Genomic DNA, 72,089 nt, shown 5'->3' with positions numbered 1-72,089 from the left:
CACTTCTCTTAATTAAAAGGTCGGTAGATGGTAGTTCGCAGCTTGCATTAAGTTTATATAGTTGACGTTACTCGCCATTAATTATTTTGATAATTGACAAGAAAGTTTGCGTGTTTGCGTGGCAATGGACCATGCCGACTAATTAATCGTAGTGGCCATGTGCAATAAAAGTACAAAAAAGAGTGTGAAAATTAATTAATTCTTCATGCACATTTAATATTTATTTATTTTTTTAAGATGTGATACTTATAAACTCGTGACTATAAGTATCACTTTTTTATATTAAAAAGTAAAGGTACAAACATGCACTTTTCTTAAGATATGCAAGTCCTACATATGAATTTTAGATTTATTCATGTACGGGTAGTAGAACAGTGGGGGACAAAGTGGAGAGTGTAGGGTTTTTTTTGTTGTTTTGCTTTATTTCCGTTTTTGTTAAGTGAATAATTGAAATAGTAATTCCCTTTCCTCTTTTGGAGGAGAAGGTGGTGAGTCCCTATCCTCTTTTGGAGGATGAGGGTGAAAGATCTCCCCCCTCTTTTGGAGGGTGGGAGTGGAAGGTTTGTGTTTTTCTCATAGACAAGTCGAGATGAACACTTCTGTTTATACAGAGTCTTCCATCTCAGAAGGGCTGTGTCGTTAGAGAGCTTTTCAGAAGTTTTTTAGACAATGTCCGACATAATGAAAGTTGTGTGCGGGGGGCTTATAACCGATGAGTAGTTGACTAGTTAATCGGGGTCTGTACTCGGATTTTTTGGTCACAGCTGTAACTTCCTTCATTCATGAATTGAATTGGAGTCTATTTCAAAAAAAAAAAAAAAGAATTTTAGATTTATTCAATTTTTTTTTAAAAAAGTGTTCAAAATTTATACATCCTAAAATTATAAATATTATATCTCGTTAACAAATTATTGCATACAGATCGTCCATTTGATTATAAATTGTGCACAATATAAATATAATTACACTTATAAATACTATAATTATCCTTAAATTTGAGTGATTATCCAGCGATTTTATATTTGACAGGAATAAAATTGTTGTAAAAAAACTTTATTTCCAATGATTTTGATGTCGTTGCAAACGTTTTTACATCAAAGTTCGAAATTGGTCTTTTACAGTAATTTTTTACTTTTTTACAACAACTATAATTCACTGCAATATTCGAATTGTTTTTTCCCAGTGATTTTTTTACTTGTTGCAACAGAAAAATCGCTGCAATAATTAAAATAAATAAATAAACATTTTACAGCAATGTAAATTTCGTCATAAAAACTCAATTTTAATCACTCGACGCAAAACGCCTTATACTTCACTTTTTCTCTCCCCTCTCTCTTCCCCCAATGCCATTCTGCTTCTCTCCCTCGATCTCTACTCTTCACGCCTCCACACTGCAAGCCGCTATCGACCCACCATCATCATCCACCTCCATCATTGCCGACCAACCCAACCAATCTGCTCTCTCTCTGACTTCTCTCTCTCCACAAGATCTCCCTCTCTCTTCACCCTCGAAGTCCTTTCTCTCTCGGGTTTCCTTTGCCACCGAGTCCTCAGCCACTGCACCACCTCTGGCTACAGGCATAGCTAGCCCCCAAAGGTCCACAGCCCCTCCAGAAGCTCTCCCTCTCTCTCACCATCGATCTGCTCTCTCCCAAACGGATCTCACTCAAGCGCCTCGTACAAGCCCTGCACAGCCTTCCTCCATGGCGCAGCACCACCGCAAGTCAGCCCTCCATGGCCACAATGCCACCCCCATGCCTCACCGCCTCCCCTTCAACATCATAAGCCAACCCAGAACAGAGTAACCATCTGCTTTTGTTTACTAGCATATAGGAAAGTAGCTTTTATCTCCAATTAAGCGAAATTCTTAGCTCCTTGATGGTGGGTTTGGTAGATAGTTGAGAATATAACTCATTAATCTAGCTGCTATTTTGGTTTCTCGAATGTTTATACTCACTGTTAGATTCATTTTCCTATTTCTATATTTTTTGTTCTTCCCTGATTTTGAATTATTGGTATACCAAAATGCTTGCCAGCTGGTCTACTTCTATCAGAATCCATCGATCACCTTGTGAAATTCTTGCACTTGATTAGGAAAGGTAATGGTCCATAATTTTTATGGGGTTTTATTTCTTTAACTTTGATCGAGTTTCATGACATGTGGAATCTTTCCTAACAATCTAATTTAAAATTTAGTGTGTATTTTTACTGCCTTTAGCAACTATATCAACTTCATTATTTTGTTTATAGAATTTTTATCTCATTTAGAATGTAAATGACAAATACTCTGATTATGTATTACTTATTCAAAATAAAATCTTTTGTTCTTTTGTATTGATACTTGAAGCACTCTTATATTGATATGTCATATTGTAACATAAATACTCTATGAAATCATGATGCTTGCTTGCAATTTTTCCTTTTTTATTATTATTCCTTAGTGGTGTGGTAGATATCACATTAGTATATTGCATTCTTGAAACAAAAATTCTGAAGTTTCTTGTTGATACTTTTTAATAATTAGTCTTCCTTTGTAACAAGTTCATTGTCGATGTATTGTTTCAGTTCACACATTTAGTTTCTTGGATCAGGGAGGGATTGAATGCATGAAGTGTGTAAGGAAAAGTGTCCTTTGGGTACAGATATATTTTTTCTCCTTTATGATTCTTTTTTTTTTTTCATTAGCTGTTTGTAGTGCCACATTTTGTATACTGTCCAATTTGTTGTCTTGGTGTTTTTGTTGATATATCATTATTATGACTATCAACTCACTAAAAATTATAAGCTTTTTGTCTGCTGCTACATTTTTTTTCACATATTTTTACTAGCTTTAATTTCCATTTTGTGATCCACCAACATGCAATTTACTTTTTTTTTTTTTTTAATCCAGAAGTTTTCTCTAAGTAAAATGAAGGTAAGGCAGCATTTGGTTGTGCTTCCTTAAATGATTCTTTTTAAAGCACTCTATTTTGTTATGGCAAAAACAAGGCAGGTTTATGCACTAATTTATGAAACTTTTTTGAGCTAGAGCTTATGAATGATTGCTTATGAAGTATAACCAAATGTGGCCTTTATAATGAGTTAACTGATTTTACATATTTAAGTTTCTATGTTGCTTTTTAGCAGTTCGTCAGGGTAGAATCTCACACACACACACACACACACACACACACACACACACACACACACACACACATATAGCTTTGGAACTAAGTCCTATTATACAAAATTAAAGACAACACATGCAGTTAATGTTCAATGGATAAGAGTTCTTTAATGTGTCATTTATTTCAATGTCAATTGCAGTGTGTGCCTATTAAGAATCGTGCGGCTAATTGCTTTGAGGAACTGTTTTAGGTTTTAATGTGGTTTTTCATTATCCATAAGCATCCTAGAACAAATCGATGCGTTGTGCTAAGCGAAGTTTCTTATTGGCTGGAATTAGTTGTGCAATGACATTCTCTAGTATTGTCGATGGTTTTGGTGAGTGAAGTTTTGTGTAATTTGAGCCACTTAAGAAGACTGTAAGACTTAGAACACTCTTTTTTGTTAATTCAAATGACTAAAATAAAAGCCCATATTTGCCATTTTCATATGTCAAGCTTCTTGAATAATCTGGACTGTGAAAGCATTGATTTAAGTAGTACATTTGAGAAGTGGATTATGACGATCTTGCATTGATACTAAGTGCCATATGGTTGTGTCAAAGATGCATGAAAATCCTAAAGAAATCAAACAGTTGCATCCCAAGTAAATTTTCTCCAACGAAGTGTTTGGAGTGAGCTAAGATCATTCTGTTTTAGAAGAGTCTCATGTTTTTTTAATGTGGATTCACTGCTTATATATGTAGTTGAAGTCAGATTTTCACACTTGTTTTCTTTTATTCAACTTGTCAGAAATTTTAATACAATGCTATCTATCACCCACAACCTTTAAAACATAATTTATATTATGAGTTTCGCCTTCCTTTTCTCACATCTTTATTCTATATCATTGTGTATTTGAGTGGATAATCATAAGGAAGGAAAATAGGATTTGTAAATAGGATTAAACCCACCTACTAGAGCTCAAAATACATCAAGAAATTTGTGATGTTTTCTATTTGTGCTACAACAATTTCCCCTTCATATTTAGCTTATATCTTCACTCTACAAGGTTGGAACTTTGGCTTAAATTTCATTTGTAAGAAGACTAAGTTCATTTGTCAAATGATTGACAACCATTTTTTACTTGTTTGTTCTTTAACTTTTAAAACTTTTGTAAAATGGTTTTATATGCCTAATCTTTGCAGCAGAGAAGTTAAAGAAACCTATTCGAAATGCTCACACCAACCATGCACCAAAAGTAAGTATTCTATATATTTGTGTTCCTTGTATTTCATATGCCTGGAATTGAAATACATTGATGTATGGATAATACATCCAAAAAAGGTTTCACCTTCCTTGTTATTAGCCATATGTTTTTTTTTTCATGTTCTCTCGTATTTCTATCCAATACCTCTTCTGACACACCATTTCTGGTATTTATCTATAAATGAATTGCTTCAACTATTCCAACCATTTAGAGTCATTACTAAGCTTGTGATACTTCGTGAGAAGACATCAGGTCATGAATTAGCCACTACGATAGAGGTGTTTGTTTGCTTTTTCTTTTTTGTTTTTATGTTTGATAACTTGAGACAAATCTTGGGTTTGATACATTTTTATGTCTTCCATGCTTGCAGGCTCTTCTCCATGCAAGATATTCCTTCAGAAATCAATGCTCTACAATTCTATGGCAATGTTTAGTCAAGCATAAGGTATACATGAATTGTTTGTTTTTGTTTATGCAAATCTTGTGGGAAGACATTACATTTTTATAAAGAAACTATATTCTATGCATGCGAACCAGTTCATTTATAATATATTTCCAGTTTTTTTTTTTTATATATTTCAAGAGAACATAAATCGTACTATAAAATTCTCTCCAATTAAATTTAATTTGTGTATATCAGCAACATGTTTTTTACGACTTGAAGTTCACCAAACATTTTTCATTATCCTTTGTGTATATGTTTACCCCTGCATTAGTTAGGGACTGAGTTTTTTGTGATTTTTTGGTTCTTTCTTAACACCATATCTTTGGTTCTTTCTTAACACCATACACTAGCAATGCTGTCATGGCATTTTTGTGGGGCAAATAGGTACATGAACTCATTATTTGAAAAATACTAAAATGTTATACTAAAAATTAGGACCCCTTTCTTTCAAGTTGGGGATTCAAAGCAATAAATGAATGAAAATGATGGAATCTAACTCCATCATTTCTAATGCTACACAAAATATTATCACTTTTGTCTTACCTAGCATCACACATTGCATATCCATAAAATTAGATGGCACCAGATACTTGAACTAGGTGTCACAATTTCTTCCCCATTCTCATCAGCCATGAACTCATGGGTATAGTTGATAGCATTGAGTCAAAATTGTCACAATTCCTTACAGATAAAATAAGAAAAAAAACCACAGTAATCAATTTTGATTACTCATTGTGGCAAAAGAAAGACCAATAATGTGCTAAGTTAAGTGTCACTCTTAACTAAATAAGACCTATTGCATTTGCTTATGTCACCAAGGGTTCACTTTTCTGCACTGGATGATTATAAATGATCACATTCATTGGAAAGATGAATAATTTCAAGCTAATCCTGCAAAGGTATCAAGGAGGCTAGACCTTGTGTATGGAGGTGGGAGCATTGGGCTAATGGGGCTGGTTTCACAAGCTGTGCATCATGGTTATAGAAAAGTTCTTGGGTACAATCACTTTACCATATCTTCACAATTTTGGGTTGGATGTTTGAAATTAATTTTTATTGTTCTTTTTTACATAGCATAAACTTTTTATTTTATTTTATTTTATTTTGGTTTATAGGATCATCCCGAGGACTTTAATGTGTAAAGAGGTGCATATAATTCCATTTTGGTTTTCCTTTGAACCAATCAATGGGTTTTTCTTTTTCTTTTTCATGTTAATGGTTTAAAGTTTGGCACTTTCTTACCAGATTTTATACTTTGATCAACTGTTTTTATTATAGTTTCTAGGTCACTCCATATTTTTTATTTTTGACATTAATGGATTGTTTCGATGTTAACACCTTTTAATCAAGTGAATTATTTTGTTCCCTTGTTATTAATGCAGTACCTCAGGTTTAACTGTCTTGACTTTGATTATCAACCTATCTAGCTAAGCTTCAGATTCTAATGGTAAGACATTCCTCTTCATTTAATGGATTGTTCTAGGATTTAAGCACTTGGTTTTATTTGCTAATTCGTGCATGTTTATGCCTTGTATATTAGTCCAACTTATTAAATAAATTGTTTTCTAACTTTGAATTTTCTGGACCATACAATAAGGGTAAGTGTGTGTGGCTTACAACCTTTTGCTGTTAAATTTTCTTTGTTGTAAGTAGGGAGTTGAGAAGACAAGTCATTATTGGTTAAGATTCATTGATATTTTCTGTTATATTTACTTCTATTGCGTGGATTGGAAATTGTACAGGTTTGATGAGGCCTATGTGTTGGAAATACTGTGGCTGGATCCATATCTGGAGGTATAAATTGTTTTTTTTATTAAAATACAAAAGTCTTGCATAGAACAAATATGGTATGTTTTCTCCCATTTTCTTTGGCAAGATGGTATGTTCTCCCCCAAGCAAAAGAAAATGGGGGAGAACATACCATTTTTAGTTACTGATCCAAGCAACATGGGCCAATGGCCTTTGGGCCAAATGACTGGTGTATTAAATATGGAGGAGGAAAATAAGAAAGGAAAGAGAGAGAGAGAGAGAGAGAGAGAGAGAGAGAGAGAGAGAGAGAGGGCTATGACTTTCAAGAAGCATAAATTAAGCCTTTAATTATCATTGATTGACCCATTACATGAGACATGCACTGTGTACAGCCACCTATTCATGGATTGCAGTTAAGAAAAGTTACAAATTTGCACATATATATTCCTTAGGTTGTAGATTATTGTAATCACATAGGTCTAGTGACCACTCATTTAACTTAGCAAAAGAAATTACCTAAGCGTCCCTAAGTCTTTGCTATTTCTTTAGTCATTGAAGAGCATTGAAAGAGAGTCATGACACAAACTGTCTGTCAAAATAAATGGCCAAAAACATATCAAGTCCAATGTGAGCTAAAGTTGTACATACAGGCACTCCATATGAAGTAAACCAGGGTTAGACATAAACTGTTAGAATGGAGACCCTTGCCTTGTGTATTTATGGACTTATCAGTTGTCTTCAATTGTTACATTTTAATTGGTTAAAGTTGTTGCAGATCAATAACAAATGCTGAAGGGATTCTATATGCTTGGACTTTACTCAGGAGACTTGGTGTTCTATACGCTACAGCCTAGTTTTTTCTACATGGATTTTGATCTAATTTCCAAAAGCCTTGAAGGGGGAGGAGAACCAAGAAAGAAAGAACTACCTAAAGGTGTATTAAGGTAGAGTTTCCCTATTTTTTCTACACTATTCTTAGAATCATCATATAAGTTTCATAATCTAGTAATATGTTACATAATCTATTACACAATAATAAATAATTGAATATGCTAGAAATATAAGTTCTACATTTTTTTATGCATGGTTTGATTTCTTGTGACACCCATCTCCTTGATGGTGTTTTCCTAACTGTAGGATATTTTCTATGTTTTTTTCCGTAATACCTCATGGTTTATGTTTTGGATGATAAATGTCTATTTATTTTATAATTTAGGCCAAACAACTTATGCCAAACTTTAATACAGTTCATGATCTTCTAACACAAGTGAAAAAAATTTATTACTAAAATTGTATGTTTTAGTAGTTTTTTTTTTTAATTTTGTAATTGAGTATTTCTAGCGATTTTTAGTTGTCAGAAATAGCTCTAAAATTGTTGCAATTGCTTTTTTTAGCAATTTTTGTGCATTGGAAAAAACTTTAAATGCAACAAAGAAAGCAAGCGCTGCTTCTGATATTGAGTATTTGCAACGATTTTGGATATTTGTAGCATTATAATTAAGCTAGAAAAAAAATTTTGCAACGATTTTTCTACATTCATTGGAAATTGGAATAGATTTATACTCTTTTGTGACGATGTAAATTGACGCAATTGATCATTTTCAACGATTTATCTTTAAAATGATCAAGACATTTTCAGCGATGTTTTGAGCATTGGCAGTGAAAAAAATCGCTACTAATAAAATTTTAAGCGACGATTTTTTTTCTATCACTACTTTGAGCAAAAGTGACGTGTTAATTGCGTCGAACGTGTAGTAAATTTGAAATCGCTAGAAATAGTCAAATACAGTGATTTTGATGAGTTTTTGCGACGATTTTGAATACTAAAAAAACCTATTTTTTGTAGTGATGTTTCATCATGCAATATTTCCTTGATCATGTGCTAATTATTAATAAACAGAAGATACAAAATGCTTATAACTTATCTAGAACTTGATCCATACAGCTAGCTAGCCATGCAATATCCACTCAGTTTTAGATCATCATGATCAGTTGGTACGGTGTTCTATCACTTCTCCTAATTAAAAGGTCGGTCGATGGTAGTTTGCAGCTTGCATTAAGTTTATATAGTTGACGTTACACGCCTTTAATTATTTTGATAATTGACAAGAAAGTTTGCGTGTTTGCGTTGGTAATGGACCATGCCGACTAATTATTAATTGTAGTGTTGATCAGTCGGTCATGGTTGTTCTATATTGACATTTTAGCTCATCATGTGCAAAAAGTATAAAAAAAGTATCGATATTTGTACTTTTTATAACTATAATTAATATAAGTAGTATATTTAATTTATTTAACACCATCGACTTGCAATTAAGTGGTAGAATCAATATTGCGCAATCAATGACATTTCCCTGCATGCCGGCTTTGTAATTAGTATAAATACTAAAAAATCCACGGCAGAATTCAGCTTAATTACTAGCTAGCTATATATAGCACATACTTGGTCACATTAATACTTTGGGTAATGAGTAATTTAATTTTATTATATAATATATATTAAAGTAATGCTATACACCTCGACCACCATCTCATTTGCATCTTACTATATATAATGTAATGTATTTAATGGTGAAGAAGTATGTAATAAATAATTATTTAATAGTGATAAACATATCACATCTTATTTAGCGAGATGCAAGTGAGATGATAATATAGTATATAGAATTGTCTTATATATTATATGTATTTGGATATGGTTTAATTTGGATAGAAACTCTAAAAATTAGTACTCTAATGAGTTCTACAATTTTTATATCTTTTTAAGATTTTTCAAATAACATTAAATATTCAATAAATATTATAATTATGGGTGTTCATCCAAACCGGATTTTTTTTTTTTTCCAATCCGGATCCGAAACCTAGAAATCGGGTGGATAACTGCCTGGACCCAATTATGGATCTGGTTTTATAAGCGGATATCCGTAACCGGTTTTAATTTTAAAAACAAAACAAAACAAAGCTAACCTAACACTTCACATTCACACTCACACCCTTACGGAGAACTCGACAATCCTCTCACCCCCCCCGATTGCCAAAACCCTAACTCTTGCTCACAGTTAGATCCATCGCTGCCAATGACTAAAGTGGTTGCCGTCTGGTAATATTACTTTCCTCTCAAGTAGTTTTTCCCTTTATTTGGTATGCTCTCTCTCTCTCTCTCTCTCTCTCTCTCTCTCTCTCTCTCTCTCTCTCTCTCTCTCTCTCTCTCTCTCTCTCTCTCTCTCTCTCTCTCTCTCTCTCTCTCTCTCTCTCTCTCTCTGTTTGTATATCAATTTCCTCTGTCGTTGCCCACTTTGGCTAGATTTATGTTTTAGTGTTTGTATATCACTTTCCTCTCTCGTTGACCGTTGCCCACTTTAGCTAGATCTAAGTTCGTATTTATAGATTTGAGTTTGTGTGTAGATCTATAAAAGTAAAGGATTTTTGCAGTTGAGGCTACGAGCTTTTGCTTGGGATGTGAGTTTTTGCTCCATTAATCTCTCTAGATGCTGTGATTGTGTTTATTAAACTTTTTTTCTCTTCTTTTTGATTTAGATCTGGGTTTGAATTTTTTTTCCTAATCTCTAGTCTATTTTCGATTTTTTTCTTGCTATTAATTTATCTGGACATTGTATGTCGAAAATCTGAAGTTCTCTATTTCTCAATTGCGTTCATTAAATTTTTTTTTTCCTTCCTTTTACTTTGGATCTGGGTTTGGAGAAATCTAATCAGAAACCCAACACATACTTCAGTTTTTTTCCCGAGTTTATATTAATTCTACAGTGATCTAAGCAACTGTGTTTGAAAACACGTAAAATATAAGAGGAAGTAGAACAGTTGATGCTTTTGATGAGAAAGTTAAGAGTCCCATGTGGATAGTTTATTTCACACATTTTTTAACCAACATATTTTGTTTTTCTTACTATCTTCATAATTTTATTTGGCTTTAATCTCTTTTCCGTTCATATTTTTATTTCAGTTTCGGGGTTAGTTTTGGTTTTCAAGCATTAGGTAAGGTTTTGAGGGTAACCATTTGTGGTCAATGCAAGAATTGATGGCTTTATTAATTGTTGTGTCCTTTTAATTATATACCATCCAGATTGATAACATTGTGAACTTTGTTAAACTAACACTAAAACCAGATGGATGGATGTATTATCAAGCATATCTTTTGCAATTTGAGTTGTTTCCCATTTTTAAATATCACAGTTTTCAATAAAAAGAGTTTTTAATCATATGTTGAACTAGTACTCATAACTAAAATTTGACACCTATCTTAATTATCAAAACTTGAAAACAATGCGTGGCTCTAGTGTGAAAGCTTCTTCAGATGTATACTTGATGCATCTTTGGTTAGGTTATGGCCGCTACCGGATCATAACAGAGGTATGTTTGTGTCAATATAGAGAGGTAATGTAGTATTAGTATTACCAACTGTACCATATTGTCATTTTAACTTCTTTCACTTTAATCTTGTGTTGATGTATTTCAGATGACTCTTCTTGCTATGCCTGAAAACGGAATTGGCTTGTTCCCAGATGTTGGGTTTGCACATATAGCTGCGCAGAGTCCAGGAAAATGATCAGTTGGTATGCTTTTTGTTGTTAAAAGCATCTGTTACTTTTTATTTTACTGGAAATGATCCCTTTCTTCAATCTTTAATCTTATCATAGGATCATGTAAAAAGCATGAGAAGGGTTGGCCACTTTGGAAGTGGTCATGAGTAAACGCAAAGGCAAACAATCAAGAAATGCAAGGGCATAGTCGTCATTGTCTCCATACTTTTTCAGACTATTTAACAACTACGTAGACTTGCAGGTGCGTACCTTGGAATAACTGGAAAAAGGATTTCTACACCCTCTGATGCACTATGCAGACTTGAAGATCTCCATAATGATGCAATTTGGGTATTAATAATTCTTCAACAGGCATGGTTTAATTATTTGCAATTCCTAATTGTTCCATCTATTTGTAATATATGTTATAAGTAAAACTGTACCATATTAATTTTCTTATATCAACACATGATTTGGCAAGTGCTTATATTAAAACAGCTCCCTTGTGCAATTATCCCAATTCCAGATTGAAGATGTGAAAAGTAGTAATATTGTTTATTTATTTTTATTTTTATTTTTTTTATTGGTTAAGAGTAGTGATATTGTATTAATTTAATTAGTTTTGATGTATTATTATTTATTTTTTTTCTTTTTAAATTTATATTTTGCAATGTGTAACAACAATATTACCTATTTTGCATTTTTATTTATTTTGTTCTTTAAGTTTTTTTTTATTTTAAAAAGAAAATTTTAAAAAGTGTTTAAATTAATTTTTTTTAAATGGCAATTTAAACATGATATCAGATTTTTTTTTTTAAGTGCTATAATTTTTTTCAAAGTTATAAAATTTTTAAAAAAAATATTATAAAACCAGGATTCAATCCAGATATAACGAGGATATCCGGGTTTTAAAAAGAATAAAGCAAAAAAACGAATATTCAATTTCATTCCGAATATCTAGATTGAATCTGATTATCCGTCTAGATTCAATCCGAACAGATAACTACTTGATTTTTAAAATCTAAACGGATGAACACCCCTAATTATAATTAAGCTCACTTTATATATTTGTATTTCTCCCACTTTTAAGTCTTAATTAAAGTTCTTTCGGATCTGAATCCAATATTATATTATAATTGATAGATTCGAGTTAACTGGCACTACAACAAATACTGGCTTTTTCCGTGAAGCACTTTCGTGATTAAAACCATATGCTTTGTGGGAACCCTATTTTTTGTCACCATTTTTGCTGGTGCCACGTTGGTGGCATATAATTCATGGACAATACTACATTATCCACCAATACAATTAGTTGGTGGGAAAAACCCCTTTTAGTCACCGTATGAGGTGGTGTCAAAAACATTGGCCCTCCGTGGCAAATTCGACGAACAACTCAGCAGAAATGGTGAAAGATACCTCCTTTCTCACCACACTAACAGTCCGTAATATTTCTTAGCCATTAGCGATCTGGTGGCAGTGTTAGTCGTATAAAGTCATTAGCCACTCTAAGTGTTGTGACTTCATAATTTCTGAGATGACCGGGTCTGGTACTTAGTTAATGTTATTAACCTCAATACTTGTCGTAATAAGTTATACGACACCGGATGTCATGGTTGGAACTAAATATTAGAGATGATCAATGTGGTTGCAAAAATTTATTAGGCAGTTGTCGTAGACGTGCAAAAATTAGTTTTACCTTTATACCGTCTGGTGGCAATTTGTATAATGTCCATGGCTACTAATTCCCACAAATTGTTCTGGTTTTGTGACAATACATGTTTTGCCATCATGTATATGGTGACAATGTGATTGCCCCAGAAGGATTTTTTGGTGGGGAAATCGAAATTTGCCACCACAACTTTATGTGGCATTATCATGGTACCCCAACACATATAGACAAGTTTAGCTACCATAAGTCGACGTGAGAAATCGAAGATATAGCATGATTCTGTTTGGTGGCCATTACTTAAAATATCCTGATTTCCAATCCGATTTCTCACCATCATTGACGTGGTGGCATGATGCATTTTACCCACAGAACATGGGCCATTTTGTTGTCGGGAAATCTACGTTTGCCACCATGCATGTACTGCAGTAAACTAAATTGTAATGCAATCCCCTCTGGTTTCCTCACCAACGCTACTAGTTCTCATGAGGCATACTATACAACAATGGTCTCCCACCAATGACATCCGGTGAAATCGATTATATAATCCTTGGACTACTGGGATGATTCAGCATTATATATATAATGCATCTTCCAACTCACTATATTAAAAATAACAGTTAAAGGCCATGAATTGTATATATGTTTGCAAATCAAATACCCTTACATTAAGACAGGACTAAACACATATTCACAAATTCTTCAGCATCAATGATAACCAAGAGGTCCATATATGACAGTTTACTAAAAAAATTGTGTATGGCTTCTTGCTGAAGATCTCTGTTTGACAGGTGTTTGATTCCAGTCCCTGATTCCACACAGCATGTTGGTAAATGATGACCTGATAATTAGACAATAAGAACTATGTCAGCAAAGAACAGAATTCAGTACCTTTGATATGAAGGTCATTAAATGGTAGCTTGCCTCTATACTAATTGGTACCAACAATCTTGTACATAATTAATCTCATCAAAAGCATATTGTCTATTATACATTTTAAAATTTCACATCCCAACATTGGTAGGCTTGGAAGGGAAATGCCATCATGTTGTATTCTTGTATTCACATGGAATTATTACTATATACCTAACTTTCTGTAGTCCATGCTATTGCAAATCCCTAGGAGGTTGGCTGCTAATTTAAAGTGTTTGCTATAGTTGAATTACAATCTATAGCCTTTAGATTGTAACTAAGTTTCCCAAATCCCAAAAGGAGGAGCCCAATCAAAATCTGCCACATCCAATATGCAGAGAAATAAAAACCTTTAGGGATTGCTCTATACTAGAACTTACCATCTACCATACCAATTATATTTGGAGCTAGTATAAACACTCATACTATCGGGGAACCCAATATTTTTTTCCAATCATTTACCCACTGTCCAATTGGGCCTTTATATCTAATTATTTACATGTATCAATACTTATGCCTGCTGATTATCCAATCGTTATTAACTATCGTTACCACATCCGTATGCATTGATACTATTGAAGAAATACACACCTAGAAAGTACCTATTTCCCTGGTAAGCTGCTTTATCATGAAATCGTGGTCACTGCAACCAACATCCTCCATCCATGTAGCACTGATTTCAGTCTTCTCATTCTGCTAACCTGTATTTTTCAAATGAGTTTTATCAGCATTTATGATTAAGTATTTGCAGACTGAAACATATAATCCAAAATTAATGTTCATCCATCATAAAGCAAATCTATTTCAGTACTTACCCTTCATTCTCTAACTAACAAACCATCAAAAAACATGACCCAGTATCTTAGTTTTGTTGCAACAGTCGTTAACTCATATCCACCCTAACTAGATTCAACCATACATTACCGAAAAAAAAAAAAAAAACTGTATAACATAAGTCCATGGCCAACACATATCTATAGGCTAACAAATTGTGATACATTCTAGCCAAAAATGGCCATGTTAAACTGGCCCTCCACAAAAATCATAATTCCCAAATGTTAGCCATCCACAAAAAAGACTTCCCAATGTCACTTAGAAAACTAATCATCTCTGTGAGTCTCTCTATGAGCCTCACTACCACCCTCTAAGTCAGTGTTCCGATAGCTCATTAAGAGCTTCTCATGCTTTGAGAAATTCCTTCTCAACTCTGCAATACCACCCAGCATGGAGTCTAGTTTTGCCTTGTACATTTCTGCCTCAGTCTTGTTTCGTGCATTCTCCTCCGACAGACGAATATATGCCCTACTATTCTTCATTGAAGGAGATGGGTCCGGAATCACCATGTGACCCCTCCCTACTGCATATCCAGGTCTGTTTCCCAATACCTCTTTGAACACACTCTCAGCTGCCTCTTCAATATCCTCCTCGGATTCCTTTTCAGCTAACCTCTCCATCATAAGATTCTGGAATATTCAACATGAAAAATTACTCCCCAGGTTTAACACCCACACCAAACCATTTAAAGTTAAACTGAAATTAGGAACTCTCTTACGTAATTATGTTCAGTCGCTGCGTTGATCCATTTACCCTTCCGGGTTGACCAATGTGTTTGCCTATAGAAGGCAACCATGTTCAGTGCTGCCTCCCGCTGAAACACACAATTGAGCTCAAAAGTTAGATACGCTTTTTTCAATAATTAACTGATTAGCAATTTATACCCCTTGCTTAATTACAAACCTTCTCCTCTAAAATGCGTATAAAGGATTTGCGGCCACCAGTATGCTTGACCTTCAGTTTAGATCTATTTGAGCTGTTTCGCATGGACTTCTCCTGCATGAGAAACAATCGATGGTTAGTATATAATTTATAAATACTACCTTACTCGAATTCAAATATTAGGCAAACACCATTAGGGTTCAAACGATGAGGTCAACAGCATATATGTAAGATCACCAATCTGACTAAGAGTCATTTTAAGGACAGTAAATGCATCTCTATAAATTCACTGACTGGTCTACCTTGAATGCTGCACTTGCCCAGTATTCACATAGCTTTTCCCAAACGTTTTTCTCCACCTTGTCCGTCCCACCACGTAAGGCCTCTTGATGTGATGCATATTTTAAATAAATTTTATGTAGTACATAATGATAAGTATTGTACTTATCTGCCAAATGGTTGGAAACCATCTCACGATAGTTGTCTCTACTCCAGTCAAGAACAAAATCAGCCTGCGAGATATACAAAAACAGACCTTGTTATATATAGATGTCTACACAGTGTATTTACGCCAACCCTTCTAAATATACCAGCTGAATAAGTTTGTTATCACTAGGTAAAAAGACCTACCCTAACACGGTCTATCAGCTCTGTCTTCTCGTCTTCAGGTACACGACTCCAACTAGCATGCCTCATGTCGGCATGTACTTTAATTATCTCCGTTAGTTGTCCAGTGAATAAGCAAGCATTCTCACATGATGGCCCCCGATGACCATCTTGTATAACCAGAGGTATCTTACCCACTTTCCTCATTCTTTCAAATAGCGTGCCCTTCGCTGGCCCTCTACCTCTTTTCTTAGTAGGTGGTTCTACATGAAGACATCAATTTGAGTGTAAATTCAATAAAAAAAATAAATCCAAACTCAATTATTGCTGCCAAAGTGCACACTAAGCACTATATATCTACACATGCTGATTGTAGTATCCAATACTACAATCAGCTAAAGCACATAACGTACATATTTGTGTGCCTTACCTGTGTTAGGGACAACATCCTCTTCAACTTCTGGAGCAACCAATGCCCCTTCTGTCCCCACCCCTCCTACATCCTCAGTTGAATCATCTGGTAACGGCTCGTCCCGCAACATGGTTCTCGGATCCGGTGCCTCTGGTTCTCGCTCCTGGCTGTGGCATATCTCAGCCCTTCCATGTCTGACTCGGCCCTCCCGAAACTTTATTGATCTCCTCATCTTTGGCTGTGTTGGTAGCTGGGAAATCCTACTGCTTCTTCTGACTGCACACAGGAAATTATATCATTAGAATGTGAAACAAAATTGACCTTGGACTTTTACCTCTCTCAAGCATGTTCCTGGTAGAGCCAGGTTGACAAAAATCACTACTGGTGGCATTATAATTTACACCCATATGTATTCTGGCCAGATAAATCACATCAGAAACAGGACCTTATTGTCCTGTTTTTAACCCCATCACGTAGGGCTTTCACTAATTCAAACTGGCCAATATCAAATCCAGCAAATTAATATCCCATGGAATTAAAATAACACATCTTACAGAGTTTGCCGTTAGACTACTAATTTCTATTATATTGAAATACTGGCTTGCCCATTAACACATCAACTACCCCTAAAAAGATTCAAACAATGCAGACTAACTGCTATCTCCGTTAACGGATTTCACATACATTTCCTAAGTTATTTTATCTCTAACCAAACATATATACGTTCTTTACCAATGGCAGAGGGAGGAGTTCATACCACACATTTAACAGGCTGTTTTGAGTGAGTACCATGATATGTAACTTAAACTGCCACTTTTTAGTATACAATTCAAAAAATGATATGATATGTCAAGTATCTACCCTATATTTGTATAGAGACGTTACAAAATAGGACCCAGCATGCACAGTTCTACACCATCGTCTGAAAACCTACACTGAGATATACAAAAATTTGAAGAATGGTTAAGGCTGCCTAAACCAAACGGATTAACCAAGCGTTTGGTTCTTGTGTGCAGAACCCATCAGGTTTTGATAGACCTACCCATTATTGCAGCATATATTCACCCTCACTAGTTTGGTGCCTCAGACTGCTTAAGACGCTTGGTTATCAAGGGGAGAATCACATAACACACAATGGAAATGATACGTGGTGTACCTACTTGTCGCTCTGGGTTGGTCAGCAGAGGTGAAGAGTAGATGAAGCAGACCTTTGATCTCCAGTGAGTGGTTTCAAAAATAAGAGGAAACCAGTGTGTTCGAAAATAACCTTACCTCTTCTATATTCGATGCCAAAATATGAAGCAGACCTTTCAGCTCCTTCAAAGGAAATACGCAGGGACCTATCTGTGCATGGGAGTGAACTGAGACTGCTTATACGCGTAGTTTAACCCCAATAGTCACCTTTAATCTTCTCATATCTAGTTTTCATATCCAGCTGTCATGGAAAAAGTACAACCCCGCACATTAATGGTGTTGTGGCCCCCACCAGAGGCACCACTTCCCAGCCTAAATCAGCTTCTTATTTTTTCAAATGTACCGCCCTTTATTAAAAACTTCTCCCGCCTCCATTTTACCCATTTTGAACTTCAATGATTGATAGCCCGTGATCTTCTCATAGCGGCCTGGAAGTGATTTACTCTCTCAATCTTTATATTAATGGTTATCCGCTTGTTAATGGTTTATAACTTAATTCCAACAACTGAAATTCTACATATGTGTCATCTTAATTAAATTGCTGCAACTTTATAAGGCCTCATTACTTGCCAATTTCAATTTATTTACATTGAGGAATTTGAAGGTTATTACTTGTTTAGGAGTCTGCCTGGTAGTGTTACTGAATTTGTATAGAGACATGCTTTATACAAATTTGACATCTTTAACAGCCAGATTTATAAACTTGATTATTTATAACCAGCGTTTCCACACCTTAAACATAAACTCTTACTTAGGCAAAACAGAGGTGTCTGTTCCAATTCTGCTCATACTTTATATCTTCATAAATTAGACATCATTTGTCAGAGCACTGTATTTCCAGATCCAATTGACCTTAAATTATCGAACTTGATTATTCCTGCTATGTAAAATGCCCACACATCAATTGGGAATTTAACCTTCACAGTTCCCTTCCTAAATGTGAGTATGCAGCTCAACTTTAAAATCAACCCTATTAAGGACTTTTATCAATGTAATGTTACTCTGTTAGATAGTTTGCAGCCTATCTCCTTTCTTTTCCTGGACAACTTCCTCAATAGCGACCTAACCAAACCAAGAGTGGAACAAAGGTGACGATCTTGCTGGACCATTCATGACAACCTGCATGCACTGTCAGGGATTGCCAAAATAGCCCCAGTTGTCTCTAATCTGCTTGCTGGACCGAGTATAGCAGGAATCGTATGATGACTCACCATTTAACCCCTAATTTTTTTAATCTAACTTCATGATCTTAATGCTGATAGATAGTTAGAAAATAAATTGCACTGAAACAAACTGACCCCACAGTATATTGTGAACCCAGATCATGCACTGTGGTCTCTGCATCTCATCATATGCTTTCATGTTGTTATATGATCTTAGATACATATAAATCTCATCACTGCCTTCATGTTGTTAGTCTTTTAGAGTCCTCTATCGAAAAGACTTAATCAATTAACTAGGAGGTAATTGCAGTTTCACTTAGCCCGAGCTGTTGCCTTAATTATTATGAATTAAGGCACAGAGGATCAATTTCCATACATATTTGCTCCATCATGTTACAATATTCATGATTACAAAAAATCATGAATATTTCAACCATTTAACCTAACTGTCTATGATTTTAAATGGTCATCTGACATACTCTTGCCAATTAATGCACTTAGTCCCCATCATATAATTGGTGGATTAAGAACCCATCCCTTGTGCTAGTATCTACATGAATATATACCTGCACATATTTCATTTATCCAATTGTGAACACCCCAATGCTTCCTTCTCCCACTGGACAGTAATGCTACATATGTATGCATTTTATGGACTATGTTAATCAACACTGCATGCGACAAATCACCCCAACACATATGATCTCAATGCAGTTTCCCATAAACTTCTCCTATCTACAGATTAATGAGTGGTACCTGTACCAATTAACCTTAAACAGATCTAGCAATCTAATTGAAAGTACCACATATTAGAGACTGCAACCATTTAAATAAAGTTATTGTCCTTCTTTTTCACTGCACGCTGAATTTACCCACTTGCCATCTGTATAATCATTATGCATCCATTCTTAATCCTCTATCAGTGGAAGGAGTCAATAGCTGTGTTTAATACATTTCAATAAATCTACCAATTAAGATAAATTACTGCAAAATGGATTTCTAGATGGGTGTGTTGTAATTTCAGTTTTTAGTTTCTTATTTCTTTCAGTAGGAGATAATGAATAGGAAAACACACCCATCTTATGGGAGACTAACAAACTTCCTTGCTTGAACAGCCACCTTGTTGCATCCAGACTGGGAGAAAGTGGTTTGGTTATGACCAAGGATATTCCAACCGCCCAAGGTCCTGCACATGGCAGTCAGCCCACAAAGGTAATTCAGACCAGAATTCCTATAATTTGAAATTTGATGAACAGTTTAAATACCCTATATTTTATGCTGCATAAGTCCTTTATGCAAATAAAGGATATCCCTACCATAGTCGACCATAATAACCTTTGCAATATTTGTGGACAGAAATCCAAGTTGGTATTACTGCACTTTCCACTATATGTTAGGGGAAAAAACATGAAAAGTTTAATTGATTAGTCAAGTATATTAGAGTTATGGACAATTCTCTGCAACAAACATCTAGCAACAGAGCATGAAATCATATATGCAGCCTGCCAACGAAATTGCACTGAAATTTACTAATTCCAAACGAGCAACCAACATGCTAGTGAAGATAGCACAAGTATTCTTAGTTACAAAATGTATTATAATCTGGTAATATTACTTAGATGGTATATAATTAAGCAACTTTAAATATATATAGTGTTGTGACCCCGGAAACCCATCACTTGGTGGCAGGGAAAGGAGATCCATCAACGATAACATAGCGACAAATGCGTTACAATGGAGCTCGAGCTGTTGGTAGCGTAGACCTCATTAGCTTTAAAGTGCAAGCACTTAATCTGCACACAATAAGGAGTTCCACTATGAGTTACTCTCTACCATCTTAATTAGATTGCACAAGTATATTCACCCTCTAAAATCCTCTAAAATGCCTACATGTACCATTTCAATATCACCATGCTTACACACAACTCTAGTTTTCATATTTTCAACTTAAAGGTTACAAATTCACAGCACATATCTACATTACCATCAGAATCATCTGTCTCCCCAATTGGCTGATGGGTGGTGTCGTTATCAGAGTTATCATTGGAACTTATGTCGTCCAGTGTTGCTTCATCGTCAACTGGTTGGGCTGGGCCCCGAGGTGAGATGGAGGTTGGAGCAACGGCCAAATGCTCCTCATCGACTCGGATAAGTGGTTCGGGCATGGCTTCATCGACAGCAAGACTAGGGGGATAGTTGTTCAAATTCCCCCCCTCATCGACATCAAGGTCATCCCCTGATGACTCAGCATCATCCAGCATCTCTTCAACTTAGGCCATTGCGCGAATGTTATAAACATTCCTACTTGTAACCTTTTGCACGACATTCCAACTTCCTCCCAAGATCGGATCGGACAGGTAAAATACTTGCGTTGCTTGGCACGCAAGTGCGAAGGGCTCATCTTTATACCATTGCCTATCCGTATTCACTATGGTTAAGTGGTCCCTGACACGTATCCCCCTTCTTGGGTCACCAACGTCATACCAAGTGCATTGAAATAGATAAACCTTGCGCCAACCCATGTAGCGTATTTCTATTATATCATTTAGAACACCGTAGAAGTCACAAGGGGATCCCTGATGCTCTCCATGAACCACCACCCCACAGTCTTGAGTGCGGCGATGCCTTTCCTGCTCCTTAGTATGAAATCGAACACCATTCATTATGCATCCTGCATAAGATGCGACTGTCGGTTCTGGTCCACATGCTAATGCATATAACTCATTAGAAATCGTCGTTGGAGCCACTGCACGTTTCTCTCGAATCTATGTTCGAAATGGACATAAAAAGCAAAATCAGAGTTTTCCCAACTTAATATTTTAAATCAATAATAACCCAAAATGTATCCCCATAAAGCCACAAACAGGATAAAAAATCTTACGCGTGCTCTAAACCACACGTGAAATTGACTCTGGTGCCTACGGTCGATGTTATGAGGGTCCTCTTCTTTCATCTTGTTATACTGATCCCTGTGAAGCAATGCATGGAATTGTTACATTGGAGACTAGTAACAATTAGGTACCCATTACTAAAGTTAGTAATTCAAGATGGATGTACATACTCAATGTATGCTCAACCTCCAGGCAATTATTTAGTATATACCATCGAGCCTTGACCATTAGTGTGTCGGCTAATTTATGTGAGTACGCAGTCCCCAATGGCCTAACCTTTTGAGAGAAAACAGATAAACTTCCAGCATTTCCCGACTCAGGCCCATCAATAGGTACATCAGTATTGCATTCCTCTCGATGATATTTAGTTTCTATATCATGAGGTACATAGAGCAAAAGGTGAGGCACTCGAGATGCACATATGCCTCAACGATTGAGCCTTCAGGCCTAGCTCTGTTTCAGACGTACTGCTTGAACTTTCCTAAATACCTCTCAAACGGATACATCCATCTATATTGCACGGGTCCAACTAGAAGAGCCTCTTCTGGCAAGTGAATAGATAGGTGTACCATGATATCAAAAAAAGCTAGAGGGAAAATCATTTCTAGTTTGCATAGAATGATGGGAATATTAGCTTGAAGTCGATGCAACACTGATAGGTTCAAAGTTCGGCAACATAATTCTTTGAAGAATGCACTCAACTCTATTAAGGCTTAACGCACATCGGCCCGTAAGAACTTGCCTATAACAACTGGCAATAGTTGTTGCATAAAGACATGACAGTCATGGCTCTTCATTCCACTGATCTTTCCCTCACTAGCATTGACACACCGGCCTATATTCGATGCAAACCCATCAGGGAATTTCACTTTGCACAACCATGCACAAAAAGCCCTTCGCTCATTTAAATTTAACATGTAGCAACCAAGACCCATTCTCTCAGACTCGCCATCATGTTGTAAATGCAATTCTTTCCTTATTCCGAGATTTGCCAAATCCCTACGCGCATTGGCAGAGTCCTTAGTTTTCCCTTCAATGTTCAACAAAGTTCCCAACACATTATCGCATATGTTTTTTTCAATATGCATTACGTCCAGATTATGTCTCAAACCCAAGGATAACCAGTAGGGAAGCTCAAAAAATATGGATTTTTTGGTCCAATTAAGATGATTGGCCGTTCGTTTCCTCTTCGAAGAAGATTTACCCAATTGAAAATGTGACACCTGACTTAATTGTTCTAGCAATTCCTCTCCCTCAACCCTTGATGGTTGGAGTTGGTGCTCTTCATACCCATTAAACGCATTTTTCTTGCATCTCCAAATGTGATCTAGGGGCAACCATCGTCGATGACCCATATTGTTTGTGGCCATATACCAACCATTGAGAATTTGTGTCAGATGTACAATACGGGCATGCCAACTTGCCCTTCGTGCTCCAACCGGAAAGATTGGCATATGCGGGAAAGTCATTGATAGTCCAAAGTAGAGCTGCATGCAACGTAAAGTCTTGCCCACTGTACGCATCATAGGTACGAATACCCTCTACCCATAACTCCTTCAACTCATCAAGGAGAGGACGCAAGAACACATCAATATCATTACCTGGTGACTTTGGGCGGGGGATTAGCAACGATAACATTGTGTATGGATCTTTCATGCATGCCCAAGACAGCAAGTTGTAAGGCACAAGAAGTACCGACCAAATGCTGTACGGCCTACTCATGTTATTGAATGGGTTAAAACCATCACTTGCCAAACCAAGTCTAACATTTCTCGGATCTTCAGAAAACATGACATGTACGTTATCAAAGTCCTTCCAAACCCTAGAATCTGAAGGATGTCGCATGCATGTAGGATCTTCAACACGGCCCTCTACATGCCATCTCATGGCCTGGGCTGTCTTCTTTGACATATAAAGCATCTGCAATCGTGGCTTAAGGGGGAAATATCGGAGAACTTTTTTTGGTAACCTTCGTTGGTGAATTGTGCTTTGTTCCCACCTAGAAGCTTTACATTTAGGGCACTCATTTAACGATGCATTTTCCTTCCAAAACAGGACACAATCATTTGGGCAGACGTGTATCTTCTCGTAACTAAACCCCAATCCACGCTCCAAGCGACGGGCATCGTTATATGAGTCAGGGAAAGATGCCTCTGGAAATGCCTCTTGCAATAACTTTATGACCATATCAAATGACTTCACGGTCCAACCGCCAATACTCTTTATGTGAAGAAGCTTGACGATGAATGATAGCTTTGAAAACTTAGTACATGAAGGATAAAGTGGGCGTCGTGCATCAGATACCAACTCCTCGAAATTAAAGATAGTTCGACCATCAAAGGTCTGATCTTGATCATCGGCATCTATGGAGCCATCATCAGTAGAATGATGATCCATATAGGACCCATGGCGGATGTCATCAAACATCTCTTCTAGATCATCAATATAATCATAGTTAGCCGAGGTATCAGCTTCTTCCTCGGCAGAGAGTGCAGCAGAAAGGAAAGGGTCATCTTCTCCATGGAATATCCAATCCGTATAAGTTGGATCAATACCTCTGAAGAACAAATGATCCTCGACTATACGAATGGAGTGGAAAGCTCTATTCCGACATCTTCTGCATGGACACCTAATCTGATCAGCGTTAGGAGTGTGGGTTAACACCATAGAGAGGAATTGTCTAACCCCTTCAGCATACTCAGTGGAATGCAATCTATCTTCAATATGCATCCAAGCCTTATCCATCTTATGAAGCTGACCAGGTAGTAGAAAAGAGTATGTTAGTGTTGTAATTTGAAATGGGTGTGCATGGAATAAGCTGGTCCAACTTTCTAATATACCAGCTGAATAATTGGACAGATTTCAAACAAACTACCCTAATGCCTGGATCTAAATAGGTAGCCGACATTAAATAGCAGACTTCAGTTTCAATTTGGATTTATTATACTGAAAGAGCAAATAACTGAATAAATACACGCTCTTGGCTGGTTGTGCTGTGCAGGTACTAGCTGGGTATAGGTTAATTGGCGTAGTAGTGATCAAAAGAAGGTGTAATAAAATGACTTAGGTTTGTGGAATCACAGGAAATATGAACTTGTTAACAGGATTTAAAGTTGATAATTAACAGGACCCCCTGTAAGTGTGTTCTAACAGGAAATATGATCTATCTAAAATCCCCTACATTCCTGGCCAAATTGAAATGTATGTTATCAGAATACAAATAACATTTAAGGTACAATGCATGGAGAGTAGATTGCTCTGTTTATGCCAATATTAATGTTTCCAGAAATAATAGGACAGTAAAAAGACCTATAATTTGCATTGTGTACATGAGGGAGCAACATGGGAGGAATGATGGTTCTCATGGTGAAATGGTCCAGTCATTTCCTGCACACAAATGGTTGTATGTTGAAACACACAACCATTTGGCCACAGGGAGTGTAAATAAATTGAGCCAAAATGACATAGTAAATTCTAGTCAAGCCTTGTCATTTTTGCAAACTTATCATACTAAATATCCCAGCCCTGGTTGGAAATTAACATTCAAACTAACACTAAGTTATGCTCAGACTTTGAAGTACAAGTATATTAGAGTTATGTTCTGTTAATGAATTTCATGGTAGGCTGCTTTCATCAAGAACACCTATCTAGCAATATAAGCCTAGTGGTTTGGTTTTAATATAGCCATTAGCCGCTGAGACAGAAAACAGAGGTTCATATACAGACTACTGAGACCAAATGAAGCAGATTATTAATATACAATCAGTTGAAAACAAAACATAAAATTAAAAGCCATTAGACTGCATATGCACTGCAGTCCCATATTAACAAGATTATCAGATAGGGAATGCAAACCCTATATGATAATCTTGTACATAAAAATAAAAATCTCTAACTATCGATCTCATTTAGGAATGCCAAACGTGACTGGCAAATCTAACTGGTGGCATCAGTTCACTATTGTAATGCATATAAATAAGGACAATAATGAGTAAGGCACACTTCCCTTTTGATCAAGGAAGATGGTGACTATAGCAATTCATATGCAGTCCAATAGTCTAAACCAGTTCACTACAATGACAGCAGCAGAGAATAGAAGTCAAAAATTCTGGCTAGAGAGTAGCATTCTGCCTTGTACATTTTAATAGCTAACATCGTGAATAAGCAATCTATATGACATATGATACAGACTTAGCAAATAAAGACATGAGGAATCTTGCACCAAATTATAGTTCTAACATAAACTTTCACATCCCATTCTGACTAACCTGTGCTCTGATAACAGAACTTTTTCTTGTATAGGTTTCAAATTATCGAGCTCAATATTAGAACTCGAAGCTTTGTGTACAAACCAAATTGGTAGACTTCAGAAGAAGTTGTAAACTCCACCAAAAAAAGTTAAGCTTCCTGCCTGCTGCTCATACCAACTGCAATCAATTTCGTTGGCTGCTGATCCACATGGAATTTCCCGACCATTCCTACTGACAGCCTACAAAAAATAAAGGGCTTTCTCAAATCCAGACATCAGTTAGATACATCATTAGATTCCTTCAGTTATTTAATATACTGTAACTTAAACAGCCTTTCCAAAAACGGACCATGAAGGAAAGGATTTTATAATTTACAGGGCAGGACCAAAGGGAATGAGATGTATTAATAAAATTGCCTAATTCATGGGAAACATTAAAAGACATCGCAACGCAAATAAGGGATTGCAAATATTCAGACCAATATCCCCGACCCAACAAGCTAAGTCATAGAAGGCAATGCTGAAATTAATCGAGTTTGTTCTATAGTTGAATCTTAGGTAGGTTCAATTTGGAATTGGACATTTAAAGAAAGCTATGCCTTGGAAATCACCTCTAAATTTGTAACTAAGTTGGCTGGCGTTATACCAGAATGGTACAACAGCTTTCATAGCTTCATTCTTAATTGATAGCGATGATCCAATCTTGTATAAATCTCAGTAGGGCTTCGATAAATTAGAAATAACTGGTCTGGCACAGGATGGGTACATAATCGAAGCCCAATTTTAATATTTAACATCAATTGTTGGTAACTGGATGCATGCTTGTAGTTATTTAAAAACATGAAACAGATATGTTTCATATTGGAATGCAACGAGGAATTTTTTAAACGGGTACACTTAAGATGTTAATGCAACGCTAGTAAGGACAACGCCCTCACCTATATTACGCAAAAATAGATTAACATGGAGGAACCAATCCCCACACTCCAATATTTACATAAATAATATATACAAATCTGTACATACATTGCTTCACAACAATCGGGGCTACCTAATCAGCAGAAATTCCAGAGCTAAATTAGGGATGATCCGTGGCACCTCCATCCATGTGTATTTATTGACGATAACAAATTGTGATACATGAATCAGATTTGCCACAACCATATCATAAGAGAAGTAGAGATATCTTACACAGTATCTTCAAAGTCACCCCCAATGGTACACAATCATACCATTAATAGAGATAGAAGACGGAGGGAGAAGAATGTGAGGCTGACTGTGTCTATTTGACCCGAGAGAGGGGATGCACCAGAAGAGGGCTTCCGCGTCGTGCAGTAGGCTAAGGCAGTTGCTGGGAACTTTCTTCTCACTCTGCTTCGATGCACGGGTTGGGGACGATTTTACCCACAGAGTGGGGGAGGACGCGACTATGGTGAGAGGTGGTGAGGTTGTAGGGCGAGTGCGATGTACGGTGACTGGCGAATGTTGGAGGGGAGAGGGGGGGGTGCGGCGGTTGTGAAAGAAAGGAAAGGGGTGGGGAAGATAACATCGGGTAAAAAGGATAGACCCGGTATCGCGCGGGGTATAGCGGGATTAATTGTTGTGGAATTAACTCGATCAACATTAACTGATGGTATATTTCGTGGGATAAAGATGAAATATATTAGTGGCAAATATTAATTTACTCACGATTGCCATCTACTGGGACGGTATAATTTTTGCGATGAATAATATTTCATGGGAATAAATCTCATTCTCGTGGGTACTAACTTTTAACCCACGACGAGGGAAAATTTCTGCAAATTTTAATTCCCATTAACACACAGTTGTGGGATCAAAAGTATTTTCCGTGATTAAAACTCCTATTACCACTATACTGTTGTCACCGAAGGAATCTCATGGTAAAAGGCTGGTTTTGTTCCCATGCTTTGTTTTGGTGACAAATAGCCACTATAACACACGATGTTCTGTCATGGAAAAAGAACCCGTGACAAAAGCTACTATTTGTTGTAGTGTGGATCTACAATAGTTTCAACTTGAACTATAGAAGCCAGAACAAGAGAAATATAGGCACCTCAAGTGCATGGGTGATCATATAAACATTATTTTATTGAGAATTAAAAGTTGCGTGAGAAAGAGGAATGCTACACAACCTCCCAACACTCCACACTTCACTTTTTTTTAATTTTTTAATATTTTTTTTGAATTTATTCTTTTTAAATTAATTTAATTCTTTTATTCATTATTTATATATTAAATATTTGATAAAAGATAAAATAATAAAAATTAAAAAAAATGTGGAGTGTGGAGTGTTGGCCGGGAGGTTGTGAAGATTTTTTCTTCCACCATAAAACCTAAAGTTCATTTGTAAACTGGAAATTAAGCTAGCTAGGATCTAAATGAATAATTTGGAAATAGTCCGTAATTAATAGGTTTTATTAATTAATTTAAACGAAATGGTACGTACTTAATTCACTAATGATCGATGCTACGTGTACCCCAATTGTCCCTTTTATAAGATATACATATATATATATATATATATATATATATATATCCAAAGGCGAATTTCATTCAAATAATATATACATAAACAGTTAATATATAATATCATGTGAGCTGAGATATTATAGATGTATTCATTTGACCCACCATTAATGTTATCTAGAGTAAGCGAAATAAAGGATTTCTTTATTGGTTCGCGTAATTTGATATTAACTTTTGTCATTGTTAGTGAAATACATAATAATACAATAAAAATTATAAAAAAATTAATATACAAACGAAATCAGTTTGAAATGAAGTATGGAAATATCGCTTTTTTAAGGAGATTTAAGTCATCTGCGGTGTACAAAATCTCCTCCATATACAGAACTTCTTTTAACTTGACTCCTCCATAATATAGCAGTCCAACTAATCGTCGTATAATCTGAACCAATTTTATAAAAGTGGTTGAACTCAAAGTTCCACCAAAGAAACACCTTTCTTTTTTCTAGAAATACTCTAAAAAATATAATTCACTAAGCTTATTTTTCTTATCTTACTTATCCAAGGTTTTTTTTTTTTTCTTTCCTTACTCGTACGTCCAGTGACAACCAAATAAACTAACATATTTATAACTTATTGGACAAAAAACCAAACGGCCTGGACATAAACGGGAAAAACAATAAAAGCAACCAACTTAAATAACCCTCTTAATAGCCTTCAAAGCCAACGTTAAAGAAATAAACGGTAACATGCCCGTTAAAAACAACTTGAAGATATCTTTATCTTTGGCATTTGAATGCTGTCATTTATGTGAAGGAAAGCAACGGTAAAAATAAATATTATTAAAAAATACCAACAGTCATCAATATATATATATATATAATACTGTGATCATGTGTGATCAACAATATTCCATTTTCCCCTTAACCTTATACGCAGAATCGTATTTGATATTTTTATTTACAATAGAGGTGAGGAAGATCATAATGAATATAATTATATATATAATTACTCGTAATTGGTTGAAAAAAACCGAACCTAATACAACTGTACGTATATATTCAATAATTATCTGATCGGCATAATAGTTGAGGTACCTACACTGTTGAAAAGTTCCCCCAAGTGTGAACCCATTTTGCTGTCTAGATCCGAGGCTACTGGGGAATTGCAGCCTCCTACTGTCCCAAAGAACCTGCTGGTCGAAGATGGCTGCAGCAGCTCCTCCTCTGTCAAAATTAGCAATTTCTGTAACCCCTCCATTTATCAAATATTGTGATTGTTTGTTTTCTATGACTTTTCCTATGACGACCATTTGTAATGGTGTAAAACCATCCACACACATAAGATGACTCGACCAAGCATGGACAGTGCGGGCAAAATGTAAGGTGGGAGCAAAACTTTGAATGACCATTTAAATGTTTGTAATTTTGTTGTACAAACATAGTGAAATCATTTGTTTTCACTCTAGACGTAAGCAAATTGACAAACCATTTAAATACTGTTTCGATCTCTTTGTGTGTACTATGTATCTTTTAGCGTTTTGGCATAACAAATTGGTATAAGAGCTTTGTTGGTTCATGCTACCTAGAAAAAAGTTGATCAAAATCAACTTTGAACACACCAGAAGGTTCCTCTCATCAAGATGAACACATGGAAACAAACGGCATTAAAAAAGGACGCCAGAGGAGATGGCACACGCCACTAGAAGGACGGAGCGTGAGACCACGAGCCCTAGCAACATGTCACAACCCCTAGGAGGATTGCCTGGGACCACACCTCGACACGGCTCTTGGAAGGTCAGGACAGTCACATGGCTAGCCTACTTGCATGCCTTGGTTCATGCCCTGACACGCAGTAGACATCCATGGAGGCTACTGGCCACGGGCAGACCATGCGTGTAGGCCTGCACATGCCCTTGAGCGTGCACCTCCACGCCCCAACACCACTTAGCGAGGTTAGTGACATGCCCTCATAGACACACCATCCAGCACATGGCTCCAGCCTGTGCCTTGCAGGCAAGGCTAGTGGCATGTCATCCAACGCACGGCTCCAGCCCGTGCCTTGCAGCCCCAGCGCCCAAACCGTCATATTGGGCCATGCATGCCCATTTCCCAAGCCACCAGCCCAGGCCATGTAGGACCATCGCCCAAGCCACTTGACTAGGCACCACAACAGCGGCACGGCACCACCCTGTGCCCACCATCAAGCCTAGGCTTGGCACCATGTCATGCCCACCATCAGCAGGCCACGCACAGCGCCATGTGGGCCTTGCATGCTGTAATAGCCCGCTAAAATTTAATTGTGAAATTTCTATTAATTTTAGGAATCTCGTGAAAACCCCATAAGTTTTCACGAATCCATTAATCATATAGGTTTTTGTCTAACTACATAGTTAGTGTTATTATTTACTATGGTATCAGAAGTGTATTTTTGATTATTGGAGATAGTTAGAAATATCAAAATGTATTATGGTTTGTGCCATTAGACTCGGAGGGTTATTTAAAGTCTTATGGCGCAATAACATTTTTTCATATTTTCGGACAAAACGTCTGTTCAAAACTGTAGATATTATTGGATAAAAAGAAATATCTTGAGGTAATTTTCATGAATATTATTGGGTAAAAATATTTTGAGTTGATTTTTATAGATATTATTAGATAAAAATATCTTAAGTTGATTTTTTGTAGATACTATTGGATAGAATATTATGAGATAATCTTTTATAGATATTTTGGGTAGGAGAAAACTACACTCAACTCTCAACTCCAGCTCATCTCTTCCATATCTCATCCATAAGTATCTCCAGCTACCTCTCCCCACGAAATTATCTTCATTTACACTTTCCATTGAAAGAATATCAAACACTCTCTCTCGGACAGCTTTTAGGAGGTCTTTTGCACACCCATTTCGAAGCTTTTGTAAGTGTTTTATCATAAAGTATCCTTCATATAAGTTGTTCCTTTTTGAGTCTAGTTTACATGGATGTCTTATTTGCCCCATTTGAAGATCATTTGGTCAGTAAAATATTGTGTAAACTATAGACAGGTCATTCTGGGAGATAAACTGGAGAATATGTTATAGTTTGGAGTTTTTTACCAAGCTAATGGATAGATATTGGTCTGAAATTTTTATGGAGTATTGTTAACATGTATATGTGACTATTTGTTGAGGATTTTTGCATGATTAAAGGTTTTGATGAAAGATTTTCTTAGATTTAGAAACTTAGAAACTGGAAGAAGAAAAACAGTTTGTGTTTTGAGAAAGTTTAACTCTTTGGTGATCTAAACCTATTCTAATGACTTTAATAATTTTATTGGAGGATCCTAAATATCTTATATACATGTTATATTATTATTTTGAAGATAATTGATGTTAGTTTCAAAGATATGAAATTTTATGCAAAGAGATATTCAAATAAGCCAAAGTGTGGATATTCTTGGCTAAATTTATGTTTTGGTTAATTTCTAACCATGTGATCTTGAATTAGAAACTTATATATGTTTTAGGATATCTTTTTAAACCATGTGATGGTTTGGTTTGAAGATCATATATTTATAAGTCATAGATCAAGAGATTTATCAAAACTAGTTGAGGAAAAAGTTTATGTTTTTGGACTAAGTGTAAAACCAAAAACTCTAAATGTTATTTTGTGATTTTGGTGACTTTAGTTTGATGATTTAAAGCATGGTTGATGTTAGGATGATATTATGAATATGTTAAAGGTAAGATTTGATTTTTGAAATTCTTGGAGATGTTTTGATTTAAGGTCAAAACTTGTGATTCAAGTGCTTGGATCTTTTTACAAAAAAAAAAGTTTGGTGTTGATTATTAGCTTTTTCTAAATGGATGTTTTAAGTATGGCTTTAAACTTAGGATTGGAAGATGTTTGTCGCAAAATTTTGGTTTAAGCATGAGTTTTGAAATTGGAAGGAATTGCAACAAAAATCAAGGGAAATGGCCTATGGATGTTTCGGCCATAGTGTGTTTTCCATAATTGTGTTTTGTTTTAAATTTTTCTGAGTTGATATTTAAGTTTAAGACAAAATTTACATGAGGAATGTAAATTTTGAAAACTTTTGGAATTAGTATGCAAAATCCTTAAGTTATGGGTAAAACGGTCATTTTCCCACATGTAGAGAGTAAAATGAAAATTTTACTCTTTAAGTTAGTATTTTCCATGTTTCAAATTATTAGTGATTTAGTTTTAACTTTTAGAATCACTAATTACAGTTCCTCGTGATCGCACTTGAAGTTTTATAAGAAACGCGGAGATCGAGGTAAGTTAGCTTTTAACTTACTAGCAGTCTACTGTATATGTGTGCTAAGTAAATGAACTACAGTGTATGTATGTGTGTTATCATATATGTCATGCCATGCCAAGTTATCACGTAATTGTCTATTATACAGAATTTATTCTGTCATCAATTTTTATCTGTTACATAATATATTCTGTCATGTATTACTGTACCTTACAAGTACGTCATGCTAAGTATATCATCTATTACATCTATGTCAAGTCATGTAATATTTACTATTGCAAGTATGTCATGTTAAATATGTTGTCTATTATATGTTATGCCATGTTACGAAATGTTTCTATCTCAAGTTGGTCATGTATTTCAAGTTATGTTCAAGTCACGTTATGTTACGTCAGGGTTTCAGTCATTTCGTATTCCAGTCACGTTTCATCTTAATTACTTATGTATGGGGTCACAGCAATTGTGACGCATACACCACGAGAGACACAGGAATTGTGACACGTAGAATACATGGGGCCACAACAACTGTGGAGTATGTATTTAAGCAGTTAAAGAATAAGTTTCCGTAGAATATATGAGGCCACAACAACTGTGGAGTATGTATTTACACGTAGAATACATGGGGCCACAACAACTGTGGAGTATGTATTTACGCGTAGAATACATGGGACCACAACAACTGTGGAGTATGTATTTTTCATTTTAAGTCAAGTTTCAGATCAAGTTTATGTCAAGTCAAGTTCAGTTCATGTTTCAATTTAAGTTATGTCAATTATGCTATGTTGTACGCCAAGTTATGCTTTAATTACTTATGAATTTGATTATGCATTTATGCTTTTACTGTCATCCATGCATCATTAGCTTGTGTGGAAGTTTTTTTGTTAACTTACTTAGATTTGTAATCAAATCTCACTTTGGTAGTCCCAACTACCATTCCCCCCGAATGGTAGATCTTGTTACAGGACCTGAAGGAGAATCAGGAGCTGATCAACTAGACATAGTTGACTAAGCGACGGTGCGACGTCAATGTTAATATAGTAGTTAACGTAAATTACTACTTGTACAATGGAGTTGCATCTCTAGTACTTTTTAGATCATAACCATTTTGGACTAGTATTGTGATCTGTTCAATGGGTCTTTATGTATGAAGTATGTTTTAAGCATTTGGGATATTTTCAATTTGGTGCATAGTATTGATAAAGAAAAAAATTATCCGCTGCGAATATTGCATAATGTTAGATGCATGTTAGGAACGTTGCATCTTATATGTCATGAACGGGGGCATGTAACCTTGTGTTGCATGTCTCGACGCTTCAAATGTCCGTCCGATCCCAAACGGGAATTTGGGGACGTCACACATGCCACGGCCAATATGGGGCCATTTATCTATTTTATTATTTTTATTTGTTTTATTTAATCACTTGTTTATTTATTACTTTATTTGCTTTATTTATTTATTTTAATTTTTCAGGAACCTTTTGGGGGTTACCAAATTATAAAATCTATAAATAGGACCTAGCTAGGTTTGGATAGTGGGTTAAGTTGAGATGAAAGTTTAAAATATTATTTTTTAATATTATTATTATTTTAAAATTTAAAAAAGTTGAATTGTTTATTATATTTTGTGTTGAAAATTGAGAAAATTGTAATGATTAGATGATAAGAGATGAGTTGAGTTGGATAACCAAACACAGCCTAGTCATTTCATTAGGAATCTTTGGACATTTTGACAATTGTGTGGCCGGCCATAGTGCTTGGAGACTATCATCAGTGCTTTTGCACTTAAGCTTTTTAGGTGAAATTCGTGAATCCCAAGAAGAGAATCATCACCTTGCAATTCATTGAATATGTATAATTCAATTATCAATTTATGAGGTTTTCTTTATCTTAGTGCTTCATGTGAATTGGAGTGAGTTGCTCATTGTGTTCTTGAGAGGTGCGTGCATGTTCTTAATATCCTTCCATATTCATCATATTTTTCTTGTTTTAATCCATTTTCTATACACCACATGCCTACCACCTTGTTTTCCATAGTCCCATATTCGGCCACCACATTGTCAATCCACTTATCATTTTCGGCCAACACTTCCCAAAGCACCCTTCATCCATTTTCCCTAACCCTAGCCACCTATCACTATCCATCTAGGGAATTCCTAAATTTTAGGATCTCTAATTACCTTTCCATATCCATTTCCTTCATTTTTCGTGATTGGTCTTACTCACCAAGTTTGATCCCTAAATTCTAGGAGACATCCTAAAATTTCTTAATCACCTTATCCCTCCATTCCATCTTGCCATAATCAAACCCCTCATCTCCAAGATTCTCTCCTACAATCTAGCAACCCTTCTTCCATCCAAACCCTAGCCTCTTACACGCCCAATCCCTAACCACACACCAAGGTGGTGCCAACCCTAGTGCATTCCCTCTAGCCGTGCGCCCCATCACTTGCTTTGGAGTCCCATCATTTCATTCATCCTTTTCACCAGTACCATACATCAAACCAGCCCTAAACACTTAACCTCACCTCACCAAAATTGCCACCATTGCCATTGTTGCACAAGAACCAAGCAATGGGGCTTAGGCAATCGATGAATCCAAGGAGATCCAAGGCGATGACAACCTTAATGTTTGGGGACTTGACCAAACACAACATATGGCGCATGATAACAAGCATTCATGTGCCCCACTCTAACAAAAGATCATTGGCGCGTGAATAACACTCGCTCACGCGCTCTCAATGTGCCCTAGGACACCAAGTGCGTGAACAACATGCTGTCATGCTCCCATCACTAAGGTGGTGCCAACCCTAGTGCATTACCTCTAGCTGTGCGCCCCATCACTTGCTTTGGAGTCCCATCATTTCATTCATCCTTTTCACTAGTACCATACATCAAACCAGCCCTAAACACTTAACCTCACCTCACCAAAATTGCCACCATTGCCATTGTTGCAAAAGAACCAAGCAATGAGGCTTAGGCAATCGGTCAATCCAAGGAGATCCAAGGCGATGACAACCTTAGTGTTTGGGGACTTGACCGAACACAACATCTGGCGCATGATAACAAGCATTCATGTGACCCCACTGGCCCTAACATTATCCAGAGCATGCAAGCCATGCTCCCACGTGCCTGAAGGATGAAAGACATGTGTATACCAGCACCATAGAATATAAAGTGCATGTGACCCACGCGCTCCACTCGCCCTTGATGTAGATGACGCATGAAATACATGTGCCCACGCTTGTCCTAGATCCAGCGCGTGAAACGCACGCGCCTATGCACTGCACCCATTTGATTTGGACCATTCCAAATCCAAATCGTTTTTTGACTTGATCTAAGCCATTGAGAGTTCAATTCCGGCGATCAAATGGTATTTTCAAACTATTTGGATCATTCAGGACTCATCGATAAGGTTAAAATTTTTGAAATTCGTCTCAAACTTTTACATTTATTTTGGTCTTGATCAGGGCCATTCGAAGTCCAATTTCAACGATCAAATAGTGCTTTCATCTAAAATCAAAATTTTCCATCTCACTATCCAAATCTACCCTAATTATCATTAGGGGGTTGCCAATCCCATTCCTTTTGAGATGAGGGATGGAATGTACATGTACGATGATTGTAAGCAAACCTAAGTGTATTTAATGCGATAATGTAATATGGTAAAACAATTTTTAATAATTAGACTGTCGAGTATACGCATTTAATGAGACAAGACTAAACTACCAACACCCACCTAAATGGGCGAAATCATCACATACGCATTTCGACATTAATACCAATCTCCTCGAGGGCACCTCAAATAGTCAATAATCTCCTACTATAAATAGTCATGTAAGCCCAATAAAGTATTATTTGACATGTGTTTTACTCACTTTACTCTTAGGTTTACTCTACTCAAAATCTAATTGAAACATTAGAGTATTTCAAAATAGACACTTTGACTAAATTCTTCATTCTTATAGATCAACTTACCTAACTCAGGTGTTGGTTATTCATGGAAATGATAAGAAAAATGCTAATTGTACTTAAGAAAAATTTACAAAAACTGCACTTCTCAATGTTTCCATTATTGACAAACAGTCTCCGCCAATCCCCTTGAAACTGCTTCACCATCCTCATGAATGCCCTCTCTTCACACTAGCAATAAGAGACCCAAACTATCCCTTATTCTCTAAAAGTCTTTTACCACCCAGAACACTTCCATGCAGAGATGACGTACCTTGATTGCGAGCACGTCTCTTCCATTTGCCATTCCCCTTCAAATGAGTCTTATTATGTGAATTTTCCACTTCAGGTAAGGTTTCAATAGGTTTTAAACCTTCTAAGAGGCCCTCATTGAAAGTGTCCTCTGGCATAATAAAATCCTCACTAGACCTCTCCCCAGCCTCTCAATCTTTAAAGGGTCTCATCTCTACACAAGACACATCTTGGCCCAAACCAATAGAATCAAGTCCCCTACACTCACCCTTATCTCCTTATTTAAAAAAGAGAGATTTTGAATATTTAAACTTGGGGATTGAGCTAGCACATCTGAAATCCCTTCAATCTCTCCATTTGTAAAACCCCTTATCCCCTCCTCAAAATTCGTTGATTCCTTATCGAACCTAACAGCCCTGAAATTTCTGCCTAGCATCCCACACTTGCCTTTCCCTAACTCTTCTTCCCTATTTCTTCGTTGCCACTGGTCAACCTCCTTCCCTGCCCTACCATAATCAATGCTTACCACGGACCCCTTATCTGTAGCCCATTTATTAGAGCCAACATCTTCTTTCTCCTCAGTAATGGAAGCATCATGAATTCTTTGTCTGTAATCATTATTAGCCCATAGCCAGGGACCAAACTACTTGTGTTGGATTGAAACGTTGTCCTTTGATTCCTACTCTTTTGCACAACCACTCTCACCATGAACTAACCACCCGCAGATGAAACAAATTTTTGGAAGCTATTCATATTTGAAATACACCCATAACTTCTTTCCATGCACATTAAGAAATCTCCCTCTAGCAATAGCTTTTTGTAAAGGAACCTTCACCTTCACTCTTAGAGACTTCCCCCTGCCAATACCATCATCATCTGCATCCACTTCTAAAACACGACACACTATACCACCTATTTACTCACTTTACTCTTAAGTTTACTCTACTCAAAATCTAATTGAAAAATTAGAGTATTTCAAAATAGACACTTTGACTAAATTCTTCATTCTTATAGATCAACTTACCTAACTCAGGAGTTGGTTATTCATGAAAATGATAAGAAAAATGCTAATCGTACTAAAGAAAAATTTACTGGAAACGAACTTCTCAATGTTTCATTTATTGATACGTTGAAGATTATAAAATTAAAAATTCAAAAAAAAAACTAATAAAATAAGTTTTATACGTAAAATTGTAACTACATGTAATACTATTCAAACTGTAATAAGAAAATGACACTTGTAAACTGCATTAAATCATTGTTATAGTTGGAAAAATATTCCCTCCAAGTATTTAATCAAACTTGGTAGTCTTAAGCAGGAGGGAGTTTAGAGAGAGATAATTAAACTCGTGGAGTCGGGCTTACAACATTTTAAAATTGCTTGTATGAATAATTTTGACTACATTAAATGAACAACAAATGACTTAGGGCTTATTCTATTTATCTATTGGTATTCGGTTTGAAGTTTTAAAGTCGGGAGCAAAGTCCCCTCAAGTCGTAATTTCATTTGAAGCCCTCGAGTTCCAGCACGTAGAAGAAATCTCTTTTCTAAGAATCAAAGCCATATACTTTGTTACTGCCAAAACAAAAGGAAACATAAAAGCAAAGTCGCCGATTGTAGTACAATAATAGCATACTCATCATATAGTTTTATGGCCCCGGAGCACTTGATTTCTGCTCCGTGCTCCATTCGTATTGGAGCGTGAATGCAACGCGTAACAACGGACGTAACAACAAACTAATAAGTAATAAAACCGTGAGAAAAGTGGCGTACACGGAGGAATTTAACCAATTTAAGGGTATTATGGGAATATTGAATAAGTAAACGACGCAGAAGCCGACTAATTAGACTCTCGCATTATACATACCCCCTCCCCCCCTCCCACATGTCTAACATTCTACGCGTATTTCTGTTGCTCCTGCCTCCGTGCGCAGCATCGGAGAAGAAACCCTAACCCTAGAGTTTCTTTCTTCTCAAATTCTTGCCTTCATCTTCTCCGTTGAAAACCCTAATCGTGATCCGAAGAGTAACTGAACGGGGGGTTTCTCGTAATTGGGGGGATGTCTCGATGCTATCCGTACCCTCCTCCGGGATTTGTGAAGGACGGGGGGCAGTGGATCGATTGTATTAAGGTTTGTTGAGCAATCTGGTTTTTGCGTTTATGCTCAACTACTTGTGTTCGCAATTGTGAATGGTTGATTAGCAAAGCATCTGTGTGTATGATACAAGCATATTCTTGTATTCAAGAATCAGTATTTCTTGTAGATATTTTGTTTGTATCTGGAAGAGCACTGAGAACTGGGTTTCAAGCATTGGGTATTTCCGTGAGATCCGAGTCTTGAGATAATGTTGGAGCCGTCCATTTTAAAGAATGTGTGGGATGATTGGATAAAGATTAAAAGGCTGACTGTCACTAATTAAACCAATACTGGGACTAACTGTAATACATGGTCTGGTTTTGAATGAACTCGAAAGGACTTACATTTTGATAAAGGAGAGGGTTGAACAGTTGTTTGTGTGCGGTCGGATGGGATTGGATAAGTTGGATATATATTGGGTACTGAGTTGGATTAAGTTTGGTGTGATTGGATTGAAAAGAATATGGGAAGGAAAAAGCGCTAACTCCTTGAAATCATTGTAAAAACGGTTTTGTATAGGATGAAAGTTGCGATGTAATGGCGACCTCTCTCTTTACTTGTGCCCTGATTCGAAATTTTACTTCTTTAGAGGAACTTAGGTTCTGGTTGAGCTAGACTAGATTTGGGTTTACTGCTTTGAGAGGTTTAAAATGTGAAGTCTAACATGTATAATATGTAAATAATTAACATTGTTTTATATAATGAATTAGCTTATTTAGTTTTTTTCTTTTAAATCAAGTAACTGATAGAACGAGAGAGGATATTCTGGTGGCATGCATTTTTGGATTCGTTTGGAACTAATTTATAGGTTGTGAATTGTAAACCCTAGTTACATTGAGGTAGAACGAATTTTCCCTCTCAATAGTTAATCATTTTTCAAAGAGAAATGCTTCATCCATAAAGGGATCTTACAAAAGTGAACTTGCAAATTAATATGGATTGATGCCATTATTCTTAGATTAGTTTCCTTTGTCAGCTTTGGAAAGGTGTCGTCAATATTGTAAATAATCTTTTAGACCATGTATTGAAGTAAAGGCTGCATACTGGTTGACCATGTCTTGAACCAGAGGCTGTTTACTGTGATTTTGATTTTATGCTGTTTTTCAACAACTGCCTGACAGCGTGGTCAAAGCTCTGCATGCTTTACTACTAGTAGGTAATGAATGCCTGTTAGTGGTCATATTTTAACCTTGAATAATGCTTCTAGGGTAATAAAAACTTGTCAAATGCTTTGCTTGTGTGTTTGCTCCATGTTAGTATGTTACCGGTATCATTGGTCTGGCTGTGCTTGCTTTTGATCTAGCCCCACTTTTTAAAATTCGTGCATTGGTGCTATTTATAGCTCCAAAGAGAAAGGGAGAAGATCAAAACAGAAATACAGAAAGAGAAGAAGAGGGAGAAGGAGAAAAGGAAATCTGATAGAGGAAAAAAGATATCCACTGATACTGGTCACGGCAAAAGAAGAAAGCTCGATTACCAGAAGTGTGACGAACAGGAGCGAAGTAAAGAAAAGTCGCTAGGTGCTCATATTCAAAAACGAATTGAAGCTGAGGCTGAACAATTGGAAAGGAGTGGTATTACTGATGAACATGAGCAGCCAACCTGTTCCATAAATGTTTGCTCGGACAACCTTCAGGGAAGCAACAAGAGGATAAGGGACACCTCACCGACTAGTGGCCTCCGCAGTCATGGTGAGTTTGGGATTATTCCTTCGTTTGGGTTGCTAATGTTAGATGTTTAACTGGAGTTCATTAGCTGTTTGTGGACACTTAATCTGCAACTGTTTTTTAACGTGAAATAGGAACCATTGTCCGGATTCGGCTTCATTCAAAGGACCAGGACAATGAGAAGTTACGCTTTACTTGTGGAAGGGCTGATGATTGTCATGCCCAACACAAGAATGGAAGTGTCAATTTTCCTAGTCAAGAACAGGGCTGCTTTACTAACACCAAGGAAAATATACTTGCTGAGAAGCTCAATATTAGGCCAAAAAAAGAAGCAACTTGTCCAGTGCCAGGTAGGCATGAAACAACAACCTCATACAAAAATGAGATTCCGGCAGAATCACTGTATAGAACTTCAATTGAGAACTGGGTCCTACCTCCGCCCCAGTATCATCAGGGAAACGATTTCAGTGATGATGAAGAATGGCTTTTTAAGACGCAGCGGGAAAATAGATATGAGTGTGAAAGATATGAAGCTCGGAACGATGCCATCGGTTGTAGGAGTCCCATGTTGCGGCCACGAGCCTATTTCTTGCCGGAAGCTGACGTGTATGCATTACCCTACACGGTTCCATTTTGATTCTTCATCCCTTTTTTTTTTTTTGTCGTCCTTTTTTGTTTGGGCATCCGCGGCTTGTACATTAGAGTTGAAGCACTACAAGAAATTTTGATAATTTGATTGGACTCGAGTAATTTTTTTCAAATACCACCTAAACCCATTGTTAATTTTTTGCAAATAGCACAAGACGGCTCCCGACAACCGCAAGGTTTTCAATTTTATTTTTTTTTTTTTTTTCATTCATTCTTTTTTTTTTATATTGTTAAACATTTTTTTTTTAAATCACAACATTAGTAAAAAGTACTTTTTTAATTATTAAGTTTAAAAAAAAGGAAAAAAAATGTGACGGGATCCAACTCATTTTTTTAAATTGTTAAACATTTTTTGAAAAAATATTTACAATATTATTAAAAAATATTTTTTTAATTATAAAGTAAAAATAAAAAGGAAAAAAAATATGTCGGGACCCAACTCTAGATGGGAGTAGTATTTCTCTTTTTTTCTACATCTTAGAATGGATATCAGATCAGGGTACGGATTGTGATTGAAGGGCTCGGAGTGGAGGTTCTTTTTGTGAGGACTATGTCGCAAATTATTAAGATTGATTGTAACGTGCAATTTAATTGTATGACCTTTGACTCGATAAATCGAAAATGATGATTTTTTTTTTTTTATTAACACCGGGTATAACAACAAATCGATTAATTCTGATAGTAGCACTCTGTACAAAATTTTTCTTACCAGTACACGTCGGATAATTTAAGAAAAAAAAATTCTATAATTTCTAAAAATTATTTACGCTCAAGAGATTTAAATCTTAGAACTAGGGAAGCATACTCCAATCTCACGCCTTTACCACTTAAGCCAACCCTAAGGGTTTTAAAAAAAAAAAAAAATTGCGTTTATTTAAAATGGATTATTCAAAAGTATGAGGATTTTTTTATTTTTCTCATTTATTTCGCATAACCCTTCTTTAATTTTTAAAAGTTTGAAAAATACTCAAGTTGTGGGATTATAATTAATAGGCAAATGTTTGCCAATTATTTCATAAAGCTGGAAAGATAGATTAAAGCAGAGAGGGACCCAAAACCAGATTACTAACAGTGAAAATTCACGTAAGCCCCAAAAAACGACACAAAAAATAAATAAAATATTTTTATTTTTTTTATTAAGGAATAACAAGCAAATTATCATTTCCTTACTCTCAACCCCAAACAACTTCCATCCTGCTTGCCCACACATTCAATGGCATAACTTAGCACATACTATCCAGTCAAACCTTGATGGAATCATATTTCTCACTCATTGCACCACCTTTCTGTTTCTGGAATTGAATGTACCGCAGTGTGCTGGCAAAGAAAGGATCTGAAACAGCGTCGGGAGCTGTGGAGTCACTCTTCGTCTCGGTTGTGATTAATTCGATCAGAGCCTGGATTGCTGCACTTGTAACTTGGGGGTTTCCCTTTTCAAAAAAATAGAGGTACCTGATACGTTGAGCCATAAAAGTAATTATAATGTACACACATAAAAGCTATTTGCCATATATGCATAAAAAGCAGTCTCCAAACTACTGACTTATTCAGTATTTCAACAAAGAGTGTGACTGGCCCACTGCTACCACGCGTAATATTGATCATCTGTTGGGCAGCATTTGCAATCCTCAAGGCACGCTTTAAGCAAAGCAAGACCCTGTAAATGGAAATAGCACTATTAGTTACATCCTCTCTTCGATAATCTCTGGCAATTTCAGTAAACTTTGGATCACTGCACCAAGAAATGCAAGCTTAATACCCTAGGAAATAGACTATTTAACGATGAAGATGGTAACTGATAAAGACACATTAAGACCAACGAAACCAGGCTGCTACTAGTTTAGGCAGATATATTGATTGAAATATCATGCAACATACCTTTCTCCATCCTTGATGCCATCCAGATCATCAACCCAAAAAAGATGTGAACATGCATAAACCGCTCGGCACTGATCAGGTTTCTTTAGAAGCTTTGCCGAATACTGACAGAAAGAAAGAAAAACTTTACTGAGTTTTGGCATAAACAGGTTACAAGAGTACAATAACCAGATAGTACTGCTTCATTACCCCCGTGGCCTTGTGTGTTAAAGTATCTCTATTTTCAACACCAAATACATTCATTCTCTGAAGAGTTCCAATTATTAGATGTATCGCAGTCACCTGTGATTTGGAGTCCTAAAAGCGAGATGCATAAATCGTGTCAATAGAAAATAAAAATGCGGCTAACTATGAGACAGTGCATGTTTCTTTGAAGACTTGTGCACACTTCATTACCGTAATTTCTTCTTCATATAACACAAATGCTTGGGTGAAAAATTCATAAGCAACAGGCTCAAGATCACAGTCATTCGCCGCCTGACACATAATACAGAAACGAACAGTGAGTTCCCAACTAGAGTTATTATAAACATAACATTTAGGTCTCGTTTGAATAATAAAATAAGATGAGATGAGAAATCTGTGAATAGTAATGAAATAATTCGACTTAAGATTTTTATTGGATTTTGGAAAAGGGGAGAGAAAAAGTTGAATAAAAATATTATAAAATTCAAATATTGTTAGAATATAATTTTTTAATATAATTTTTGTTTTCGGATTTGAAAAAGTTGAATTATTATTTGTGTTTTATACGGAAGTTTGGAAAAGTTGTAATAATTAGATGAAAAAGTAAGAAATAGAAATTGAAAAGTAGTTGTGTTTGAGTAGTGTTTGGATGTTGAGATGAGATAGGATGAGACCAACTGGGTATCCAAACATGGCCTTAAGCTTTCTAATTTGAAGAAAAATATATTCAACACAAAATGCAAAGTGACTCTCCTTAATGAAGTGCAAGCAACTCTTAACGGTAATTGCAGAATACCATTTAACATTTCATTCACAATAATGGAGTCAATGAGGCCCTTACAACCTACGCTTGAAATCAGAAAATGATTTCCCATAAAAATTAAAGAAGCCTAATCCCACAATCTGGAAAACAATATTTACTAGTATCAATTTTCGTGCTCGAGAAAAGAACTCTAGGATCTCCAAAATAATTCATTTTCTGATCTTTTTTTTCCTGTGGAATCATAGCATGGCTTACCTCAGCACATTCCAGGTATAACCTTAATGCCAGTTCAGGAGATGGAACAGTGGTAAGAGCTTCAATAGCCTGAAACAAATTAACTATAATTGTCATATTACAGGTAAGAGTACAAGCATGCAAAATAAGCATTTCCAAGAACCCAGGGAGAAGAGAGAGAGAGAGAGAGCAGAAAAAATTCAGAAAAATCCAGACTTACCACGGTGAAAGAACACAGGAAACAAAAAAGCGAAAGTTTTAAAACGAGATGCCTTTTGAATTTTTTTATCATTAAGTTTTCTATTATTTTCCCCAAAAAAATTAAACCAGGTTTTGGTAAATAGCATAGAACCATACAACAAAAGACATAACATAATCGACAGCCCGTCAAGAAAGCCAATAAGCAAGTACATTTGTCTACAATGACATGCCTAAAACAACAAAAACCGACCTCTATTTTCAGAATCAACATGTAACAATGACATGATTTCCACAGCAGTTCTATCAAATATCATGTGTCAAAGGTCACCTGATTTAAGATCTGAAAAATGTTCTTTGGAGTTGCAGGCACTTCTTCTCCAGTTAAATCCCCCTCCCGACCTTGCAATCGCCTAATCAACTGCAAGCCATAAACAACTTTCTGAAAATGCTCACATTGGGGGTCCATTTATGAGAAACTATCAAAGTTTAACTGCTATGCTCAATCACAAGAGGTAATCCCTCTGCTAAATTCAACTATTCAAGTATATACCAAACTCCAATGTGCAAAATAGATGACTGCTGCTGTTTTGAGTAATGCTATAACTATTTTACGACTCATTTCAAATCAACCAATGTAGGTTTTCATTTTTCCTTTGTATATATATATGGGATCTGCATAAAAAGTACAAACCAGGATGCAGCAATTTTTTTTTTTTTTAGGTAATAAGTTATTATATTGATATAATGATGAGCATAGCCCTGGTACACTGGAAGTATACATGTGCATACACCTATTTAAGAACTAGAAACAGTTACAAGCAAATCATGGAGGATGTAGCAAATTATTTTGAAATGCCCTTCTTTATCCTTGGCACAAGGTCTTGTCAGCAATATTATATGTATTTCTTCTTTATTGTGTTCCTTCATTTAGTTTAAATAAGACATCACTATTAGATATAGTAATGATATATCTCAACAACTTGAGCTTTTTCAAAAAAAATTTCTCCTTCCTTCTACCTGAGGCATGTGAGGTTGTCACAGCAATTGTAGTTACAAAAGAACTAGCATCAATAATGATCACGTCACAAGTAAGCTTGGCACTAAGAAGTGCACCTCATCTCCAAACAAAACCCTTCATTGACAATCTAATGACAGTATCTCTGTTATAGAACTAGAGATATGAATCAGTATCTTTCACCCAAAAAACAAAGTTGTACGGAACTTAAGCGCACAAAGTTCGAGTATGTCCTTTACTTAAGAATGTGTAATATTTATATATATGTGTATATATATTCTTCATGGATGTCACACAGATCCGAGCCATCACTATACAAGTTAAATTCCACGGCCTCACTGCAATGTGCATTTTCCCCAAACTCATTCATCGAAGTCTTCATAAAAAATCTAGAACTTAGATACACCGTACACGACCTTGTTGACTATATAAGTGTGAAAGGTGCTAAACAAGCATCTGATGACAAATTTCCACTCCAGAAATTCTTCTTGTCAGTTCACTGTAGTGTTCATGCCCGAAGAGATGAATACTCAAATGATTCTTCATTTGTAGGCATCTCATACTAGAAATTTATATATATGGGGAAAAAAAATGTGAAATAACAGTCTGCCATAGTTGGTAAGAAACATACCCCAAGTGCTGAAAGTATAAGAGGAGGAACAGTAAAAGGCAGACGTTTTGGTCCTCCATTCATTATATTCTTCTTTGCGGCGCATATGATCTGAAGGTCAGCAAAAATAATATCAGAAACTAAAATCATGCCATGACAAGAGTTTTAACACCCAAAATCTATAGAAGCGTCCTGTGAATCATTAGACCACTAGCAAACATGAGAAAAAGTTGGACCATGGCACTACTGCTAGATGGATACAGAGATTACAAGAAAAGATAAATATCCAGATTAGCAAATACGGCAAAAAAGAAAATCATTTGAAGGTTCTGACTCTTGATGCCTAAATTAAATTAGCAGAAATAATATTGATTCATAATCCAAAGCATAAGATTTTGTATGCGCTACAAGTCCATAGCTTCTTTATCTCACAATTTCTACTAGCTCATTACTTATACTCTAAATGAGCACCACAAATCATATTACTATAAACAAGCAGAAAGCATATTTTAGAAGATTATGTTGCTTTAAGGAGATTCCACTAGCATTAAAACATCCAAAGACAGTTCTGAAGCAGAATAATTTCAAGACACCAATCTAACCTTTAACATTTCCTCTGGGTCATCATTATAAAGCATGTGAATGAGTCGAGCAACAGAGTTTTGTTCTTCCTTAAAATCCTCCTCGTCAAGCTATTGTTAGTTGTAGCAGGAACACACAAAGGAGAGACAAGTACAGATAAATCATTACATGTTATAACTAAAACACTAAAGATACCTATATAAAAAAATAATGAATAAGAAGACACCTCCCCGTCAAGCGTTGAAGATCAAATGTCCCAAGAAAAAATCAAGAAAAAAAATAGTGGATTGAGAAGATTTGATAGCAGGATAGAATTGTTAATTTTCAAATACTTTATCTTGCAAGATTTAAATTCTAGCAGCAACATGTGTGTGTGTTTGTGTTTTCACCTCCTCCACATCGGTTCCATCCAAGTCCTTCACGAGTCCTTTAATTAATTCGAACAACACCTCGACCTACAAAGACAATATTTTTTTTTTTAGTTAATAAGAGAAATTTTATTCCAAGTAAATAGACATAGTCCAAGTACACAGGATGTATACAAATGAGGACACCTACAAAGACAATATTAACCACAGACTCCAGAAAGAAAAGTTGAGATTGTAGCACAAATAGAGAAGACGCCTACCTGATCAGCAGTAGAGATGCAAGATGTATTTTTCAGGATACTTTGTATAATAACCATTGCCATGACTTTATTTGTTTCATTATCAAGGTGGTCCATCACACGGGGATAATTTGAAAGTGTCAAGGCCATCACAATATCTTTGTATTTCTCCAAGGGAGCACTCAAAAGTGCAACAACTTGTTTTTTTGCTTTACTGTCCTCAAGCTTTGGTTTGCCAGAAAGCTTCTTAACACATGCTCCCTAAAAATGAATTTAAAAAATAATAAAAATTTAACAATCGTCAGTATAAATTTCAGCAATTAAATCATTGGGAAATGGAAGCTCAAAGAACAAGTGATCGATGCTTATAGCTCTGTTGAACAGCAGGCCTACTAGTTAGGTGAAACTTAAATCTAATGAATGCTATAAACAACAACCTTCAAGAGGAAACATACCAGTACTTGATCCACATAGTCAAGCCGATCAGGATGAACACGGAGAGTAAACGTAAGAAGAGAGACATATAAAGTTATGGCTCCAACAATGGGCATTTCAACCTGCGCTTCTATCACCTGCAGTTGCATTGTATTGATCAACATGGAAACATTCATAGCATGTACAAAAATGAAGCAAAATGCTGCTGTTAAATTTAAAGCATAATCCATGCATTTCCATGCCCAACATATGAAATCAGTTAAGAAAAAAGTAGGACTCTCTTTTTCCTTCAAATATCAATAACTCAGCCAGTGTAGTACTTTGTTCTAAAGCCGCTTATTGGATTTCCATAATCACCATGTTATCACTAGGCAACTCCTCCATAATATCTTCTTCTTTTTTTTTTCAATAGGTAACTCCTCCATGATATCTTTCAGGAAACATGTATCCTATTCTCTCATTGCTAGTATATCAGATGGGCATGCTCTAATCGGAAGACTTAGACACATCCCTGGCAATTTGGAGGTGATGATATCAGAAACCTCTTTAAATTTTATGAGACCATTCCTTTCTGGTTGTGAACTAAATGCTAGAGTAAACATATACCGTTCTATTGAAGAAACAGTGTGCCCACACCCTTCAACTCAACTTCCACAAGATTACACATAGAGTATGATCATATAAAATCATCCATTCATAAAATAGTCGCCATACGGGATTTCAACTTCTCTACACTGTTATTAATTTTTATTCAAACTTTCACGAAAACGGTACCAAGGGACCTACTATTTAATCTTATGGAAGTCAACCTTGCAAACATAAAGGTTGGGCTTGTGGAGCTCTGCTTGTATAACATTCAAAGTGAATAACAATATTAGGGTGGTAGAAAGCTTACCCTCCCAATAGCACTGCTCAATTTCGCAAAAGCTTCCACTCGAAGAAATTCAGGTAATACCTAACATAAGGTAACCGTGATCAAAGAAGATGAGAGAGAATTAATCACAAATACATCAAATGGATAACTCACATCTGTACTTGAAGCAGCATAATTGGATAATCTGTCCATTAATTGAGATAACACAGTTTTGATGTCTACTGTTGGCTGCAAATAAAAAATATTTTGAGAGGATTGCAGAGAAAATAGAAAGGCAATCAAAGGAAAGCAAGACATAATAAAGTTCGATAATCAAAAGATGCGCTGGCATGCATATGTTCTTCACATCTAGTGTTGTACATTAATTCTACTAGGAGAAAATTTTAAATGTTCTTAGGTCTTTTAAAAATCTTGGATCCTGATCAATTCTAATGCAATTTTCATGTTTAGGGCGTTTAAGCTTCTAAAAGATTTATTCATCAAAAAAAAAAAAAGCTTCTAAAAGATTTAATTCACTTGGAAGTTTTTTTTTTTTTTTTTTTTTTTTTTTTTTACTTATCAAAAAAAAAAAATTCTTACCAAACATTCTTATTTGGTAACCCATGGTGCGACTATTTGTGAAGCGGCTTGGTAGTTTGAGGTGGCTTTATGAAGAAGAATAGGAGTTGCTTCTCCAAATAAAAATAAAAAAAGAGCTGCTGCTCTTAAAAAAGATCAAGCCCTCCCAAACTGGGCCTAAAAACTCCTGTCCCTTAAACATGGGAACTAGCTCGAGCATGGGGTGTAGGACGTGCGACAAGTTTGGAATTATTGACTCGTTTTTTGTGTGTCTCCTCCACTCAAAGCTAAAGGTAATAAATTAGGAAACCTGAAACTCGAAATAATATCCAGTATGTTACGTTACCCACCTGAAGCAGGGGGCAAGCACCCAATAATGTCTCAAGGGTCTGCAAGTGATACTCATCAGGAAAGACCTGGATTATGCAATCCATCAGATAATATTGAGAAAGGTCATCTTTGCAGTTGACAATCTGCACAAGGGGATTTTGATGCAAGTTTAAGAGCTACTAAAAAAAGCTTCGCAGGTGAAAAGGTAATATTATAATAACAACAAAAATTTTAAAAAAATAATAATAAATAAATAAATAAATTTATTAAAAAAATTCTGAGAAGAGAACCAGAATAAACCTGCTCTAAGATTCTGGGAAGAACAGTATCTTTGTACATTTCGAGGTCTACACCCTCTATCTGACTTAGAACATGGAGATTTTTCCCAACCTATCAAAATAGTGATAAAAATAAAATGGTTATTACTTTTATCACAATCTATTACATAACTTTTCATCTGGTCACAGTTTCAGATATTACCAGATCACGAAGCTCACTCCTTTCCTTTTCCAGCTTCTCTCTCGACCGACCAGGTCCCTGCAGACCAGAAAGCCCAATTGAAGGCCTCAACTCAGGATCGCCATAGAGTATGAATGATTCATAAGCACCATAACATCTGCATGGCCAAAAATCATGCCTTCATGACTCATTTTATACTCTAAGGCATGCAAGTACTGTGGTGCCATGCATGTCCAAGCACAAAAGTGGATAATGGTTTGTAGATGTCCAACAAACCTGATGTTTCAGTCGTACCCAAAGCTTATTCATCTCAATGAAATTCTGAAGCACAAAGTCTACAGCATCCACGACAGTGTCAGAATCTCTGTAGAAAAATATTGGCACCATGACATTAGAAGTGGTCCCACAAGGCTTGCGAGCATTATACAAGTAGTAACAACTGAATGTACCAACACGGTAAATTTACTATAAGTCTATTCGTTAACTGTATATTGTGATCTTAAACATGAAAGATAGTCCCAAAAAAATTGTGAGGCTAGGATTTAAGTTATTATAAAATGTTTCTTATGCCAGTTCATTTAAAGATCATGAAAGGAAGATATTATTCATCTACACGGGAAATTTTATGTGGAAAACAACTTATGCCTTAGGTCATATGGAGAAACTTTTAATGCAAAAATCCCATCAATATCAAACGAGTTAGAATGTTGGGAAACAAAAACACACAACAAAGCAATAAACTCCTATAACCGGTAACTTCATTATGAAAAGGGAAAGGGACCCAATCAAAGAACCATCTTACCCTTTGTATTCTGAACCAATATCAGGTAGCTTATCTCTACTGATTTGAGCAAGATAACATCTTAAAAAAAGCCCACGTATCGGGTGTTGAACGCCAAGACACATTTCCACGAGATCTTTAAGGACATCCTTAGCAGGAGCCTCCTTGGATTTAATGTACACGGATCCTACCGTACACAGGAGATACCTGGTAAATCAATAAAAAGAGTTTCAGATGGACTGAAAAAAGTAATTTGACATTTCTCCTTGAAAGAGCGCAACTACACAAACTAGATGAATTTCTCATTGCACAGCTCAGAAGTTAGTGCGCATGGAATCATTTGAAAAATAAAGGGAGAAACGGAGAATATTTGAACATAGCCATTTGATTTGTTGAGTCATTAACAGGGAATATGTTCAGGAATTCTTCCACATTCTATCACTTGCAGATCTATAAATGTCGCATATTCTAATAAAGAGATATTAATTTGTTGCATATACAAACAAATGATTTAACACTGAAAAATCGGTTAGGGTTTATTTTTCGATCAAGACTCTTACAGCCTAGGCAAAATGTTCCCAGCATGCTGAACAAGTTCGTAAAGATCAACGATCGAAACCCCGTGCCTGCTTTCATCTTTGAAGAACATCTCCAGCTTCCTCAATTCATCGAACGCTCGCATATCTCACACACGCAGACCACAAAAAAAAAAATACAACTTCAAATAATCCAATGGTGAATTGAAATAGAAAAAGAAAGAGAAGAATATTTACAGAGTTCGTAGTATTTGTGAGGTGAAAGCTTCGACGTTCGAAGCTCCGACAGCATCTGAGCAGAGTACTTGAGTACTTCTCTGAGATTGTTCGCGTCCTGAGAGGATCAGAAATTTTCTGGAAGTTAGGTTACGACGGAGATTTCTCTAGGAAGGAAAGATTGGGGCTACAAACAGGAGAATAGTGGGAGTGTACCAGAGCGCGGTGCATGTAAAAGGCGTTGTGCTGAATGCCGGCGATCCCTTCGGCAAGCCATTTCTCTTCGTCCTCAATTCCATCCGGTATCATCATCTTGCCCTCTCAGTTCTTCACCGACGGGATTGGGCCGGTAGAGCTGAATCCACGTAGCTAGAAGAACGTTTGAGTTGAACGTTTGGCAGAGTAGTTACCATCCGGGGAAGGTTAGTCTCACGGCTAGGTGATACAGCTGCGATTATGGCTAATCTTATCACTAGTTTGCATCAACAAAAGGTTGTTGCTGAGAGTAGGAGTAATAAAAACAATTATAAATGGAATTATATAAATTAAGAGTAATGATAGAGTCATTAAGTGCCTAAGAATGATAGAGTCATTAAGTGCCTAAGGCCCCGATGAGAATTAATTTAATTTTGATGTCATATATCATGCTATAAAAATTATTTTTAATTTTAGAGTAGGTTTGAACATCAATTTGTAAAATAATTTTGTATAATTCTCTTTGAATTAAACATTTCTCTTAAGTAACATTTTATGAATATAAGGGCTTTGCTACATACAGTCGGCAAATACAGTCGACGTGCAGTCGGCTGTACAGAATGAATAAAAAAAATTATAAAAAAATTTTTTTATATTCAGAGGGACCTACATGAATAAAAAAAAGTTATAAAAATAAATTTTTTTTCATATAAGTCTCGTATTAATTCATTTTTTTACAGTCGACTGCACGCCGACTGCATCTACCAACTGCAAAAAGTATTTCTCACGTTAGGAAGTGGTGAGAAGTCCCAACAATTTTTCTTATCAGTCCCAATGGAATCAAATAATTGGTCTAATCTCTTGTTTTCTTAAGTCAACCGCTGAAAATAAATTTTTACAAAAAACACTGTTTGCAAAGACATTGTGACCTCTTCAAACTCATATACGCTTAATGCTTGCTTGCTAAGACATTGTATCGAATTTTTTTTTATTTTTTAATAGGCAATGAGACAGTACAATTTGACCATGTCGAATATGTCCACTTCAATCACACTAATTAAAAAATGATATTTACAATTTTAATATGTGCAAATTCTACTAATTAAAAAATGATATTTACAATCTTAATATGTGAAAATTCTGTATTTTCCCTTTAAAAAATAGATAAATTTAAAATCTACATGAAAAAATCATTTTATTATTGACAGACTCGCGAAACTTACACACTTAAAACCATATCAAACATTACCATGAACCTGGAATCAAACTAGTTCCTTACAATTTTATTTACAAGTACTAAATCATTAATCATGAATGGTCCACTCTGTAAGCTTCATAATTTGAAAGGTTGGCAACCAGTTTTTTATCTTTTTTAATAATGATTGGTTCAAATGTCATTAGACGTGCAATATTCGAATATCGATATGTCATTAGCCGTGCACAACCAACTCAAGGACCACATTTGTGTGATGACATCTGTCAACATGATTAAAAAAAAAGCCATTTAAAGCATCCAACCTCTGCAGTTCAGAGGAAAAAAAAATAAACACCACACTTGTAATGGGCCAACAAGTAATGCTTGTAATCAGTTACAGGTCATGTTAACAGATAAAGCCAGAAACTAACAATCTTATGCTTTCACATTCACACAGATCCCTAGCATGTGAGTCAAGACTATACCCAACCAGCTTGTTGTCCTTACAGAGGACATAGAATCTGAAAGATACCGTCGACATACAGACACAGACAGAAGTTATACTGCAAGTAAGAGGCTGGCGGGTCATTGTCTCCAATTTCAAATAGAATCGCTCCCGGTTCACAATATGGAGCAAGCCTTTTGTACCTTTCTCTTCTTCTTTTGCTTAGGCGGCTGAAGCACGACCTTAATGGCTGCATCAAAAACTGCCTTAACATTCTGCAATTACAAGGGGACATAAGTCCAATCAATACCACGGGATAGACAAATTCTCTGCAAAAAAAAAATAAAAAATGTATAACTGAAGAAAACATACCTGCTGTGTTTTTGAACTACACTCAATGTAGGCAGGAGCTCCAATCAGTTTCCTAAGCTCTTCTCCCTTTAGCAAGAAGTGAAAGTCAAACCATATGTTGAGAATATCGTTGACCAACTAAAACAGGAAGATAAAGGGTGATAAACTTTACCTGATCTGTTGTAATAGGCACTGCACCTGGATGGTCAATAAAGAACTGCTTATCATCCCGAAGATCTGCAGACAAATGGAAGTAATAATAAAAACAAGTTCATCTTTTATGAATAAGGTCAAGAAATTTTTTTTTTTTTATAGGTAAATATAAGGCCAAGAAAATTCAAAAGCGACCAGAAAGAAAAACTCCGGATTCCAAATTGACAAGGAAACTTGCTAATCAAAAATAAAAGAACTGACAAGAAAACTTAAATCAGAGAGTTCTTGCATATTATTTGAACAAACAGAAGAAGTGATTATTAGATAAAAACCAGAAACATCAAATAGATATCCAAAGAGATACAGGTAAACCGCAATCATTACAGATATAAATAGATGTGAAGTCTAATTAGACATAAACCCTGAAGGCAGAAGCTGTGGTAATTTGCAAGAGTCAAGTTTACACAATATAGAGTGACATTAGCAAGGGGAATTAGGGAAATTAACCAGCACCCCTTAAGTGTTAAGTATCACTTAAAAAGTTCATAAAGTTCTTGGGAATTCTCAGCAAAATGAATATCTTCCACACTAGTATGAGCATGCATAGCCACGCCATTCGATTGCTCACTTTCTTAATTACAAGATATATTATCTATCATTTACAAACAACATTAAGTTACCCTTAATATTGTCCAGCAATATGAAATGAAGCATCAATGCTTATAAATTTGTCCACATGATACAAGTGTCTTTGACTCAAAATCCCTACAAGCTATATTCTATACCCAATGCCCCAACCTTGTTTGCTGGAATTTTGTGCTCCATAACTTCTGTACACTTTTCTCCTTAGCAGAAATAACCTATCACCTCCCTCTGCATTTTTTTCCCACTACTCACTTTCATAAGTCATAACTCCAAGTTCAATTCTCTCAACCACACCAGCATCCATATCCATACTTAATATATGAGCACTCTGTCACTGAAGGCAGACCAACCATGTGACATCTTTCTCCTTTATTTTTGTACCCTCCAGAAGACCCAAGTATTTGCTAGAGCTCAGAGTTCCTAAACTTCAAAAGACCTTCAATTTGATACCAAATCAGGGTTTTCCAATGTTCATAAGAGGGATCAATTGAACTTGCTGAACAAATAAATGCAAAATTTAATATCATAGCCACCACCAAAAAGAAAAACGTGCCTTAGCAACCAATCAATAAGCAACAAAAATGAAGAATTTTTCCCAGCCTCTTGAAGTTAAGCATCCTACTGACAAAGATGACCATCTACATTAAAATTTGATGCAAGAATACCACAGCAATTATGAAATGCAACGAATTGGATGAAAAACAGTAAACAGATCAATGTTAGGAATAAGAAGGGATGATATAAATCCTACCGAGCTTTGTTCCAACAAGAATTATTGGAACACCAGGTGCATAATGCCTTAGTTCAGGAATCCACTGAAAATGGAAAAATCAAAAGAGAATAGAATTTATCATCCCATAGAAATGCATATGTCCAATATAGGAAGAATAGAATTTCTAGAACAAATACAAAAAGGAAGAAGTTGATTCAAGAAGATGAAACCTTTTTAGCAACATTTTCATAGCTGGCCTTGCTTATGAGAGAGAAAGCAAGTATAAAGACATCTGCACCTCGATAGCTCAAGGGTCTTAACCTATTGTAATCCTCCTGACCTGTCCAAAATCCCATTAATTCCAAACCTCATGAATATGGAATAAAATGATAACGATCAAGGAAATATCACAAGGATGGCTGTATAATTACCAGCAGTATCCCATAACCCGAGGTTAACAGTGCTTCCATCCACAACAACGTTAGCACTGAAATTGTCAAAAACTGTTGGCACATAGTCCTATTATCAATGACAATGAACAAAAAAGATAGTTAAACAGATAAACTGGAAGAAAAGGGAACTGATTGTACTGAATAAATTAATTTACAGGAGCGCTCCATTTTTATATGCAATAGTAGAGGCAGGAAAAATGGTTAATGTAACTGAATAATGCCAACTAAGATGATGAAATGGACTCTATTTGTGATATAATAATCCAAAACTTCTAACCAGAAGCACATTTAAGGAAAGCAGACAGTGTAACACTATTTGGAAATGAATAATGTTAAGAGGAAAAATTATTCACAAATGAAACACCCAATTAACTATTTCCAAACCAAAAAAGTGGGTTTGCAAGTATTTTCTACCACATACTTATCAAAAAAAAAAATTCTACCACACAATCAAAATAAGGAAACTATAAATCTAATCTACTAGAGTGTGGAGCTACTCAGCAAAGAGTGTCTTGAATAATCAAGGAAAGAGTACCATCATATAGACATGACAAGGGAAAAGCCTAGCTGTATGAATTGCACACAATAGTTCTAATTGTTTGAGATTTGTTACGCTTCAGCTGGGTGCAGGATCCAGGATAAAAATCTGGAGAGACGTTTGGTGTAGTAACAGAGCTTTACAAGACTTATATCCTTCTCTTTTCCAGATTGCAAATGCCAAGGATGTCTCAGTGGCAGAAGTCATGGGGATATCGGGGGGACGGATTCATTGGAACATTAATTTTAGTAGGGCGGCCAAGGACTGGGAAATCAGCAGCTTTGCAGATTTCTATAGCCTCATTTACTCCATAAGACCAAACAGGCAGCAAGGTACTCTCGCAGACAATGGTACTTTTTCTGTTCGTTCTTTCTATAAGGCCCTTACTCAAAAGCCCAATACTCAGTTTCCTTGGAAAAAGATTTGAAGACACAAGGCACCCCCAAAAGCTGCTTTCTTTGTGTGGACAGCCTCATTGGGTAAGATTCTTCCCACTGACAACTGAGGAAAGGGAGGGTTATTATTGCAAAGTGGTGTTGCATGTGCAGAGGAGGGGGAGAGTCGGTAGAACACCTCCTCTTGCATTGTGAAACAGCAAGGTTTCTCTGGAATGAGGTATTCGTTCAAGCAGATTTGGCCTGGGTTATGCCGAAGACCGTGGAGGCAGCTTTGCCTAGCTGGACAAACATAAGAGGCAGGCAACCGAATCAAAGCAATTTGGAAGATGATCCCTCTATGCATTATGTGGTGCTTGTGGCAGGAACACAATGAGCAGACATTCGAAGACCAGGAAAGATCATTGGAGGAACTTAAAGTTTTATTTTTTAGAACTCTTTGTAATTGGGCCATGGTCCTTCATGATTTTTTCTTGCCTCTAATGCGCCTACCTAGTTAAGGCATCAGAGTTTGTTATTGGCCTTGCCATTCTTTGATCAATAAAACTTGTTTGTTTATTTATCCAAAAAAAAGTAAGTGTAACTGCTGGAGTCTAATATCAAAAAAGCATTGTCCGGTTTATTGATTCATACTACAATAAGCAATGATAGTTTGCCACCGTACAAAGCGCAGAAGATAATCTGCTAATTATTGTTACATTCAGTTTTTCAACTAGGAATTCCTGAATCCTGGTTTAGGTATGGAAAAGGGATGGGGTTATCAAGTTCTTTCTGATGTAAATTCCCAGAGGAAAAAGTCCATCCGAGTCCAAAAAAATAGCAGATTAAAATGTCCCTCGATTTTAAAGGAAACCTTCCTCTTTTTCTTTACCTTCTTCTTTTCGCAAGAACTAAATGGAGAATTGGGAATGAATCTAACTTCTCCTAGAAAGAACCATCCAAGAACATGGGCGTGCGGAAGGATCGAAAAATTTCCCAAAAATAGAAACGAAAAGTAGCGAAGTGAGAGCATATATTACGAAACAGAGACTCACCGTGGGGAAGGTATTGCTGGTGTAAGATATCAGCATGCAGGTTTTACCGACGGCGCCGTCACCGACCGTGACACACTTTATGAACCTGGAAGCGCTCATTTCCACCAGAGAAGCCCCCGATCTCCACTGACTCGTCAAACTCCAATGATGTCCGGCCCTCTCTCTCGAGTCTCAGTCTTGTCGTTCTTCCTGCTCCAGAAGAGAGATCACCATCAAGACTCCATCTGTTTCGAAGAAAAACCCAACCCTAGAAGAATCAGATTTCATGTAATGGAAACTGAAATTGAAATTCAGAGTGTAGCCTTTTAGCCCTAATTGCTCGGAGAAAGAAAAAAGGGCAGGGATAAAGGGTGGGACCCAAGCTTTGAGACGCGAAAACAATTGCTGTTTAGCGCTCGATTAACCCACCCAACCCTCTGCCAGTAAAGGCTCCAGCCCCCTTTATCGTGATTCATATCGCGCCAATCAAAATTAAATCATCTTTATTTTTCTTTTTTCTTTTTCTTTAAAAAAATAATTCCCTTTTAACTATTTTTATTTTTGGTAGAATTAATGAAAAAGTTCTCCATTTTATTATTTCTATAAATTTGGATTTTAATATTAACGAGAAAACACTTTCAATCTACATTCATTAGATGTGGAAGTCTCCTATATGAGATTCACTTTTAAAAAAATTCTATTTATGATTTCTTACCTCATTCACTAACACATGTAATTTATTCATTTTTATTCTTCTATTTAATCGTACATATTGATGTATAAAAATAGTGAGTTTTGTCATATTTATTTAATTTATTTAATAAAAATATGTAAAATTTGATTAAGTTTAATTTTCTTGAATTTCATCATTCACTTGTCTTTTTCTTATCATATTAGCATATCTTCTCGTTATAGAAATTTTTTATGTAAATTCATCTATAATCTTTCCTTTTTATGGTATTTCATTTCGGCCAATTAAGAAAACCACAACTTATGATTTATGAAAGTACAAAAAAGAAGTAGCATGATGCATCAAGGGTCATTGATTTTGATACCTTTTCAGCACCTTGATTTGGACCACGATAATGGGTTCTCCAAAGATTAGGGATATTTGACCAATTGAGATAACGTTCATTTCCTATAAGAAATTTTTGTAGTTTTTATTATTTTCTATATGAGATTTATTGCTCATCATTCTCATATATTATACATTAAATTTATTTTAATTTTTTTTATTTTTCATAAATTAATTGAATTTTTATACTCATCATCTATACATTTGATAAAATAAAAAATTAAAGATATAGATTGATTTTTACGACATATTATGCATTTTCTTCGCTGTAGCATTTTGTTAAATATTAATTACTTTGGTAATCGACAATAATATTTACAAGTACATTGTTTCCTGTGTCGAATGCGCATCTTTATTGCTCGATTGCATGAGGAAATTCCATCTGTTGATAATTAATCATTATTTTCTAAGTGCCGTTTAAGTAAAGTGATTGCATTATCTTAAAAACTCTTTAATAAAAAAATTAAGTTGTTTGAAAGACTATTTAAAGTTGATATACAAGTCTTAAAAAGTATTTAAATAGTTTTAAAATTTATTTAATGAAAAAATTAAGTTGTTTAGATGTTAATATTAAACCACTTTTAATTTTAAATAAGTTAAAAAGTACGTTTAAGGGATAATACAGAACGTAATTCAAATTTTAAAAAAACTTTCAATTGAAGAAAATACTCATACAATTTGTAGATAATTATAACTTTCAAACTTTTAAGAATATGGTCATAATTTTTAAAAATTCAAATAATCATAATTTACATTAGAAATTACATTTTTAATTTATTTCCAAATAAATGTAATATTTTTAAAAGTGCTTTACGTATATAGTCAACAGATAGTAAATAAATTTTTAATAGTATAATTTATTAAATAAGTTATAAGTTATAAGTCTTAAAACTACAAGTTATATTTATCACTGCAATCTCTAACATGCACTGATTGTTATATATTAAAATATTTTAATCTCAAATAACCTAAAAAATATATTTAAGGAAAAGTATCATTTTTTTTCCTCAAATGTGCTTTTTCGAATAATAATTCAAATTTTAAAAATAATATCAAAGGGTGAAAGTATCATTACACCTTTCAGATAATTATAATTTTTAAACTTTTAAATATATGGTTGTAATTTTTTAAAAATCAACTAGACATTGTTTTTACCTTAGGGAACACTTTTTTAATTTGTTTGCAAACAAATATAACATGTTTCAAAGTGTTTTAAACACATTGTTACTAAACAATAAATATATTTTAATAATAGAATTTATTACTTAAACTATAAGCTCTAAAATGATAAACTATAGTTTTCATCACAATCTCAAATATGCAAATTAAGGATGATGACTATATAGCAACAAATGTAAAAGTAATAAATAACTGAATATCCACATTGGTTTATGTATATACATATGCAAAATCACCTCTTTTGGAAATTCATTTTACCATACAAACAAAATTCTTACATTAGCTTATGCAAATTTGTGACAAAATAATAATAATATATTATCATTTTATTATTTTTTTGGCCTTTTTTTTTACAGAGTTTGTAATTTCTATGTATTGGGTTAATACATGTACTATTTTAATACATGCAATTAGCACTCAATACATGTATTCAAAACCTGTGAGAGAGATCGATGTGCATGGGTTTGATATTTAAATATATAAAATATTTGAGTAAAATATTTTGTTGAGAGTGAAAGAGTAAAATATATAGTAAAATATTTACAAGTAAAATATGTAGAAATAGAGTGGGAGGAGAGAGAAAGAATTAATAAAATATGTTTTGAATAGTGAATAGTAGATATTCAAATATGTAAAGGTACTATTCATAACTATATAAATATTTGAAAATACATAATCTAAAATAAATGAATTTAGGCTCAACTTTACATATGCATATACATAGACTAATGTAGATGCTTTAAAAGACGGAACTGTTGAGAGCATGATAGCTAACGGTAGCATTGGACTCGGACCAACATGGCTAGTAGCACATTGTAGCACTTTTTATGTTCCTTAATTTTAATAATAATGTCGTATTAGAATCTTGTACTTGGAGTACTGAAAATGGAGGCGTGCCAAAGATGATTGCAATCATGCCATGCACAGACAACCTTAGGATTTGAGGATGCACATGGTGAAGTGCCTAGTACGCACCCCTGGACCACTTCCATGTGCTCTGGCTTGTTACGTGCGTCGTGCCATCCCTCCCTCCCTCCCTCAACATCTTCAATAGCTTCATCAAGTATTTCAATCTACCTTATTTATTTTTGTTAGATTCGTATTCTAATTATTACAATTTTTTTAATTTTTATAGATGTAGGTTGTTACACTGCTTCTAGATAAACAATAGAACTCATGACTTCTATTTTAATATCACGTTAAATCATTACTTATCTTAAAAATTTAAATTAATAAAAAAAATAGATCAAATTATTTATATTATATTCTTTAAAACTACCATATCGTCCCATGCACGTTGCCACGTGAAAGCAATAAAGAATTGAATGACCAATCCTTTCAATATTGCATTGGCAGTTACCAATCACCCCTTTGCTTTTGCCCTCCCATAACCGCACACCCTTCGTGCCTTCTCGCAAACGGGAGTTTTGTAAGCATCAAGTATTCAACTGATGAATTCATGGGCACACGTTGCTTTCGCTGCCCTGCTTACTGCAACTTCCAATGCCTGCTTATTCCCACTCTTGAGTCTTGATGTTCTCATAAATCACGATGTAGAGAGCAATACTGGTTTATGCAGCTGCTTAACTGTTACAAGTCTCAGTCGTGCCTAGGGCTGTTCATCCGGGTTCCGACCCGGAAACCCGGATTTGAAATCCGGGCCGGAAACTGAACCGGGTTAGCCCGGGTCAGATCCGGGCCGGAACCCGGATGAACCCGGGTTGTGTAAAACCCGGATTCCGGGTTCCGGATTGAACCTGGGCTTCTTTTTTTTTTTTTTTTGGGGTTCCAGATTGAACCCGGTTACGGTGTTACACTCTGTCAAAACTCCAATACACATCTAGCAATTCAAATTTTTGCAGTTGAATCTCACTGTCATGCCATCACTGTCAGAATCGGAATTGTACATCAAAGACTCCTAATACATATTCAATCCCTAATTGTCCAAGTATACAACATTTCCAAGCTCGCCTTTTGACCTGGGTATGCTTTCTTTTTTTTCTACAAAGGCGTAATCAATAATCCAAAGCAATTTCAGAGAAGACAACCAGAAAGCTCGCCTCTAATGACAATAAACGCCATGGTTAGTACATTTCTGTATAAAATATATGACAAGCATGATATATTCGCACCTACAATATTCACATACAGATGCGATAAAAGGAAAGTAAATGACTACAAACTGAAAGATCTTACAACATCATTCTAGTTGCATGTGTGCACTCTTTTACAAAGCATATGCCTGTAGTTTAAAACAACTGTTGCAGCATGACAGGAGAGAGACCAGTACTGCTTGCATTTTTAACCGGGGATTGGTTGATTCCTTGGCAGTCCAAAGCAAGATTTGGACTAGCATCCAAATCCAGATACAAGGAAAATCTTCTTCTAGCCTGTACTAGTAGCTTAAAATCTACTAACAGCCAAAGCTAATAAAACCCAAGACCTTAGTACATTCAAAATAGAACAAAACAAAAAATGAAGGATTGAGATCTGGACATTAAACACAAAGAAATGAAAACAAAACAGACCCAAATCAACAAAGTACTCAAAGGAAAAAAACCCTAAAAAAACTACTGCAGATTTGAACTTGAACAGAGATATAGCACAGATTGTCCCTAAAAAACCCATAAAAAAAACTTGAACATATCGAGCAAGAGAAACGGCGAGACCAAAGTATGAAACCAAATCGAAAAATCGAATAGGAAGAACTCTAGATTTCTCCCAATGGCCCAAAGTATACGTAAAGACTAAAAAACTCGCAAACAAAAAAATACCCATGTTTAACAAAAAATAGCAGATCTGCCTTCCTTGCTGGGTCGAGAGAGAGAGAGAGAGAGAGAGAGAGAGAGAGAGAGAGAGAAGAGAGACTACCGATCTAAAGTCCGGCGGTGGCGGCGAGAGAGAGACAGACGGCGGCAAAAATTGAAGCGAAGGCCTAGGGTTCCCTTCGTTGGGCGAGAGAGAGAGAGAGAGAGAGAGAGAGAGAGAGAGAGAGAGATACGAAATAAGAAACAACTTTTTTTGTTTTTTTTTTTTTTATAAAAACCAGGTACCGGGGTTAAAATCCGGTACCCGTGTGTAATACCTGCAACCGGCCCGGATTGGGCCGGTTTTAATAATGTAGATTTCGGCCCGGGTCAAATCCGGGCCGAAAACCATAACCGAACACCCGGTTATCCGGGTTCAGGCCTGGGCCGGGTAAAACCCGTCCCATATGAACAGCCGACTCGTGCCCTAGGAAGGATCGTGAGATAGGGGGATCAGGGTTTGATGCGGACCGTTGATTGGAGCAAGCGCTAGGATCGTGCCAGGGTTGCAGTATAATTGTATAAAGAAGGGGCTTCTAGAAGTAACTAAGAAGTTTATTTCTGATTTCTTATAGCATATTTTTAATTAACGAATATTGGAATTAGTTGATACTCATAAATCCAGTAGTCGTTTTATATTTTGTTATGCATCCCTTATAAGGGACAGTACTCGTGTAGTGTTGGATTATCCTGAATATTATTACAAACTTTCCTTCTTCTACCTTTTATTCCTCAGGCCTCTCCCCTCAAGTGAGAATCCCTAGTTCCCTTAAACATTGTGTTACATGAACCAAACCTAATTTATTCCTTAATGATATCAATCAAGTTCAACCTCTCAAGCGTTGTCATCAGGAGTGCAATCACAGTACTCTCCCCGCACTAGAGCGAGACACTTTCCTGCTGAGACTTTCATTTCAAGTTAAATGAAAGTCGAAGGCCAAGCCTAGCTCCTTATTTTCATGGCGGAAATAAAGTTGTTTCGGGCCTAACTTTATCGATTCTGAGTGACTTGGTTTTGGGCCACAAAAGTGAACCAGCCCAAGACCCAACTGATTTGGTCCTTTTTCGAACAGCGTAAGATTTTGGCCTTGCTCAGTGCTCAAGGTTGATTCATCCTTGTTAATGCAGCTTATTGGAAGCAGAAACAAACGGTTCTTTGATTTATTCCAATACTCCGGTGGAAAATAAAGACAACTTCCGAAACAGGTCGGCGTTCAAACTTTTTTCTTGATTTCTTATGTTCTTTTCTTGCAGCAAATATCTGGTTGATTGCGTAACTTGAACTTGTTACTCGGGTTTATGTATTGGTGAACTAGGTTAAGATTCAAACGTTTTCAGCAATATGAATATATATTTGTTGCTTCCATATGCGTATTGTACCTTGGTTTTGTTATTAAGCACGATTTTTAGTTGTGTCCGTATTTTTTGTTTCCTTTTGTTTCTTCTTCCAATCAAGTGCTCAGTCTTCAGCTTTTGAATCCATTGTTACCGATAATAAAAAATAAAATAAAAAGTTATTGAATTTATTGTTGATAAATGTATTCTCCTAGACAATAGGCGGAGACTATCTTATGACTCTGCCTCTTCCTGCTTGACTGTGATTTGATATGGGGTTTGATATATATCCGTTTTCTATTCCGGTTTGGTCCTTTGACATCATATTTCTTATGTTCTAGCGTGTTTGGATTTAGTTAATTTGAATCTCATTGGAGTGACGTGAGCGAAGTGTCGCATGACGTATTTGATAAAACGCTTGAAAGAGTTGGGACTAAATGACCATATCATATGGACGGTTTCAACTTTTAAACATACAAATAATGTATCACCTATATATTATTTTTAAAGAGAAAAATCCAACACGAAACCCACCCTCATCCCTCTTTTGCTAATGGACTACAAAGTTAATTTGTTGGTTCATTTGATAGTAGTATTCTTACATCCTTGAAGCCGGCTTCAGATTTTTAGAAACATTACATAGAACTAAATGTTATGCAATTATTTTTCTTGAAACACAACAGATCCTTGTACGTAAGATGGCTAAAAATAAAGAAGGGTTCTTTCTCCTTTACCTTGATAGAATTAGAAAGTTGGGCATGTTATCAATGTTCCACCAGCCACTTGAACTGAGCTAATTGTCTTATAATTTGCGTAACTAACACTGGAAATATACATTATCTATATGTTCCAACTTTTCTCGGTAGCCACATTCCAGTTTCCACCACTAATATTGTCGAGTCAAGGTGGGCAAATTACTCACTTGATTTTTATTTTGATTTCTTTTTTGCCTTGTGATGGCAAGTAAATTATGTTTTTTGTGCACTTTAGTTTCAGATATTACCTATATAAAAAAATATCAGATATGTGGAAGAGAAAATTTGTCGTGTTTAACCATCTTTAGAGTGCAAATGCTTCATTTCTAAATGCAAGTACGTTTGAAATTCCCCAATTGTCTGTAGAAATCCAAACATTACAGTTTCTCTTATTTTTGTATAGAACTACCTCACTAGACAGCTCACCAAAGAGGCATCTCATGGAGTATTCTCATGCACGTGATTTCTTGTTCGGCGAATTTTGTGGGACAATGGCACAGTGCTTTCTTTGAAATCAAAAAAGTATGCTGAATGTCCTATGTGCAAGTTTCAGCGCAGTGTGAAAGGCATTGCTGTCACATTAGCTTGGTTGTTAGCTTGATCGTTTTATGTTTTACTTGATTGATTGACATTGAACAGCAATACCTAGAAAAGTATTTACAAAATCTTCTCTTGTTATTTCCATAGAGACATTCTTGTACCATTTTGGGGTTGTACTTTGTGGTGTAGTAGGCATGGTATGGCAAGTCTATCCCCTGCTTGATTTTAGTGGTTTTACAATGATATGGGCTCATAAATTACCACCATATTTCAATTTGATTTGTACATTCCTGATGAACCACCTTCGTCTTCAGAGATTTCTGGAAGAGAGATATCTTATATGGTCACAGCTGAGGTATGCCTTAAATCGGGCTTCTGTTGCATTTGTTTTGTTGACAAGTTATCATGTCTTCCTTTATGGCTTCAGCTTAACTACATGTACCCAACATATATGATCTGTCTACCTCTGTGACAGATGTGGAAGTAAAATTTTTATTTGGTGTTGCATTTTTGAGTGTGCGTTTATTTAGGAGGGCATTAGGAGGGCAGGGAGGAGTATATGGGGATGGAAAGAGAGATTGTCAGTGTATGGTAATTGCTAATTGTATGAAAGAAATGAAGCTCTGTTATACTTAAAGCTAAGACTTCTTTTTTCTTTTTCTTTTTTTCTTTTTTTAATTTCCTTTTACCCTGCATCTTTGAGTTGGACGGTAAAAATAATAATAATAATAATAGTAACAGAGTTTGACTGCACTGGAAAGGGTGATATGCCTGAGGAGGAAGTTCTGTGCGATCAATATGCGAGGTTGCCTTTTCGTTGGCTTCGTTAAGATTACTGTATATTTTATCATCTTTTAGATTAAAGCAATTAACATCTAAAGCCTGTATTAGGTAGATATCATAGAGATCAAAATATGGACTTGGTTCAGAGTCCTTTTAGCAGCATCTGGTACTGATTAGTCAGTTCACAATTCATACACCGAACTTTAATATGTCTAAACCAGCATCAGGTAGATACCATAGAGATTAAAATATAGACTTGGCTCAGAATCCTTTTGATTTAGTCAGTTCATAATTTATACTAGGCCTGCACATCAACCCGGACCACCCAGATTTTGACCCGATCCGATCCGACCCGTAGGAAAAGCCTCACAAATGTGGATTGATCCGACCCAGAAATTTCGGGGTCGGGTCGAACCCGTTCTTTACTTTGCTTTCGATATGTTCGTTTGCAGAGTTCCAAAACCCAATTGATCTTTTTTCCTTATGCAGTGCCAATGGTAGATAGGTCATGAGTGAACAGATTCAAAATCAAAGAAACAATAAGAAGAAGAAAAGGGGCTTGAGAATATGAAGATGAGTAGATGGCGAAGCAGAGAGAGGAGCAAGACCAAGTGGGGTCGGAGGGCCTGATCTGCTCCAGGCATACGAGGCATGATAGGGCACCGGAGAAGGAGGTTAAGAAGGACTGTATTTTGCTGAAGTCGGAGGTGGATGGTGATGATTGATTGGTGGATTCGAAGTAGGCTTTGAAAATGGAGTTTGAGAGATCAGCGTGGCAGAAGGGCCGGGATCCAGTGTGGCCGTGGTTGGTGTCTGAATCGGAGGGAGGTTGTTGGCAGTGGTCATTAGTTGAGGTCATTTTGGGGATTTAAAAATTATTAAGAGTTGCAGATTTCACCGATGATGGCGTCGCTTCAGTCTGTGCGAGGTTATCGGAGATGTTTCGTAAGTTTCCTTCTTTCACCCTTCTGAGATTTGGGCTGAACACATGAACAGTTACAGTAGGTTAGAGGGTTTTGGGCTTTTCTCATTTATGCCCGAATATAAATGGCGGAGAATCAATTAAAATGCCAAAGAGGAGAAACTCAGATGGAGGATTGTGAAGAGTTTAAGCAAAACTAGTCGTACACTCACATACGCTCTTCGCGAAATAAGCCGACAGAATCCTAAGGAAAAAAATCTCTCTGGTAAATTCTAAGGAAAACGAAAATGCTCAAAGTAGTGTCTCAGTTGCATGCAACAAGCACAAAGTGAAAAACTAAACTAATTCTTCTCGGTAGCTTCACCAGCAATGGCTTGCGAGCTCAAATCTACAATCAAGTCATTCAAATCAGAGTAAGAGGATCCTCCTCCTTCAACAAAGCTCTTTGCCATCTTCATAAGCTCTCTTGGTATGCTTCTCATTTCCTCTGCTTCTTCCCCAACCATTACTCGAATATTGTATCAAGATTAGAAACTTGCTCTTGACCTCTAGATCTCCAGATCGATCGGACAAAAAAAAATCAGATAGATCCAACAAAGAGTAACAAAAGCGAGAAACGAGAGAGGGCTTCGCTTTTTCAAATTTTTAGTCGGGTTCAAATGTCGCCCGATATTAGTTGGATTGGAGGGTTGTTGAAACTGACATGTACCAAACCCGATTTTAGCGGGTTCAACCCAACCGGATTGTGCGGGTTGAGCGGCCTAGAGGGTATTTTGCACAGGCCTAATTTATACATCGAGTTTTTCATCATTTTTCTTTTCGGTTTGTTATTTATGGCACCAAGGCTTCTTCTTCTTCTTCTTCTCTTTTTTTTTTTTTTTTTTGGAAGAAAAGTCAGAGTCACATGTTCTAAAGTGACTCCTCCCCAAATTTATTGAAATAGTCTTCACTTATGGTAAAGGAAAACTGTGGCTACATCCATACACTTAGGAATTACAAAAAAAAAAATACCAAGAATATAAACCAATAAATCCCAAGCATCAAAAAAAAAAAGAAGACATCACCTTATTACTAAGATCTATACAATGAATGACCAATCCCAAGCAATAAATTAAATAAATATGAGTCAAAAGATAGACACCGTTCCATCTATATGAAAGAAAGCCAACATCAATCCATTGCCAATCTTCCATACGAAAGGTTACGTCTATACGAAATCCACTTGAAGCTACGCACCGTCTTAGCAAGTTCGCAAGTGAGATATTTCCATTGGGCGCAAACTCGGCAAACCACAATTATCCAAGCGAAGAATTCTTCTAATTACAGGACGTAACTATGAGCTTTCATTCCAAGTCTAATTCATTCTGGAAGCTCCCAGCCTTGCGAAGCCATCAGCCAATGAGTCACACTACCTATAGACATGCCCGAATCTGTAATTCAAGCCTTCACACAGCTACATCAACTCTTCCCAATAATCTTCCAAGTATCAAAGACCACATCTTTTTTTCTTCATCCACTCAATCACAATCTTAGAGTCTATCTCAATTTCTATATTTTGAATGCCCAAAAATCTCAAAATTCTCATGCCCTAAACCAAGTTCAAAAATTCAGCAATATTGTTAGATTGATTCCCAATAACTATTGCAAAACCAGAAATTAACTTCCCTTTGCAATCTCTAATAGGCACCCGATGAGCTTGGGTTCCCCAACGAACAGCCATCTTCATTTTGCTTGTGCCAACCTTCCTTTGGTTTCACCCATTTCAAAGGCAAATAAGATATATGTTTATGCTTAACAGATATATTAAACATCAATAATATCTCCTCATCTGGCTTATAGATAATCTGGAAGAAGCCTTCAGATTATTTCCACATATGTGTATCTTATACTGCAGGATATTGTTAGGAGGAAGTTGGGCATCTCGCTGATTAAACTGTTTGGCCATAAGAAATTTTCATTTCAAACATAAAATTTTTATTTCATCATTATAATTTTCTCAAATCCTCATATAAAATATAATAAACAATTTAACTTTTTTTAAATTCTAATACAATAATAATAATATTAAAATATAATATTTTAATATTTAATTTTAAAAATCAAAATTTTCATCTAAAAAATTTCAGTGACCAAGTAGAACAGAATGATCCAGAAGTGTAATTGTCAAAAGACCTATTTGGACTCGGTGTTTTTCCTAGAAATCTACTCTCAATTTCTAATTCTGATTATGTCAACAGGTAAAAAAGAAATGTGGAAAATGTGGTAATGACGAGGTTGAGAGTTGGACCATGCAGGTATTTCAAACAGATGTCATGTTTGTTTTTTTTACCAGAAAGGAATCTTAGTCCGTTTTCTTATCCACCTCTTTCACACCCTACAGATGATGAGATATCAGCGGATGCAGACTACATTTTTTATTTTACCGTTGTACCAAATGCAACCATAAATTTTTGAGTTTTGTTACAAACAAAATCGTGTATACTAATTTATATATTAATATTAATTTTTATTTAAAATTAACATTATTTTCAATAAAATCTACTTTTTAACTACTCACTTATACACATATTAATGTACAATTTATGCTTATTAAATTTTTTCTACATTTTACGAGAATTTAGTTTGTACCAAATAATATTTATAAACTTTTGCATTTTGTGAAAAACAAATAAAAACTTCTGCATTTTGCTTAAAAAACAATTAGAAAATCACATCTCATTATTTTTTCAACCTCAATTCAAAAAATTAAATTTTGAATTGAATTTTTTCTACATTTTACCACTTAATTTAATTTATCTCAATATCCAAATGTATTAATAGAAAATCACATCTCCTCCCTAGACCTCCTCCTCCTATCCCACTTGCATATTATATTATTTACTACAAATATTGAATGATTTTTATTTATTTAAAAGGAAAACAAATAAAAAAATAATTTAATACATTTTTAAAGGAAAAAAAAAAAAAGAAGCATCGATTAGTGCAAATGCTTCGGTAGGTCTCCCTACCTAGCATTTTTCTTAATCCGTTCATTGAAAAAGATGGACTGTTTGACCTGCTGCTATTAGATAAATTAGACCCTTATTATGGAAATTTAGACAAAGTGGTCTCGGCCTAACGTGTAAAAATTATAAGAGAAAGTAGATATTATTTTCACAGCGAGATCTCATGAGATTTAGAATTATAATTTATGTGATCGATAGATCAAGCAATTTAACTTGACTTCTTATTTCTTATTATTGTTTGTGCTTTCTGAAGCCGGTACAAAATCAGAACAAACCATATGAAGAGAAACCACGCAATTTATTTCAGGAAGAAAAGATTACATTATTATATGCTTAGAGAATCAAGCCAAACAAAAAAAAAAAAAAACAAGACTGGAAAAAGGAACAGAAAAATACACCCAACCTTGCAATCTCCTAATTCCAAGCTGCCCCGATCCTAATATTCGTCGTATTTGTGCACCCCAAACAAAAACATAGGTGGTGATCACAAATTTTACGAAAACGAAAACGAAAACAGAAAAGGATTGCAACACAGTAAGCATATTAAGCAAAGCTGCACTCGCTGACACCTTTATTTACACGAGCAGACGACAAATTAATCCATCTTCACCCATCACACAGTAGTACAGCTTCAAGGGAGGCGTAACAATCTCCGGAGATTATCCGTCGCTCCGGCGTCGATCCCGGCAGCCTCAACGTTGCAACAAAGCTTCGGCCTCAAACTAAACTTGGGCAGCGGCAAACTACTCGGAGGCGGAGCTAGACTAAACACTGTACCCGAAAACTCTTCTAGCTCTTCTATGGCAACCGTACTAAGACTCTTACCTAAAACTCGAGAAACATCCTTGGGTAGATCATTCGGTTCAGGCCCCAACCGCTTGGTGGAAGCGATGATCAAGCTCTCGGAAATAGCTTGCCTAGTTGTTGCCAAATCGTGCTTAATCGGATCCTCTCTTTTCGTGGGTTTTGGTTTCTTCGGCGTGAGGGACTGATCTCTGCGTTTGTTAGGTTTTCGGGTAGGAGGAGGAGAGGAGAAGCCTCGAGTTCGAGAAGGGAGAGAGTGGTGGGTTATGGGGACAGGTAGAGGAAGAAGAGGCGGTTGTTGTTGCTGCTGCTGCTGCCGCTGATATGGATAGTGGTTGAAGTTTGAGACCGAGGCAGGGGGGTAGGAAGATGAGAGAGAAGGTTTGGGAGGAGGGTACTGGTGGTGCAAGAGGCCGCCATGGATGATGTTAGCTGGTGCAAGATTTTCTGAGGATTTCGAAATGAAAGCGCGATAGTTTTTCCTTGCCGTTCTGATTTGCTTAGAGCTGCAGGAAAAGATTGATTGGTCTGGTGATGAATACGGTGCCACAACTGCATCCATACTCAGATCGATATCTTAGTTTTACAGAAAATAAAGAAAATTTCGATAATTTGAACCAGAAAAAGGAAGAATAAAAGTGGAGTCAATCTTATAATAACACGATCGACAGCCTCAAACTTGTTTGGAAAAATAAGCTACAAAAAATTAAAACCTGTACCCGTGGAAAACTGATCCGTTCGTCGAGATTGACTTTAGAACGTACAAACAAAGATCAAGAAGTTTCAGAAAATTTTATACAATCATAGACAAGACAAGAAGCTTAATCGATCCGAGAAAGTAGCTAGTGTTAATAAAAGCAGATCTATGTTAAGGTGTTAGAAACAACAAGGAAAAACCAACATGAAAATAATGAAGCTAGCATATAAACATGGGATATATGTTAGGATTTCTGACCCAGAAATGGAAACGAGAGAGAGAGAGATAGAGATTGAGAGAGAGAGAGAGAGAGGGGTTTCGGAATTGCGTGGCTCAGACCCCCTTTAAATAGAAGCAAAGCTCCAACGGCTACTTAATTATTATTATTATTATTATTACATTTCCACTGTTTACTATTTCTTATTTTCAATTAAAATGTCACAATTACTCCAAATTTACGGACAACTGTTGCAGTTAGCTTTTACCCCCCGAGTCCAAGACCTGGGATACTGTAGGGCGGCAACCGCCGATGCG

At 35.9% G+C, this 72,089-nt stretch overlaps 5 protein-coding genes and 3 long non-coding RNA genes across 11 annotated transcripts; 3 read left to right on the top strand and 5 right to left on the bottom strand.

Annotated features, from left to right (window-relative positions):
- Window positions 1–1,316: 1,316 nt before the first annotated feature.
- Window positions 1,317–4,347, top strand: LOC122317824. Its single transcript, XR_006244655.1, has 3 exons — window positions 1,317–1,801; window positions 2,037–2,099; window positions 4,292–4,347. It is a non-coding gene; the product is annotated as an uncharacterized LOC122317824 (long non-coding RNA).
- A 198-nt stretch (window positions 4,348–4,545) lies between these two features.
- Window positions 4,546–9,070, top strand: LOC122274208. The gene is made up of 4 exons (XR_006228243.1): window positions 4,546–4,631; window positions 4,724–4,798; window positions 6,181–6,245; window positions 7,323–9,070. It is a non-coding gene; the product is annotated as an uncharacterized LOC122274208 (long non-coding RNA).
- Window positions 9,071–15,216: 6,146 nt separating this feature from the next.
- Window positions 15,217–15,752, bottom strand: LOC122318462. The gene is made up of 3 exons (XR_006244830.1): window positions 15,682–15,752; window positions 15,401–15,493; window positions 15,217–15,311 (listed from the first exon to the last, which is right to left on the bottom strand). It is a non-coding gene; the product is annotated as an uncharacterized LOC122318462 (long non-coding RNA).
- A 7,186-nt stretch (window positions 15,753–22,938) lies between these two features.
- On the bottom strand, window positions 22,939–24,390 carry LOC122274348. The gene has a single exon (XM_043083395.1). The coding sequence runs from the start codon at window positions 24,388–24,390 to the stop codon at window positions 22,939–22,941; it is 1,452 nt and encodes a 483-aa protein (XP_042939329.1).
- Window positions 24,391–38,720: 14,330 nt separating this feature from the next.
- On the top strand, window positions 38,721–41,407 carry LOC122317757. The gene is made up of 3 exons (XM_043134752.1): window positions 38,721–38,973; window positions 40,322–40,670; window positions 40,781–41,407. The coding sequence occupies exons 1-3, from the start codon at window positions 38,902–38,904 to the stop codon at window positions 41,281–41,283; spliced, it is 924 nt and encodes a 307-aa protein (XP_042990686.1). The 5' UTR covers window positions 38,721–38,901; the 3' UTR covers window positions 41,284–41,407.
- A 997-nt stretch (window positions 41,408–42,404) lies between these two features.
- LOC122317755 (vacuolar protein sorting-associated protein 35B-like) lies at window positions 42,405–52,024 on the bottom strand. Of its 4 annotated transcripts, none has more exons than XM_043134746.1 (22): window positions 51,776–52,023; window positions 51,581–51,677; window positions 51,368–51,491; window positions 50,829–51,014; window positions 50,303–50,390; window positions 50,048–50,104; window positions 49,868–49,957; window positions 49,588–49,710; window positions 48,833–48,907; window positions 48,701–48,760; window positions 47,826–47,942; window positions 47,392–47,631; window positions 47,153–47,218; window positions 46,784–46,873; window positions 46,203–46,292; window positions 44,885–44,974; window positions 44,377–44,445; window positions 43,569–43,649; window positions 43,362–43,469; window positions 43,173–43,276; window positions 42,838–42,951; window positions 42,405–42,746 (listed from the first exon to the last, which is right to left on the bottom strand). In XM_043134746.1, exons 1-22 carry the CDS (start codon window positions 51,869–51,871, stop codon window positions 42,536–42,538), a joined length of 2,376 nt encoding a protein of 791 aa, XP_042990680.1. In that variant the 5' UTR covers window positions 51,872–52,023; the 3' UTR covers window positions 42,405–42,535. The 4 variants fall into 4 exon arrangements, with proteins under 4 accessions (XP_042990680.1, XP_042990681.1, XP_042990683.1 ...); XM_043134747.1 differs by having other exon boundaries at window positions 49,588–49,653; XM_043134749.1 differs by lacking the exon at window positions 48,833–48,907 and having other exon boundaries at window positions 49,588–49,653; window positions 51,776–52,024.
- Window positions 52,025–53,239: 1,215 nt separating this feature from the next.
- Window positions 53,240–58,098, bottom strand: LOC122317756 (rac-like GTP-binding protein RHO1). Its single transcript, XM_043134751.1, has 7 exons — window positions 57,675–58,098; window positions 55,687–55,774; window positions 55,486–55,595; window positions 55,295–55,358; window positions 53,918–53,982; window positions 53,767–53,832; window positions 53,240–53,669 (listed from the first exon to the last, which is right to left on the bottom strand). Exons 1-7 carry the CDS (start codon window positions 57,771–57,773, stop codon window positions 53,571–53,573), a joined length of 591 nt encoding a protein of 196 aa, XP_042990685.1. The 5' UTR covers window positions 57,774–58,098; the 3' UTR covers window positions 53,240–53,570.
- A 12,235-nt stretch (window positions 58,099–70,333) lies between these two features.
- Window positions 70,334–71,886, bottom strand: LOC122319367 (1-phosphatidylinositol 3-phosphate 5-kinase-like). Its single transcript, XM_043137408.1, has one exon. It carries the CDS (start codon window positions 71,418–71,420, stop codon window positions 70,686–70,688), a length of 735 nt encoding a protein of 244 aa, XP_042993342.1. The 5' UTR covers window positions 71,421–71,886; the 3' UTR covers window positions 70,334–70,685.
- Window positions 71,887–72,089: the final 203 nt, after the last annotated feature.

This window comes from Carya illinoinensis, chromosome 8, assembly GCF_018687715.1.
Source record: "Carya illinoinensis cultivar Pawnee chromosome 8, C.illinoinensisPawnee_v1, whole genome shotgun sequence".
NCBI lineage: Eukaryota > Viridiplantae > Streptophyta > Magnoliopsida > Fagales > Juglandaceae > Carya > Carya illinoinensis.
Note: the sequence above shows the minus strand (reverse complement) of the source record. Positions and strands in the feature narration are given on the sequence as shown.

Excerpts from the sequence above, each read along its gene's own strand:
- LOC122274348 (XM_043083395.1), bottom strand. The coding sequence starts at position 24,390 with ATGGATAAGGCTTGGATGCATATTGAAGATAGATTGCATTCCACTGAG.
- LOC122319367 (XM_043137408.1), bottom strand. The coding sequence starts at position 71,420 with ATGGATGCAGTTGTGGCACCGTATTCATCACCAGACCAATCAATCTTT.
- LOC122317757 (XM_043134752.1), top strand. The coding sequence starts at position 38,902 with ATGTCTCGATGCTATCCGTACCCTCCTCCGGGATTTGTGAAGGACGGG. Across the intron at positions 38,974-40,321 it reads AGTGGATCGATTGTATTAAG|CTCCAAAGAGAAAGGGAGAA; the intron begins GTTTGTTGAGCA and ends TGCTATTTATAG. Across the intron at positions 40,671-40,780 it reads TAGTGGCCTCCGCAGTCATG|GAACCATTGTCCGGATTCGG; the intron begins GTGAGTTTGGGA and ends AACGTGAAATAG.
- LOC122317756 (XM_043134751.1), bottom strand. The coding sequence starts at position 57,773 with ATGAGCGCTTCCAGGTTCATAAAGTGTGTCACGGTCGGTGACGGCGCC. Across the intron at positions 55,359-55,485 it reads ATGAAAATGTTGCTAAAAAG|TGGATTCCTGAACTAAGGCA; the intron begins GTTTCATCTTCT and ends TTCCATTTTCAG. Across the intron at positions 53,670-53,766 it reads GTAGTTCAAAAACACAGCAG|AATGTTAAGGCAGTTTTTGA; the intron begins GTATGTTTTCTT and ends TTGTAATTGCAG.
- LOC122317755 (XM_043134746.1), bottom strand. The coding sequence starts at position 51,871 with ATGATGATACCGGATGGAATTGAGGACGAAGAGAAATGGCTTGCCGAA. Across the intron at positions 46,293-46,783 it reads ACCCAGAGGAAATGTTAAAG|ATCATATGCGCCGCAAAGAA; the intron begins GTTAGATTGGTG and ends GCTGACCTTCAG. Across the intron at positions 43,650-44,376 it reads TATACCTGGAATGTGCTGAG|GCGGCGAATGACTGTGATCT; the intron begins GTAAGCCATGCT and ends ATTATGTGTCAG.